Source organism: Panicum virgatum, chromosome 7N, assembly GCF_016808335.1.
Source record: "Panicum virgatum strain AP13 chromosome 7N, P.virgatum_v5, whole genome shotgun sequence".
Classification (NCBI taxonomy): Eukaryota; Viridiplantae; Streptophyta; class Magnoliopsida; order Poales; family Poaceae; genus Panicum; species Panicum virgatum.
The window spans coordinates 49,177,732-49,229,112 of NC_053151.1; the positions used below are offsets into that span (position 1 = coordinate 49,177,732).

Here is a 51,381-nt window from a genome sequence, read left to right on the forward strand (position 1 = left end):
CTGCAGCTAGCCTAGGATGGATGGATACGCTTGGAGAGTAAAATAGTCAGCGCGAGGTTGATTCGGACGGGAGCTCTCAACCGTCAACCATCGTTAGCATGGGCTGTTAGGTAGGTAATGGACATCAACGAGATTCTGTCAACCGAGGGTAGTATCCATCTCTGGTTGTACTCATCCATGGTCGTCTCGTCTCCAAGAGGCGATGGAGAGCCGCAAGGGCGACCGGTGGCGTACGTGTCGCCATGCGCGCACACGCCAGGCCAGGCTCCTTCCGCGAAACGAACGTTTCGAGTGGAGCGGAGCTCCGGCCGGGAGACGCGTCAACGATCGGCCACTGCCCCTGCGCCGCGACCGGCTCGGCTCGTTCCGTGCCGGCATGAGCACGAAGGCCGCGATGGCGTCTTCGTGTCACGGCCACGGCGCGGCGCCCCTACCCAACCCAACCAAGGGAAGAAACAAACACAGGGCCGCGCCTGGTCCGCCCCGGTGACGCACGCGCATCACGCCGCGCACGGGCACGGGCGCGCCCGTCGCCCATGTTCTCGCCCGAGAGCGCGCGTGCGGTGCGGTGGTCGGCCGTCCAACTTGGTGGCGGCGGCCGAGCCTCTGCCACCCACCACCCACCCGATCGCCTCGGGAACCGGCCGGGTCGAGCGGTGTGCGCGAACATGGACGGGAACATGGGGCCCGTTCGATCCCCGACTGCATGCGCGGCAGCCCGGCGGCCGTGGAACGTGCGGCGGCGTTCATTTGACTCGCCGCCTCGCCGTCGCACAAGGGTCATGTGCCAGTCTTATCTACAGCAGCCGCAGCGCAGGGCCGGCATCCTACTCAGGTGGCCCAAGAGCCGGCTGCCGGCAGGGGGAAGAGGGGGCGCTCTTGCCGGTGACCAGCCGCGGCCCCGGGACCGGGAGGGTAGCGGGTGCCCAGTGCAGTAGTGCGCGGAGCTCGCCAACCACCGTCCGCCGGCCTAGGGGACCGGCGATTTCGGCTGCTCGCGGGTTCCAATCTAGCGGCGCGCCGTATCGTCCTTGCCCTTTGCTTGCCCCTCGCGTCCCTTCCGGCCACCGTGCACCCACCCGTTTCTTCCGCGCGGCCATCCTCCTCCCTACGGTATTTGCCACGGCAGCCACGGCATTTGCCGAGGGAATCGGCATGGCCGCGGGAAACATTTTCTTCTGACGGAAGCAATGGAATCTGGAGGTCGACCAATAGTTGCAGGCAGAATCTGCAGGATGCTTTTCCGGCGAGAGCTAGAAGCCAAGCCAGCCAATTCACTGCCATTTCGAGCCCCATGCCTCTGTGCCGACCATGTCAAGATAGCGACATCAATCATTCCCGTGTGCTAGTGACTTCAGTCTATTGTTCTTCTGAATAAAATTGAGCATGCAGTATAAACAAGCAAGCATTATTGTTTATGATTGCAATAATCAATAGTATGCTGGAAATTAGCAAATAGCTTGCCGAACCGCAAGAGCTGCTTGCCCCTACGCAATGTATAATCCCATCCCTAACCAACCAGGGCTCTCCAAGTCCTGGTTAGTCGCTTAAAGATATGATGAATATGATAATCCAAGTCGTCGCCTCGCCGTTGCTTTTGGGAGCGCCCAAAGCCTCCGCTCAAACAAGCTAGCTATGCATTTGGCCCTTGTTTAGTTGCGTAATTTAAAATTCTAAAAAAAATTTCCGACACCTGCATAGAGATTTAAATCTAGATGAAATAAAAAATGCATTGCACAGTTTGCCTGTAAATCACGAGACGAATCTAAATTGCTACAGTAATGCTACAGTAAATGGCCTCTAATGACAGATTACTTGAGCTCGTTAGATTCGTCTCGCGATTTACAGACGAGTTTTGTAATTAATTTTGTGATTTGTCTATATTTAGTACTTCAAATATAAAAAAATTCTCTTTCAAAAATTTTACACCCTGCAACTAAATAAGACCTTGACTTTCTGACACGCTCTGCAGCTGCACCCGTGCCATTTCCTTCGTCTCGCAAACATGCTGACCAGAAAACGTTTTTCTTGCCAAGCAACACCGTTCCTTGCAGCTTTCGCATGCGGGGGAGCAAGCGAGGACAATGCTCGGACCAATAAATATTTCTCACACCAACTCGTAGTAGACTGTTTCACAGATGCTGTGTACATTACTCATCGATGTACAGTTAAAACTTGCAGCTCTCTGCTCGTATCTGAAAATAAAATGTATCTCAGTTTGCTCTGAACGGAGAAGGAAATATACATGTATAATAGTAGGTTGAAAGAAAATATACTATGTTCGTTTGGTTTGTCAGCCAAATAACCAGCAATGTTTTTCTCACATACCAAATCAACAACAGCCACCAGCCAGCAGCATTTTTTTCTTAAGAATAAGTCTAATTTATCCCCTAAACTTGTCAAGAAGTCTGAAATACCCCATCGAACTACGAAACCAGACATTGTACCCCCTCAACTCTTAAAACCGGGCAAATTACCCCCTCTGGCTAGTTTTTATAGTAATTTCGCTGACGTGGCGGCGGGCCTCACATGTCAGTCTGCGGACTCCACATGTCAGCCTCTCCTCTATCTTTCTCTCTCCACCTCTCCTGTCCTACCTCCATCTCTCTCCCCGCAACGCCGCCTCCTGCCTCTCTGGTCCTCTGCTCGCCTCGCGCCATGGGCGCCGCAGCATGCGCGTGCCTCCGTTGCGGCCCAGCTGCCGCACGCGCCTCCGCCCCGCCGGAGCCCGGAGCTCGAGGGCCCTTCGCCTCCCTGCACGGGCGCCTCCACCGTGTACCGACTGCCGCACACCGCGCCTCCGCCCCCACAGGAGCTCGGAGCTCGAGGGCCCTCCGCCTCCCTCCACGCGCGCCTCCGCCCTGCCGAAGCCCAGCTCCACTCCGCTGGAGGCGACAGGGGCGGCAGGAGTGGGTGGGGACGAGCTGATGCAGGCCCCGCCAGCAAACAGAGAGGCAGGCGGCAGCGTTGCGGGGAGAGGGAGGGAGGTACTGATGCGGCCCCCGCCAGCAAGCAGAGAGGCAGGCGGCGGCGGCGTTGCGGGGAGAAGGAGGGACGTAGAAGAGGAGAGGTAGAGAGAGAAGGAGAGAGGAGAGGCTGACATGTGAGGTCCGCAAACTGACATGTGAGTCACGCTGCCATGTCAACGAAACCACCCTGAAAACCTGCCAAGGGGGGTAATTTGTCCGGTTTTGAGAGTTGAGGGGGATACAATGTCTGGTTTTGTAGTTCGAGGGGGTATTTCAGACTTCTTGACAAGTTTAGGGGGTAAATTAGACTTATTCCTTTTTCTTATAACAAATTAACACTAGCCACCAGCCACAGCCAAGCGAACAAAATGACGATTATAGTACACTGCAGACGGCACATATCTCCATGACTCCATGGCTCTTGGAAGGCACAAATCTTCAGTGTCTTTTTCTTTTTTTCAGCGAATTAAAAAACTCATCTGTGCGATGCAAACTAATGACCGAACCGAAGCTTATAGTTACAACTTACAAGGTAGATCGAATTAATATGCTAGGACCGCTGAGCATTAACTTCACTCTTATTCTTATGTAGGGTTATCAGAAAAGATCAAGACTCACGAGTTATTTATATTTGACTTGCTAAAATTCAATTCAAGTTAAGCTATACTTAGAATCAAGCCAAGGTTGGATCTAACCTAAAGTTCGCAAGCTCCAACGATCCGAGATTTAGGTATTCAATAAAACTCGAGTATATCGGTTTGTGTGGATATAAATTCGCCCGACTAGCTTTATTAATTAGATTTCTAACCATCAAAAGTTAAAATAATATAGATATAGGTTAGAGTCATGCATTAGCTAGCGAGCTACTGTGTTGCACAAACTAAAATAGGTATAAAATAGTACTCCCTATATTCTTTTTCTATTTTGATAATTCTATTTCATCTTAGTACAATGGTAAAAACAAAAACTTTTTTTATTAACTTATTAATCATGATTCCTCATTTTTGAAGTTATTTATACTTACACTAGTATTTTTCCAAGAGAGTTATTCTGTATGTGAGTCCAATAGCCATCTATACTATTCCCAAGGTATCAATTCAATGAGAATAATTCAGTTTTGAAAATGTGACTATTAAAAAAATAAAGAGAATAAAACTAAATGTTTAGATATATTTTTTTCTTTTCATTTATTTATTGAATTAAATCTATCTTTTAGATTAATATTAGCGCCCTGTTTAGTTTCAGTACCTATCACATCGAATCTTCGAACACATGCATGGAGCATTAAATGCAGTTGAAAAAATAACTAATTACACAGTTCAACTGTAAATGACGAGATAAATCTTTTAAACCTAATTAGTCCATGATTGGACATTAATTGTAAAATAACAACGAAAGTGCTACAGTAGCCAAATCCAAAAAATTTCACGAACTAAACAGGCCCTGGTATATATAGTTTTATTGTACTACTCCCTCCTTCCATGTTTATAAAGCATGGTGGAATATGGTCCGGTTTTCTAAACAACACTTTAATTATTTATTTATCATATATTATATCACTTATGATTATAAATTTATAATCATTATAAACTATATTTGATTACGAATCGAATCTCATAAAATTTATATTATAAAAATAAAAAATAATAGTTAAATCTATTTATCTATCTATACTATAAAGATCGAAAACAATTGAAAACTTTTCTCACTTATATTGGGTCCGTCTTACCCCACACTGGACCCATCTGTGGGGACTGAGGGAGGTGCGAGGGGTGGAGACCCATAAAAACAGAATGTTAGGGATGTTTCTGCCAAATAATAATTTCTTTTGTCACCGCAGCCTTCGTGTTCCCGCCCGCCGTTTTTTCTTAGTCCCTATCGATCACGCCCCGTGTCTGTTTTTTAAGACGCGCAAGATGGAGCATACAAGGAGGTTGGCCTTCCGCCTTGCGGTGATGCCGAACGCCTCGGCCATGTCGATTCCAGGGGGTCGCGGGCCAGTTCCGTTCGTTGCGGCCCAGCGCAGACGTTCACCATCACGGTGCCGCCGGGGCACGTCGTAGCCGAGCACGCGGCGGGGCTCCTAGCACTGCCGCGGGAGCAGCAGCCATCACCTCCTCCAGAACCTGCCACGACCACCATCCAGACCTGGGAGTGCCAGAGCGCTAAGCTTGACGTCGACCCCTATGGGCACGGCTTGGCTATGGCGACGAGCTCGCGTTCCGGCCAAACTTAGACCCGGAACCGCATGAACAACAATAGCTACACCATCCAGCACCCTATGCGACCCTCCACCTTCACGGCCAACTTACTCTAGCCAAATGCGCCCAAAAGACCTGGCTCACCGGCAGCCTGCGTGTTTCTATGCGGTGCCGAGCTGAGGAAGAAGAGGACCATGAACTCGGAGCTCCGGTGATGGATTCAACTCGGAAACAGATCAAATGGGTGTTTGGGGGTGTCGAGGAGGTCGTGTGCGAGAGTAATTTTGAGCTGGTGGAGCAACTGTGGCGAATGGCTATGGAAGGGAGCTCGGGCAAAGGGGAAGAACTCACGGATAGCAGGTTCGATTAGACAATTTAATAACATTGATACTTTCTAATACTCATCACCTCTTACAGGTAGCCGCACTGTGGGACTATTTTTGCTTTAACATCAACGGTGTGAGACCAGTGCAAAGTCGTGGGGCTTTATCAGTTCTTTGTATGGCAGCAAAGTCGTCTCCCAGCATCTTGGGTACTCACTTGCAAGATATTATAGACAATGAGTGTGTTTAGATCATTTTGGCAAAAGAGTTTGAAAGGGAATCTTGCTAATTTGGAGTATTAAATAAAATCTATTTATAAAACTTTTTGCACGGATAAATTGTAAATCGCGAGACGAATCTAATGAGTCTAATTAATTTATAATTAATCTATAATTAGTGCATGGTTACTGTAGCATTACTGTTGCAAATTATGGATTAAGTTGGCTCATTAGATTCGTCTCACGATTTACAACTCATCCATACAAAAAAATTTGTAAATAGATTTTATTTAATAATTCATACATGTGTCCAAACATTCGGCACGGTCTTCAAAATACAACTTTGACCACTTGTTATTATAAAAACATTTATGAAAAAGTGGTATATGTATATTTTTATGAAAGTATTTTTCAAGACAAATCTATTCATATAATTTTCACATTTGCAAACTCAACAACTTAAAAGGTATTGATGATTTATATTCCCAATGTTTGACCCAAACCTTATCCAAAACGTCAAGTTTTATAGGTACGGAGGGAGTATTTGCTGCGCTGCAATATTTGATGACAAGCTTCTCGCTTCTTGAGAAAATATGGTATGGAGCTGCAGATAAAGATATAAGCACCATATATACATTACTCCCTGCACCAGAAATCTTTGCTACTGAGATTGCAAAGAATTCCCTCAGTTCAGTATTCGGTGTGTTAATAACTGAGGAGGTGTCAAATGGAGATGAAACTCGGACTGATGCCTTTCTGTCATCACTATCACCTTCAAAGCTGGGTAGGTTTCTTTTTGTTATTAGCCATATAGCACTGAATCATTTGGTGTACAACAAAACTTACGTTAGGAAAATTCAGAAACAGAAACGGGAGAATGAAAGTTGTCAACCCATCACTGAGGGTCCGCAGTCGGATGCATCTAAAAGTTTAGAGGTAATTCTTGCTTTTGCTAAATCTCTATTCATGATGAGTCGGGCCGGCTCACTGGCAATGCCTCCACTGCGGGCACCCCGGCCGAGCGCAAATAAATTGCGACATCGGACATCAAATAAAAAAACAAAAAGAGTACAAGTACTTTTAAAAAATTAGGAACAAGATCACATTTTTTACTTGCACCAGGTCCAACCTTCTCACAATGCAAAAAACAACATAACAAACAATGAATACAAGATGGCTGGTGTATGCAGTTAAATATCTATATAATCGCAACTGATTAAATATGTGCGTGCCGCACGTCCACTTTACTAATTATTAATTAAAGATGAAAAAAATTTGAATTTTGATGTGCTTGTATACTTTATAAACGTGGAAGGAGGCAGTATTTGTAATCGTGTGAATTTGGTAGCCGAAGCGAGTGTTATTGTCAGGCTCGAGCTCGGCTCATCAACAGCCGCCCTCCCGCTCAAGGCTGTGCCGGTCAGGTCCTCAGGTTCATCTCCTCCCCTCTGTTTCTCTTCTCAAACTCTCTCCTGATCTCCTCTCTTGCTCGAGATCTTCCTTCCCTGGCGGCGACGCCTGGGCGAGCGGCGGCCCAGCCATTTGCCGGCGACGAGCGCATCCTCCAGGTATGCCGCGCCCGCCCCTTCTCTTTCCTTGTGCTGTGCGAGACGTAGCCCCCCAAACCCTAACAAAACTATCTGTATTCGGATCTGAATCCAGTTACAATATATTGAGCTACCTACTAACTTGGATTTCGTTTGGAAGAACAAGAATTATCGGGTGTACATGTGTACACCCATGTCCTATGCTGGGTCCGCCCCTGTCAGGGAATATGGCTTTGCTGATGGCTTCTCCTGGATTATTCTTTTCTGACGCAGTGGTGAAAAAATCGTCAAGTTAGAGATACTGGTCTGAAACTCTGATGAGATGTCACTGAAAATTCCACTTCCGCAAGGTCTTTCCTTCTTAAGAAGTGTCGGATGGTTAGAAGATCGGAAGGTTGATTCAGCTTCCAAGCAGCAGTTATCCCCAACATTGAAGCTCCAGACAGATAAGGAGGTGTACAGACCCGGTGATTCAGTCACTGTGACTATAGAAATCCACAGCCCAGCTAGTTTGAAGGACGATGCTGGGCAGACGGTGTCGGGCAAAGATGCCTCCTCCCTATTGTTAGATGCGCTTTCCTTCGAACTTAAAGGAATTGAGAAGCTGGATAGCCAATGGTTCTCTGTTCCAAAGCCCTTACCAGGATCTAAACAAAGGCGAGGTACACTCTAGCTATCATGTTATTGTGTAAATGGGACACTTTCCTGGCAATCTTTACTCCTATATACAACACTGCCTTTTCTCATCCAACATAAGTACTTCATCTGTTGATCATCTCTTAACTATGCTTTTCATGCTGCATTTGCTAGTTTTGGAAGCCTAAATGTTGTCCAGTCATCATTTATGCTTGTTCTCTATTCACTTCATGTCTGCTGAACAGGATTTTTATCATGCATTTGTACTTTCATCCCTTCATGTTGCTCATGTCTCTGTCATTACATGGAACTAATTTGTATCTGTATCATTATTTTTTCTTTTCTTATTTTCCTTTTATGCACTGTGAGTGAAACCAGGTGAACATACGTTACTGGATTGTTCAGCGCCGTCACTGGTCTCTAAAGTTATAATTGCTTCAGGACAAACAAAAACGTGTAAGGAATACCTTGTTTTGTAGTGTTCATTCTGTTCAATAATTCGCCTATATTCCTGTAATGGTATATTCTATATTGCTTGAAACATACACTAGTCGTGTTTTAGAGATGCTGCTGCACTAGTACATTATTTTTGTACTTTGCTATTTCTGCTAATTCTTTTGATAGTTCTTGTTCCTCTGTTGATTCATCTTGTAACATGAAGTGAGAAGATATTTTATTTTTGACTTTTCATTAATGTAAACCATCAGAATATATGAGTCTATCATTTTTGTTTATGAAGACACTGTTCTTGCCTGTATTTGTGGGTAAATTTTAGGTGCTGAGAGGGACATGCTAGTCACATAGGGTCATGCGGGGTATATGGCATATGCCTGTTTCACGAACAGTTGTTGATCATTGGCTAACTTTTGCCCTGGTATCTTGGATGGACAATGTGTAGTTTTTTTTGTTGTCTTATGCATGGTAGCATAGTTAACAATAAAGACTAAAAGTACTTTCTTATCTGCTTTTACATAACCGCTTGCTTTTAGGCCTCGAAACATTTTCTTATTAAACCATGCATTATCTTCAACTGGCATTGAACTGCCAGTGTGTATCTGCTGTATATGGTCCGTGCAAACTTTCTGAGTAGTTTGTAGATTTCATTACCTACACTGTTTAAAGAATTTTAAGTTTGCTAAATAATTTTATGCAGACATTGTGCGCGTGGAGCTCCCAAAAATTTTACCACCATCTTATAGGGGTATCAGTATCCGCTATTTTTATTATGTTAGGAGTCAATTATTTGGAAGGTCAGTTGTACTGGGTAATGGAGACCAAAGGAAAAACCCTGTGAATACTTCAATTCAATTGGTGAGTATTGAGCTTGTTTTTCTGCTTTGAATTCTGGCGTACAAGGTACTTTTAATATTTGCATGATGTATGCAAAAAATTTGGAGTTGCTGACATGGTGACCAGCATTTGGCAACCTGTATTATTCTTTAATGGACTATTTGAGCTTGTAACTTGCATATAACAGCTGGTCAAGTGCATTTGATCTGGTTCTGGAATAAGCTTGTGGTTCTACATGTCCTTTTGTAAACATCATTAGCAGAGGTTCAAGAAGAGGGAACTAACTGCACGCATGTTCAGGGGTGGAGGGCATGAGAGTTCACGTGGATAGATCTCACATTCCAGCAAAATATGTAATTTATGTTAGACCCAACAAGTGTTTACCATCAACAATAAGATATGAGAAACGATGGGCACCTCCTTGGGGCACTTATGCTGGACCTAATCTAAAAAACTTTTTCATAAATCATTATCATGACCTAACCACTGTTGTGTGGGTAAGACTTGAGGCCTAAAGACAAACCTTCCCCAGACCCCGCACAGTGCGGGAAGCCTACGGCACTGGGTACGCCCTTTTTATTATCATGACCTAACCACTGTATTGGAAGCCATTTCATGCCACCTCAATTCTTGTTTATAGCATCATGCAACATTATACTGGATGTGTTATCTATCTATCACTATCCAAGACTCCATGTACTACCATTTGTCAGAATAACTGACCAAAGATCTCTTGGTTTCTTTAGGAAACTCGAATCCCATTGCAGGTACGTGTTTCCCAGAAAAGCAGCAACCTACTAAATGAAGAAGGTTAGTCAATCTAACGATTTAAAGTGCTTGTGCATCAAATATTATCATGTTAACCCTCTGTTGGTTTTAAATGAATGTTGTCAATAAACTGTTTGGCTATTAAGTAAAATGACTCAGTCAGATGTTTCAGGGACTTCGCCAATCACAGTTGATCAACTGGGCATATTTTGGAGGGAAAAAGATGAAGATTCAGAATGGGTGAGTTCTATTGCCTGATATCAGCTCACAGATTTCATCACTTAATTATTGTACACATTTTCCTGCATGGGTTGGTAAAATGTTATTTTATTCGTTACTTTAATGGGACATTCATGTGGACTGAAACAGTTTTCCGTCAAAAAAGTATCTTGCATTTAGGTGTAGACAATAAACTAAATCATTAATCCAAAATGCACATTTTTTTTACTTGATTGCTCTTTCTCTTATTGCAGGTCAAAGCAAATGATAATGCCGATCTAGAAGAAGGGTATGATAGTTCAAAAGATGAAGTTTCATCTGTTTCCTCATACAATCCTTCCAAAGCAAATCCTGAATTCTCCCTGAGGAACTCGTTGTCAACGCAATCCCTGTCCTCACGCCTCTCCACAAGTGAGCCGTTTTATAATCAAGCAGAGCAACCCAATTTCCCATCTTACAGTCCAATTCCTCGATTGTCAGTGTCAGAGATTTCAGATGATCATGACGGAGGTAAAGACCTGAAACTTGCAGTTAGATACTTAGTCGAGTTGCATTAGAGTTTTGGTGCTCAACTCATATGGTGAGTTCACAATGATATTATTTTTTGTTTTCTCCAAAATTCTCTCTCCCTTGGTGTTTTGGGCCTTCCTGAAGATTAATGATGTGGAAATTTTTGTCCTTGTGCCTTGCTTTTTGCATGCTGTTGGCAGCTATCCCTTTCCACTAAGTATGCAAGCCTGTAAGGCTTAAAATCTTAGCTTCTGTTGAGTTCTTATTTTACAAATTGGAACATGTTTTTTATTGAGGGAAAAAATTGGACATGTTAGTGGTGGATCGTCCTTTACTGTGAACCTGGAAGCAGATGTATCACTAGTTTACTTCTATCATGTGACAATATGATCTGTACTTGGCTGCTCACAGAAGAGGGAGAGAGGGCACAACTCTGATGGACACGTGTAAATATTATGTTCTTATACTTTTGTGGTGGGCGTTTAACTAAATAAATGGCACAAACAGGTTTGGTGTCGCCTCAAAGGAAGCTAAATCTTTTGCTACCAGATCATCCACCAAATGGGCAAAGGTTTTCTCCTGATTCTGATCGCTTAAAAGATGATGTTGGACTACCCCTTACGCCGAAGAATGTTGATCCAGCTGGATGTAAGCCATCATGTTCCTGTTCTAGATCTTTTATATTTCATAAGTTTGCTTAATTGTTATTGTTACCTTTTTTTCCCTTTATTCACTTGCAGCTGAAGGTTTTACCAGGGGAAGATCTTATAATATAAGAATTGATGACCAAGTCTTGCTTCGTTTTTCACCTAAGAATTCGGACTCAACCTATTACTTTGGTGATATGGTACTTAAATTTGTTTTGTTGCACTTCTTACTGTTTTGTTGTTAGAATTGGTTGTCTCAGTTATTCCACTGCAGATTGGTGGAGCACTTACCTTTTTTCACGGAACTGGAAAGCGGAGGTGCCTTGAGGTAAAAGGCTGAGTTACGTATGCAAATTTGTGTGAATTGGACTTTCAGATTTTAATCTGTTGACAATTCTCAGGTATCAATAACCCTGGAAACATCAGAAACAATTAATCCCCGTGCATTACATCCTTCAAGAAGGGGTTCGCCAACAATAACCAAGGTATCTTTTTGTGCACTTACCACTTAGTATTTTCTTTGAAGGATTTGGATATTGACACACTATTGTACACTATTATTATATATTTTTGTCACATCAGGGCCATCATTTACCTGTTTGTCTTGAGTTATTCTTTAGTTTGAACTTTGAAATTCCTTTACCATTCCTAACAGTTTTGCAGAACATTTTGTACAAGAAGTCCATTATGTACATGTTTCATTGAAGCCTTTGTATTTGAAATACAGAATTTCTTAATAAAATGACACTTAAAACTAGGGGTGGTAAAGGGCCTAAAAATTTAGGCTAGAAATTTGAAGGATCAGGCTCAGGGCTGGGCTCATATTGTATATTATTTTGAGCTAAGAATGATTAAGGGCTGAGTTGGACTGTGAAGGGGGCATTAGGTCCACGATCCATTATCATCCCTACTTAAAAACTCTTTTAGAATCATCATGAGCTCATGAATTTGGCACAAGCTTATATTGGATGATTTAACTGCAAGAATATGTCCATGAAACTGCTGTATTATGTGTGTATGAGTATGTGGCATCATACTTGATGTTTTGATTAAAGAAAAAAAATGCCAACAAACCCATCAAGAAGTAACTTCTGAGAAACATTGCCTATATCTGAATGACATTATGTGTAGATTCCAGCAATATCAGTTGTCCTCTGCTCGAGCTTCTGTTCAAACATCTATCATATTTTTGCGTCAACCTTTTTTATTGTTATCTTTAGCTTGCTTTAATGGTTCACCTTTTTCTTCTTTTTGTACTTTGTGGGCAGATGCACAGTGAGCATCATGAGGTTGTTGCGGATCTTCACCAGACCAGCTTTCTCTTTTCCATTCCCATTGATGGTCCTATGTCATTTTCTACCTCAAAAGTCACTGTACAGTGGTCTCTTCGATTTGAGTTCTTCACAACTCCTGAAGGAACGGACCCAACTAGGTATGCCACAATGTTAGCTATCTTGTGTGCTGGGACGTTGTCTTGTCTTTCATATCTTCGCTATCTTTTTGCACGAAGGTTTGATCAAGTTTTGTTTTTCCCTGATTGCTCTTAGTTGTGTGAAGTGCCCCTAACCATAACTAGTTCCATGAAAGCTATTTTATTTGTTTGACTTTATTCAGTGTATCATCTTATTGGAAGGAGCCAAAGGTTGTTAGCTCAGTTGGTCTGGGCGCAGCCAGCGGCACCCGCAGGTGGGGGGTTCGAACCCCCACCGGGGCGGATTTCCCCGCCTGTGGAAAAAAACTCCCCTCGCTGTGTTCTTGATGACTTGGGCTGTGTTGTCAGCCTGGGCCCGGCCCGGTAGGTAACGGCCCCAAGAACGTGGCACCAGACCCAGTGGGCTGTGTTGTCAGCTTGGGCCCGGCCCGTTGGGTAACGGTCCCAGGAATGTGGCACCAGTTCCAAGCTCAAGAGCCGGGGTTTGGGGGGTTTCTCGGCCGGGGTCATCTTGGCCTCTTCTTAATTGTAATGCCGCGGGGGCGGTCTTTCCCCCGCCTGGTCGAGTTTTTTTTTTATTGGAAGGACTCCTAGTCTTCTGCAGCTAACTGAGTGCGTGATTCTGGCTTCTCTCTTTTCCAGGTACGAGCACCCACTCCTTGTTGAGAAAAGAGAAAAGGGTGAATGGGTCCTTCCAATAACTGTTTACGCACCTCCATTGCGTAGACGACCTACTCATCGGAGAAACGATAGATCTGTCCTACCTGGAAACATTTTCAACTCTTGAAGTGCGCTGTTGCTAACTACACCTGATTTTTCGTCCTTGCTTGCCGGAGTATAGTTCCTTTCAGCTTGAAGGAATGCCAAATTATTCTGACTGCTACAATAACATCCAAAGAAGTTCCTCAGTCAATTGTTTGATGATGTGCAATGTGGTGCCTTGTACAAAAGCATTTCATAAATAGAGAACAAATGGAGCGGTGAGACTGGTTGATGTGTTGCAATGTTTTGCATCAAGTGGGACTGCATTTGTTTCCTGGATTTCAGCTCATCCCCTGAGGGCAAGCATTAGCATTTAGTACTTAATTTACTTAGCGCAACATCAATACCACAAGATACTGATCATGAGTGTACCACAAATATACCTGCTACACAAGCGGTGCACATCTAAGCTCATCCGTTCTAGAGATGTGTCAGGGATTAAACTGGTTTGCCAGACACTCAGATTTTGTTTTCCAGGATTTTAGTTTCAATCAAGTCTCGTAAAGGAAGAACAAGATGTAACTTTGATAGATGGACTTATTGGGGATGCCCATATGCTGTTACATCCTTATAAAATAATACATATGGTATGTTTTGCCTGTATTTTTTTTAGCATACCAAATATTGTACAGTGGTTATGCCGTGCAGGTGTAACTTGTTTCTTGAGGCTGTTGTACTAATTTTTAGGAAGGTTTAATCTACCGTGTTCAGTTACATAGGTTGGAAGTCAGTGTCATTTTCAGCTGATATCATGACATGTGAGCCATCTGTCCTGGCACTGGCAGCCACAGTTATACCATGAGCTGATGAGCACCAGCTGTTCAGCTGCGGTGAGCAATGCTCTTTGCGCCGCAGAATCCATACACCTAAGCGATAGGTTCATGTCTTTCTGGCTTTGCTCTGTAACAGTTAGCTACAATCAATCATTGCATTCACGCTATACACACCTTAATACGGAGGTACGAGTTCTGAACATCAGTTATAGCTTCAGCTGAGCATCGTACATCATCTAGAGCTCCAGGTTAAATAGATGATCTGTTCACAATCACACTTGAAGAACTTTTCCTGCACAAGATCAAACGCTCTTTCACCAGGCTGGGCGATTCGTTACTAGAAAAACAGTGTTCCTAATTCAATGACAGGCTCAACAGTTACACTTTGCGCAATCAGTATTCCTTTTCACTGCATTAGTCGTCAAAAGAAAGATTGTCTAAAAAAGGAATCGTATCAGTGGCTCTCATCTGTGATTTTATACCATCTCAAAAAAATCTGCTAATTTGCCAACATCAACGTCACGCTTATCCGTAGTTAGGATTGACACCTATTGGTCGGTCACTCAGCACTCAGCAGATGACATTGACTTTAACTGAGAATCTGAAATCACAACCAGAATGCAGCAGTCGGTGCAAACCATCAGAGTAAAGCACGACCCAATCAGTGTTCATATGCAAAGCGCTCCGAGGTCTGGTACAACTGCAGACTGCCTGACCTTGACGGGTGCTGCTTCGGCCTGTTCCTTCTTCTTTTGCTTCTTTCCTTTCTGGCCTTTTCCTTGGCCACCTTTGGCCCTGTCAGTAAAGCAGGCTTCAATCAGGGTTCTTTTTTGCACTTCAACATTGTACACATATTCCTAAAATTAAATCTGTATTTAATGTGTGAAATTTTTTTAGACCATTTTCATTCAGGGTCTGGGTCGTTTCTTTTCTCCAGTCAGTCTGTAGCACTCATGTACTAGATATGTTAAAGATATGTATTATTTGTGTTCTATTTCTTTACTTTAATGGAATGGCATGCAACTTTCTTGCGCATTGAAGGAAAAAAAGATTATTGCCTGCTAGTAAACTATCGCCAATTTTACCATGTAAGCAATGGGGACAAAAGAACTAAAAGATAATGGAAACATTAAAAGGTTGTACCTTGGAGGTTCTCTTGATGTTGTAGCTGTGGCTAAACTACAAGACGCCTTGTGCTTCTTTGTAGATCCACAAGAGCAATCCTTGGTTTTGGACTTTTCCTGAATAAAACACAAATATATAGTCTACATTTGTTCTCTTCAAGATAATGAAACCATAAGACAATTCAATATTAGCATATCTGGGTTAAGAGTCATTCACACCTTGGAATGTGTAGAATGTGAATTGTTTAGTTTCTCAACTGTTTCATCTCTGCTAGAACAACTAGCTTGATCCTTGTGCTCAATCGACTGGTTCTCATCGGGCCATTTAGAAAATTCATCTGCTATGAAATAATAAATTTAACCATAGATAAAAAAAATACCCAAATACATGGGATGAGTTGTATCTTTAGTTTTAAGGACACATGGGTGCCTCTGCCTCTCAGTCCCACCATTTCAACAACAAAAAAATGGATGTAAAGTGGATTTAAGTACATGATTGGTTTAGAAAACTGAAAAGATCAAACATAAACCAAAGTAGCGAATGCCCTCACTTTTCTAAACACCTAGATTTCTGTTTGATCTTTTCAGTTTATGGTGCCCCAGGAGCCAAGGCAGTTGACATGTAGGTTTCTTTTTTCTTATCTTAGTTGTCCATATTTTGGCAAGAGTACTACTGGAATAGGATCATACTCTAAGTTTATGGTGCCTCAGGAGCCAGGGCACTTGAAAGGCTTACCCTTACATGCATAGTCCAAATAAGGGTCTCCCTCCATATCATCAGTACCCATTGCAAGTCGATCCGCTATCATGTACTCAATGGAAGCATCAACATCTCCGTCCATTTCTTCCAAAACCTGCAATGGTAATCACACATTTGGGATTAGAAGAAAATTTACTACCAAAAAGCAACCTACACTAAATGCAAAACTGTACTGCAAGAAATGAAGATTAGTTCATACGTGCTCAGCTATTGCAGCATCAGAACATCCAGTTCCAGCCATGATCAATTTAACTGATGTTTGATCATAGGTTGTTCTGTGTGAGGATTTCTTCGAGTCCTTTGCTTTTGTTTGAGCGTTATTGTTTGCACTAGATATGTTGGCATCCGTCTGTAACTCGGTAACAAAAAGAAATAAACTGAGGTAAGTGGCATACTGGCATCCCTGTAGACCATTTTTCTCTTCCATGAAACAACAGAGATGAACCATTAACAAATATCACAACTAAAAACCTTGATAATAACTTGCATTGCAGGACCTTGACATGGATCTTCTCTCAACCTAACACTGTTGTAGTGCTCGCCATGATGATAAGACCTGTATTGGCATGAAATTGATATCAGGGTGTAAGTCACTGTGTATGTATTAGATGTCTTTTACAATCATTCAACCTGTGTTAACATTACAGTGAATTAACTTGGAGAATACTTTAACTTACAGGTGAATCATATTAGCAGCTTCACGGCCAGAGAAGTTGTTTATGTACCAACGCGGTGAGTTAAGCTGCAGATCAAACAGCAGTTCAGTGATGTACAACTGCTAAGTAGTACATGCAGTATCAGAAGATGCTAATAAGAAGCACAAAGCATCCATGGCAATATTAGTAAAACAATCCATATGGGACATGGTGTCTTTGACTGCACAATGTGTGCTCTATATAAAATTAAAAAATAGTTCAGAAAGCTAGACTTGCATCGCAAACTCACCATGTGGATGCATATGTTTCTTCTAGTGAGAAGAGAAGCCGCTTGCAACTCCATATGGCCAGCCCAAGTCCCATCTTTTAGCATAGAGTCGCAATATTGTTCGAACGGAATTTCATCCTCAATAAATGGCTCAAAATCCTCACGGTGCTTCTGCAGATGAATACGAGAAGGATAAGAGAGCATAGATAGCCAAATGCCTACATACAGCAGTACAGCACCAGCAATTACTAGATTCTTTAATTAAAATCTAAGCTCCCTTCTAACTCATGAAATCCTGAGTATAATTGCATTACAGTCCACCACCACAACAACAACAACATAGCTTTTTTTCCCAAACAAGTTGGGGTAGGCTAGAGATGAAACCCGAAAGAAAAAAGTTTAAGGTTCAGGCACATTGATAGCTAGTCTCCAAGCGCTCCTATCCAAAGCTATCTCTTTAGAGATATTCCAATCCTTAAGGTCTCTCTTAACCAACTCATCCCACGTCAGTTTAGGTCTACCTCTACCCCTCTTTACATTATCGACCCGCTCAAGAACCCCATTACGCACCGGCGCCTCAGGAGGCCTTCGTTGGACATGTCCAAACCATCTCAGCCGATGCTGAGTAAGTTTCTCCTCAATTGGTGCCACCCCGACCCTATCCCGAATAACTTCGTTCCGGACTCTATCCCTCCTTGTGTGCCCGCAAAACCACCGCAACATCCGCATCTCTGCTACACTCAGTTGCTGCACATGTCGCCTTTTTTAGGCCAACATTCAGCACCGTATAACATCGCCGGACAAATTGTTGTCCTATAGAATTTGCCTTTTAGCTTTTGTGGCACCCTCTTATCACAAAGGATGCCAGAAGCTTGCCGCCATTTCAACCAGCCAGCTGAAATTCTATGCCTAACATTTTCATCAATGTCGACATCCTTTTGTAGCACCGATCCTAAATACCGAAAAGTATCCTTCTGGACCACCACTTGCCCATCTAGACTAACGTCTCCCCCCTCATGCCTAGTCGCGCTGAAATCGCACATCATGTACTCGGTCTTGGTCCTACTAAGTCTGAACCCTTTCGACTCTAACGTGCGTCTCCACAGCTCTAACTTCCTATTAACCCCTGCACTACTCTCGTCAACTAGCACCACATCATCAGCAAAGAGCATACACCAAGGGATCTCACCTTGTATATCCCTTGTGACCTCATCCATCACTAAAGCAAATAAATAAGGGCTCAATGCTGACCCCTGGTGTAGGCCTATGTTAATAGGAAAGTCGGTGGTGTTGCCATCACATGTCCGGACAAACGTCGTCGCATCCTTGTACATATCCTTAATGAGGGTAATGTACTTAGTTGAGACTTTGTGCTTCTCCAAAGCCCACCACATGACATTTCTCGTTACTTTGTCATATGCCTTCTCAAGGTCAATGAAGACCATGTGCAAGTCCTTCTTCTGCTCCCTATATCTCTCCATCAATTGTCGTATTAAGAAAATCGCCTCCATGGTTGACCTTCCAGGCATGAACCCAAATTGGTTTTGGGTCACACTTGTCACTCTTCTTAGGCGATGCTCGATAACCCTCTCCCAAAGCTTCATCGTATGACTCATCAGCTTAATCCCACGGTAGTTAGTACAACTTTGAACATCGCCCTTGTTTTTGAAGATAGGTACTAATATACTTCTCCATTCTTCCGGCATCTTGTTTGACCGAAAAATGAGATTAAACAGCTTAGTTAACCATACTATTGCTCTATCTCCTAGGCATCTCCACACCTCAATGGGAATACCATCAGGGCCCATCGCTTTACCTCTCTTCATTCTCTTCAAAGCTTCCCCGATCTCTGCCTCCTGAATTCTCCTCACAAAACGTCTGTTTGTATCGTCAAAAGAGTCATCTAAGTCAAGGGTAGGGCTCTCACTCTCCCCATTAAACAACTTGTCGAAGTACTCTCTCCATCTATCCATGATCTCCTCATCCTTCACTAGCAGTCGATCTGTCCCATCCTTAATGCATTTGATTTGGTTGATGTCCCTTGTCTTCCGCTCGCGGATCCTAGCCATCCTATAAATGTCCTTCTCCCCTTCTTTCGTGCCTAGCCGCTGATACAGGCCATCATACGCCTTACCCTTTGCTACACTCACAGCTCGCTTTGCAACCCTCTTCGCTAATTTATAGCCCTCGATGTTGGCTGCACTCTTGTCAAGGTAGAGGCGCTTGAAACACTCCTTCTTCTCCTTAATAGCCCTTTGCACCTCGTCGTTCCACCACCAGGTGTCTTTCCCCTCCTGTTTGCCTCCCCTACTCACGCCAAACACCTCTGAGGCCATCTTCCGAACACATGTTGCCATCTTTAGCCACATGTCATCTGCGTCTTCTCCTTCTTCCCAAGGCACCTCACCTAGCATCCTTTCCTTAAACGCTTGTGCCGCTTCCCCTCTAAGCTTCCACTACTTTGTTTTCGCAATCTTGGCACATTTGTCCCGGTGGACACGTACCCGAAGACGAAAGTCCGCCACCACAAGCTTGTGTTGAGGGACAACACACTCCCCAGGTATCACCTTACAATCTAAGCAATCACGTCTATCCTCCCTCCTAGTAAGGATAAAGTCGATCTGGTTCGAGTGTTGTCCACTACGAAACGTCACAAGATGGGATTCCCTCTTCTTAAACACGGTATTCGCTATCAACAAAAGGTTATATTGCATTACAGTCCACCATTACAAAAAAAAGGTTATATTGCATACCACTATGTACTCCACAACCATTGCTCGGTACTTCATGTGCTCTTCTTCACTGCCCTCAAGCTGGTCACCCATTGCCCTGAATACTACAATGAGTAGTCATATAACTCAAATAACGCATAAATAAAAATGTGCACTAGCATGTCGATCAAAATCAAGTAGCCTCTTTTGATCAAGACGACAGGGACATGCACAATGAGTAGAATTAGTCTTATCTTAAACCTGAAAAAGCAATTGCCATCTGCGTTCACTTCAACTATCTTTAGCCCCAGGGAGTCCAGCTGCGCCCTGAACTCCGTCATGTCAGCCTTCTTGCCGAGCTTCTTCCCCTGCGAAGGAATCGAGCACGAAAGAGAGAAAATAAGAAAGTCAAATCCTCCTGCTCTCGTGGAGGATCCAAGCGCGAAATTTTGGGCCACTGAAGTATTGCTACCGCGTCGCGCTTCGGCGGCTTGCGGAGCTTGGCCGGCGCGGCTGCTTTCTTCTTCTTCTGAACCATCGTGCTGTCCTTCCTGGGGGCTCGGCGGGCGGCGGCGGCGAACGATGGCAAGGTGGGAGGTGAGAGCACAGCTGCACAACTACAGAACTCCGCCGGAGCCTGGAGACTGGAGACAGGGAGAGAGATCAGCCTGGGTTGGGCCTGCACAGGTAGGTACGGCTCGGTTACGTCAATGGGCTGAACGGGCCCGATTGGGACACTTCAAATCCTGGGCCCTGTTTGGATGGGCAGATCCAAAATTTTGGATCAAGAAATCTTTCATGCATGGTATATTAAATAAAATTTATTTGTAAAACTTTTTCAAAGATGAGTGTAATTTGGTGCGGCGAATCTAATGAACCTAATTTAGTCATGATTTGCTACAGCAATGCTACAGTAGCTTTTTCCTGATCGTGAATTAATGTACCTCGTTAGAATCGTCTCGAAAAATAGCCATAGAGTTTTGCAATTAGTTTTATAATTAGACTTTATTTAGTACTCTTAAATGACAAGATTCTCTGATCCAAAATTTTGGATCTGCCCATCCAAACAGGGCCCTGATCCTTTATCATGTTCCCCTGGGGACGTCGTCGACTTGGACTTGCATTTGGAGAAAGAGAACCATCATGGTTGCACCGCATCGGAGTTAGGAGTACGTTCAAGTGCTGTATCTTTCGAAAAAGAAAAACGTTCAAGTTCTGTACGGGTACGTTCCACTGTCACGTTCCGACCACAACTGCGCGGCCAGACCCATAAAACCTCGGGGCGGCGGCATCCCCTGCACATCTAATCCAATCCAAACCAAATCACCAACACAAAAATCGGGCACGAACGCACGCGCAACCTCTCTAGTAAACTCGTCAAAGTCGACACAAGCCTCGGCATCGCCGGCCGGCAGAACGTGACACCATGGCAAGCGTCGGGCGCGTCCTCGCCGCGGTCGCGCTGGCCTTCCTGGTCCTCTTCGCCTCGCCGGCGGTGGCCTCCGGCACCAGCGCGCCGCGCGGCATGGCGCGGACGGAGGCGCAGGCGCGCGCCGCGTACGACCTCTGGCTGGCGCGGCACGGCAAGGCGTACAACGCGCTGGGCGAGCACGAGCGCCGGTTCCGGGAGTTCTGGGACAACCTCCGCTTCGTCGACGCGCACAACGCCCGCGCCGGCGCGCGCGGCTACCGCCTCGGGCTGAACCGCTTCGCCGACCTCACCAACGACGAGTTCCGCGCCGCCTACCTCGGCGGCGGCGGCGTCGTGCGCGGGGAGCGCAACGCCGCCGGGGAGAGGTACCGCTACGACGGCGTCGAGGCCCTGCCGGAGTTCGTCGACTGGAGGCAGAAGGGCGCCGTCGCTCCCATCAAGAACCAAGGCCAATGCGGTAAGAACAACTAAGAACATCACTGGGATCGATCGATCGATCGCGTTGCTTTGCAGAGTGACTTCACTTGATGCTTTGGCTTGGTGTGGTGACCAGGTAGCTGCTGGGCGTTCTCGGCGGTGTGCGCGGTGGAAGGGATCAACAAGATCGTCACCGGCGAGCTGGTGACGCTGTCGGAGCAGGAGCTGGTGGACTGCTCCAAGAACGGGCAGAACAGCGGGTGCAATGGCGGGATGATGGACGACGCGTTCGCCTTCATCGCCGGCAACGGCGGCATCGACACCGACGAGGACTACCCCTACACCGCCCGGGACGGCAGGTGCGACCTCGTCAAGAAGGCCCGCACGGTCGTCTCCATCGACGGCTTCGAGGACGTCCCCCGGAACGACGAGAAGTCGCTGCAGAAGGCCGTCGCGCACCAGCCCGTCACCGTCGCCATCGAAGCCGGCGGCCGCGAGTTCCAGCTCTACGAGTCGGTAAGTAGTTTTGCAGCCACCACCTCGGGCGGCCTCCTGTCTTGTTGTTCCAGACACTGACGGCCTGCGCGCCTCTATCTGCAGGGCGTGTTCACCGGGCGGTGCGGCACGTCGCTGGACCACGGCGTGGTGGCGGTGGGCTACGGCACGGAGGACGGCCAGGACTACTGGCTGGTGCGCAACTCGTGGGGCGCCGGCTGGGGCGAGGCCGGCTACATCCGGATGGCGCGCAACGTGAGCGCGCGCGCCGGCAAGTGCGGCATCGCCATGGAGGCGTCGTACCCCGTCAAGACCGGGCCCAACCCGGGCCCGTCCCCGCCGCCGCCGCCGGCGGTCCCCTGCGACCGCCACAGCGCCTGCCCGGCGGGGAGCACCTGCTGCTGCACCTACGGCGTCCGGAGCACGTGCCTCGCCTGGGGCTGCTGCCCCGCCGAGGGCGCCACCTGCTGCAGGGACCGCGCCACCTGCTGCCCGGCCGACCACCCCGTCTGCAACGCCAAGGCCCGCACCTGCGCCAGGAGCAGGAGCAGCCAGGAAACCGTGGAGGCGCTGCTCCGCTTCCCGGCGAAGCGGCACCGGGGATCGCTGATCGCCGATGAGCTACTTGATTCCGTTTTCTCCATTTGACTCAGCCACGGATCGCTTAAATGTTGTTTTTAGTTAAGATTTTCTTTTGAAGGGTACTGTATTTTCAAGTTATAAGAATTAGTCTAGGATTTATTATTGTACTACGTAATAAGCACTATGCGTTACAGTATTCTTTTCTCCCCTTGAGACCACTAAAAAATGTTATTTTTATTAGTTAAGATTTTTCTTTTGAAGAGTATTTCAAGTTATAAGAATTAGTCTAGTATTTATTTTTGGTTTTCTAGAATGCATCCTAGAATAAGCTTCACATGAAGTAATAAATGAAGCCTATGTGCAAAAGCTTTTCAGGGATGCGTGTAATTTTTCGCGAAGAATCTAATGACGCTAATTATTTAATGACTGACTACAATGATGCTACAGTAACTATCCTCTAATCATGCGGTCAAATGCCTCATTAGATTCTTCAGGGTTTCTAACGCAGGGTTCTTGAGTTGGTTTTGTAAATTGCATTTATTTGACTAATTAGCGGTCAAAGTGCGTTCTAGCTAGAGGTGCAAATTGGTGACCCTTAGGTGCATCTCCAATCCTCTTTAGTTCTAAATTTTGTACTAATTTTTCAATCTGAGATCTGATTTTGGAGAAGTATAAAATTTTAAACTAAAAAGGGTCGGAGGTGTACTTAAGAATTATTAATTGACACTCCTAGTTCTAGCCCATTGTAGGGAAGAACAAAACAAAACCAATGTACTACTTTACTTAATAAGCACTATACGTTACAATATTCTTTCCCCCTTGAGACCACTACGTTACAATATTTTTGACACATGTGGATGTGGGTGTGAACACTAGAGTTGGCGCTTTGATACTAGGAGTACCTTTTTGAGTCCAAATTATAGGAGAATTATTTTGCGTATTCAAGAAAAGAAAACTAGGAGAATTCTTGAGTCCGAATCCTAGGAGAGTCCGAATCCCAGGAGAATTCAAAGTTCTCCCAATATGCCCACCGCCTTAAGCTTGTCCTATATAAACAATGTCGTCGCTCCGGCAATGCAATCACCATCCGTGTTCGGTAGCAGCGCAAGGAAGCTGTTGCCGCCGCCGGCTTCTGGCTCTGCACCGGTGATGCACCGTTCCGGTGCGTCAGATGCATCTGACGGCTTGCAACCGTCGGATGCAACGTGGACGCACCAGATGCACCAGCTGTGGACGGCTACCAGTTTTTGCCTGGTGTATTTGGCCGTTTCCTCGAAAGCCCCGACACAACGGGTCGGCCGCGGGGCCACAAGGACACGAGACGAGCTGCACAAATCGCTCGCTTGCTAGGGGCGCGGGCCGCGCGCTCCTGCAAACCTGTCGCTACCGGACCACATGGCTGCGGCGGCGTGGCCCGGCGCCGGCGCCGCCAGCGCCTCATCCCCCAACTCCCTGCTGCTCTCGCGCTCCCGTCCCCACGGGCCTTCGCCGGCGAGCTACATGCCGCGGCGACTCATCCTCGGCGTTGGCACCTCGGCCGTCGCGGCGCTGGCGGCCACGGCGCCGCCGGCGGTGCTGCAGGACGGAGCGGCCACGCTGTTCGTCACCGCCGGCGCCTACGCCCTCGTGCGCACCTTCGACGTGCTCACCGAGCGGCGGCTCGTCGAGAAGGTCTCGTCCCTCACTAATATCTCCCAGTATTTCCTCTTGTCTGCAACAAAGTTTTAGCTCAGTCTGTCGTGCTTGGAGAGGAAACGTGGTTATGTGTGGAGATGTGGTGTCATTTCATATATATTAGTAGAAATACCAGACAAGAGAGGATCACATCGATTCCTGATCGGTGTTTTATCTTGAACTGGTTGCTTCTTGGATTAATCCATCGGGTTCTTTGCCGAATTCAGAATCCATATAGCAGGTGAGGTTGTGACTCTGATAAATCGAAGGCACATGCATGCCATCAGTTATTAATACTGTTTCTTGTTCGCCTCTGATTCATGTCATCAATAAAGGCAGAGTTTGAGCAGGAAAATTGTGCACGTGCTATCCGGCGTTCTGTTCATGGCATCCTGGCCACTCTTCAGGTATTCCCTCTCACTGCGTCGAAGCCCTCATATTGGTCACAGCTACCGATTTGGGCATGACATAGCTTAGAAGACGTGCTATGCCTGCAGTAATTCGACAGAAGCACGATATTTCGCTGCGGTTGCTCCGTTCTTGAACTCCTTGAGGCTTCTGATTTACGGACTACGCCTTTACACGGATGAGGTTCTTGTAAAATCAGTGGCACGTGAAGGAAAACCAGAGTAAATCCTATCGACTGAGATGTTGTATGAAACTTTAGCATGCTGCTCTGACAAGAACTTTGCTTTACAGGGAATTGCTGAGAGGTCCCCTCTACTATGTCTTGGTGCTACTCTTCAGTGTTTTAGTCTTCTGGCGCGAGTCCCCAATCGGGATTGTTTCCTTGTCGATGATGAGCGGTGGTGATGGTATTTTGCATAACTAGCATCATTGTTTTTTTTTTTGTAGAACATCATTCCACTTGGTTGATTCTGCTAAGTATCTACATCTGCTTGGGCCTTAACTTGGCAGGTTTTGCTGACATTGTTGGGAGAAGGTATGGCTCAGTGAAGCTGCCATTCAATCAGAAAAAGAGCTGGATCGGGAGCATCTCGATGTTCATTTCTGGTTTCCTGTTATCCGCAATGTAGGTCTTCCCCTCAAATGCTTTGCTAATTCTTGTTATATTTCTTGAGCCGTTAAATGACGTGTTGATCTGTTCTATTGCAGAATGCTGTTCTACTTCTCCAGCCTTGGTTACGTTCATGTTAGCTGGGAGGAGGCATTTGGTAAGCTGGCTCTTGTTGCGTTGGCAGCAACCGTGGTGGAGTGTATTCCTGCGACTGATGTTGTAGATGACAATATATCTGTTCCTTTGGCCTCCATGTTCGTAGCTTTACTCTTGTTTGGCTCCAACACACAATGATTAATCCATAATATTAAATACATTATTGAATTCCCCTGCAGTGCCTCCACATTTTCCGACTTCAAAAAGAAAATGTAACCAACTGTGCATCACTGTCGTTTTTCAGTGATGAGTTGTTGTGGTTGCTATTTCCCATGATGGCCAAACATGTCCCTTTTATGGTGGCTCCCTGCCTTGGCTTTCTGGTGGAGAAATAGGATTAGCATGTTGAAAGCAAATCTCTCACTCTCACCTGTTCAGTGATGTGATTGGCTTACCTGATGGCGTGCTCCATGCATTGTCCTCTCCTACACATCCTGCCTTGCTGTGTGATTGGGTGCCCTTTCTCTTTTCGATCTCTGATTTCTTGGAGAGGAACGGGGATCTTGTGTTGGCTGGCTGTATTATCCAATACGGGTAGTCTTGTGTCCAATGGAGAAATTAAGATAATCCTGCACGGCTGGTTTGTCATCTAGAGAAATTAAAGTTGTGGTCAGCTGGTTCATAACGTACTTGATTATTTTTTTCTCAACAAATATGTGGGCCGTACCGTCCACGGAAGCCAGTGATCTTCTCGGTAACAAACTGGAAATTAGTGGAACTTACATACCAGTGCATTGTAACAGGGTTGCGTATAGGAGACTTCGACGGCATTTACCCTTTGTTCTTCAAGCATCTTAGACCTTATGAACCCAATTATCTCTTCATTTGGACAACGCAGCAAATATTTGTCCAGCAACTACATTCTGTATCAAGTTTTACTGCACTAAACAAAGAAATTCCATTCAAATGGGCAATTTCATGTATGACTTATCATTGCTGAACGTGCAAACTCACTCCAATAATATATGTAACGATATGGAAAACCACTTCTGAAGACTTCCAAAAAATTGGTTAAAAACATCCACCTACTGTTACATGCTCATATTTGCAACTACCAATAAGGGGAAAAAAAAGAATGAACTTGGAGTAACTGCTGATTCTCACAAGCCTTCCCATGCAGTACCAGCAGCTAAGATCATGTACAATGACACCGGAGCGGGATTGATGTGCCATCAGGTTTTCGCTTCTCCCGGACAATTGCCTCCTGGATCATTGGCAGTTTCTGATGAATCTTCTTCCATATATAATTCACTGCAGCATCTGGAGCTCTGGTACTGGAGTAACTAGTGTCATACTCAAAGATAGGTTGGACACGAGCCAGGTTTCTTCGGAACTCATCTTTCTGCTGCTTGGAAATATTCCTCAAGTAGTTTGTTAGCCATTTTGGTTTCATTGCATTACTAACTGACACAAAAATGGAGAATTCTGTGTAATCTATCATCCCTTCAAAAGGGAGCTCAACCTCATCGCTAACAATGACTGGTATGCAAAGACTGGCAATAGCGTCAAAGAGGCGACATGAAGTTGGGGTATCACCAGCTGGGTGCAAGCAAAATTCCGATGCCCGCATCCCTTTTATTGATTGATCACGTCCAGTGGCATTAGGAAAGCCTTCTTCCATGACAATATCAGGCTCATTACCAAGCAAATCCCATAGTTTCTCTCGCACTAAACCACCCTGAAAGGAGGAAAAACATATGTTAAAAAGCATAAAGCCAAAGTCCAGATATCAAAATCATAATGTTCAATGCATCCGAATCTGACTGCTCAATCATGTATTGTCAGTTTTGTCAGCACAACTGATAATTAGTTAACACAAATATCCTGAATCAATTATATGCGAAAACCAATTGGACATTAAAAAAAATGCCGTCGGGTTATACTAATAATGTACGCCGAAGAAAGTTGAAAGTTTTCACAATCAACATAATATCCTAGTAGCATGGAGAAAGGAGCATACGTAGAGCTAACTTTTCAAAATTCCTTTATGACATAGCAATAGCATACTATATGATCATTAAGATCAGGCGTGCTGAGTGGCGGGTTGGAGGTCCCCACGCACGCGAGTGCGGCGTCCAATGGCGGAAGTGGCGAGGCCCCCGCGCGTTGGGTTGCTCCGGACTTGGTGTTTTTCATGTCGTCGGGCGGTCGGTTTGGGTGCAGCAGCACTACGGCGTTGGGTCCTGCACGGCAGTGGCCTCCTGGTGTGGTGGTGTCTGCCCCTTCTGCTCCTCTATCAACGCTGGAACACTTCAATTGTTTCGATAGCCGCAAGAGTGCGATGATAGGTGGAAGCTGCGGTTGTGCCTTTTCTCCTCGGTCGTCGTTGTGATTAGAGTTTGGCCGTGTTGATGTCCCAATCCAACCGGCCAGTGAGTATAGTTGAGAGGTAAACCGTGTTAACGTCCCAATCCAACCGGGCGAGTTTGTTGTTTTCTTTTCTTTTTGTTTCCTGCCTATAGCCTCCTAGGACCGTAGTCTTGTATTTTCTGCTATATCAATAGAAACGCACTCGTCGAGTGTCGTTCGTTCAAAAAAAAAGATCAGGTACTGTTGAGAGCACATTGCTCAAATGATAAAGCGAACAAAAGCCTTGAAGAAAATTTATAAGCAAAATGCATCAAGCACCACATGTTTATTCTTCTCACTTTAAGTAGCTCAACGTCAGATATTTGAAAGCTAATAAGACATAAAAATGGTGCAAGACATGTTTTTCACTGTCGTGGGTTTTTTGGGGTACCCACAGCCGGGTGGCGGAACGCACCCGCCTATTCCCCGAGGGGGAGTACTCGGGGAAGTGCTAAGCTATTAGGCCGATCTAGCTTCGGGGCAAGAACGCAAGAGCACACGGATTTAGAGTGGTTCGGGCCGCCGGAGCGTAATACCCTACATCCACTGTGAGATGAATTGCTCTTAGTATGAATGAGTCTATCCTCTGCCCCCAAGTCTCTCCTTGGCCTTGACCTTTCTCTAACGGGCGTCTCCCTTTTATAGAGCAAGGAAGACGCGTACACAGGCGTCGGACCCCGACAAGTGGGCCCAACAAGGATGTACATTTTACTAGATAGTAGTGGTGCTACAGTGATGGAGAATCTCTTGCCGGATACACTTCATCGTCCTGTAGACTCTCTGACCGAGGGGGGTCTTCTCCTGTCTCATCGGCGAGGCGCCCGTTGAGGCAGTGTAGGTTGCGGCGTAGACTGTTGGGTCTACCGTGTAGGCGTTATGATACTCCGTCGCCGAGTTGTCGTGTCCTACTGGTGTAGCAGACTGACGTGCGTGGCGTGAGTGGTGCCAGCGGCTGTACAGTGTACATTGGTAACGCGCGGTAAACAGTACAGCTTGGCGAAAGTATCCTCGGGCTCTGTTGTGGCAGAGCGCACTTAACGCCTCCCGCATTGAATGCGGTAGGTGGTCAAGTCTTCCCGAGGAAGCTTGGCAGCCGCGCGCGTATCTGCGTCTGTGGACACGCGGCGTCTCCGGACCCCCAGGCGGGGTGCCTGTTCCCTCCCTGCCGAGGGGTCCGGATAGTATATCGGGGTCCAGGACCCCGTGGGAGGTCCGGGGCCCCCCGGCTGTATTGACTGAGTGCTCCCTTCTCCGGGACACGTGGTGACACCGGACCTGACCCCGAGCGGGATGCGGGTCCGAGACCGTTGGTCCGGTGAGATGGAGTCGGACCCCAGGGGTCCGATTGCTCAGCTCCTTTGGGCGTAGTTACGGATAACTAGGAGTCTTGACACAGCAAGAGGGGGTACCCTAGTCCAGAGGTACCGACAGTGGCCCCCGGGTCCACCTCGGGAGAGGTACGAACCCGCAGGTGGGGCCATTATTTTGACGTAATGCTGATTGCGTTGGCGTGCTCATGTTGAGAGCGAGTGCTCCGGACCCCTTCAAGGCCGTAGCACTTGTTGCCAGGTTCAGGTACTAGAGTGCTCTCCGCAGGGCGGCGAAGGTGCAAGCTTAGGGTACGGAACCGAGCTAAGCGGCTGCTCGGACCTTGAACCGCCCAGGGAGCCAGCACTACTTCCCCGGACCCGGCTCCAGGCGACCGTGGCGAGCGGTCTCCGCCGGAGCGGGCCACCGGAGTGGACTTGGAGCGACCGTGGCGAGAGGTCTCCGCCGGAGCGGGCCACCGGAGTGGACTTGGATCGACCGTGGCGAGCGGTCTCCGCCGGAGCGGGCCACCGGAGTGGACTTGGATCGACTGTGGCGAGCGGTCTCCGCCGGAGCGGGCCACCGGAGTGGACTTGATCGACCGTGGCGAGCGGTCTCCGCCGGAGCGGGCCACCGGAGTGGACTTGGAGCGACCGTGGCGAGCGGTCTCCACCGGAGCGGGCCACCGGAGTGGACTTGGATCGTTGCTGACGATCCCATGAATTACGTCACCGGGCCTTGCAGTAAGGTGTAGGAAACCAAGCCTTATACTAGAAAGGAGCCCGGGACCTCTAGGGACAGCAGACTTGGATACTAGGGGACTCGTAACAGGGCAGTGAAGTACGTAGGCTTAGGGTACATTACCAGGCTAAGCTACGCAGAACTTCTCTACCCCCGGATACAGACACCACTTCTCCTGAGCAGGTCCCTAGGGGTCCGAACTGCCTTCCAGCTAGAAGGGGTGTCCCAACCTGACCACAAGCTAGCAACTCAATTTGGATTGTTAGCAACTAAAGAAAAAACTCCGTGCGGGAGAAAGAAACATACAGGTTGAACGAACAAGTGCTATTAGATTAAAGTAAAGATAGGACTGAGAAAGCAAATCTCCTTTATTGCTTGACTCGTGGTGTACATCAGAGGTCGGGATTACGAGGGCGGACCTCTACCGCTCTGGACCACTTACTGGTGTCGCCTGTTTGTGCGATGAAGCCAGAGATCGGGTTTACAAGGGCGGACCTTTACCGCTCTGGACCACACGTAGGCACCAAATCATTACAAAGGAGAAACACACTCAATCCTATCTAGTGATACCCTACAGCCGTCGCCCCGTAAGGCGTGCACGTTGCTGGCCGTAGTGGAGCTGCCATCTTGGGGGCTCTTCTGAGTCGTTGGGGCGATGGCGCCCTGGACGTGCTTGTACAGCATCATCCAGCATCACCTCAGGAGCTTGCGAGGCTCCTCCCAGCACAAGAATTGTCCTATGCTCAGATAGCATGGGAACGAATTCTTTGGCTTTGAGTGGGAGTGGCCCTGCCGTTGCCAGCTGTCGCCGTCTGCCGTCGGAGGCCGGCCCGATGACCGCTCATCACGAGCTGGGTGCTCGTTTGAATGAGCACGGAGCGTGTAGAAGGGCGGTCGTTCGCCGGCTCGACCTTGGTGCTGGCGTTGGGCCCCTGCGCCTGGTGGCGGAGTCCTGTCTGCAGCAGCACCGAGGGAGACTCGGTCCTGGGGAGGGAGGAGTCGACGGTCAACTTCCCCCGGGCGACAGTGGTTGGCTCCAGGCTTCGTGTTGAGAGAAAGCCTTGAGCCGACATCATGCCGCCGCCGGGGAGCCCTGGCGGTTGCTTGAGAGAAAATCTTGAGCCGACGCAGAGGTGTTGTAGGGTGACGCACAGCGGGTATCTCCGTTGCGCGCCGCCGCGCCGGCCTTGAGGTGTCGCAGTGGCGACGCATAGCAGGCGCCGCTGCCGCGCGCCGCCGCACCGAGGGCATCGTCGTCTCGGTGCCGTGGCATGCGGCGTGGGTGACGCCATGCCTCTCTTCATCTTCTCGTCGCTGTTGCAGAGAATGAGCTCAGCCTCAGAAGCCTGGAGATCTAGCCAACGCCTGCATCTTCCCCACGGACGGCGCCAAATGTCGTGGGTTTTTGGGGGTACCCACAGCCGGGTGGCGGAACGCACCCGCCTATTCCCCGAGGGGGAGTACTCGGGAAAGTGCTAAGCTATTAGGCAGATCTAGCTTCGGGGCAAGAACGCAAGAGCACACGGATTTAGAGTGGTTCGGGCCGCCGGAGCGTAATACCCTACATCCACTGTGAGATGAATTGCTTTTAGTATGAATGAGTCTATCCTCTGCCCCCAAGTCTCTCCTTGGCCTTGACCTTTCTCTAACGGGCGTCTCCCTTTTATAGAGCAAGGAGGACGCGTACACAGGCGTCGGACCCCGACAAGTGTGGCCAACAAGGATGTATATTTTACTAGACAGTAGTGGTGCTACAGTGATGGAGAATCTCTTGCCGGATACACTTCATCGTCCTGTAGACTCTCTGACCGAGGGGGTCTTCTCATGTCTCATCGGCGAGGCGCCCGTTGAGACAGTGTAGGTTGCGGCGTAGACTGTTGGGTCTACTGTGTAGGCGTTATGATACTCCGTCGCCGAGTTGTCGTGTCCTACTGGTGTAGCAGACTGACGTGCGTGGCGTGAGTGGTGCCAGCGGCTGTACAGTGTACATTGGTAACGCGCGGTAAACAGTACAGCTTGGCGAAAGTTTCCTCGGGCTCTGCTGTGGCAGAGCGCACTTAACGCCTCCCGCATTGAATGCGGTAGGTGGCCAAGTCTTCCCGAGGAAGCTTGGCAGCCGCGCGCGTATCTGCGTCTGCGGACACGCGGCGTCTCTGGACCCCCCCAGGCGGGGTGTCTGTTCCCTCCCTGCCGAGGGGTCCGGAATCCGGATAGTATATGGGGGTCCGGGACCCGTGGGAGGTCCGGGGCCCCCGGCTGTTTTGTCTGAGTACTCCCTTCTCCGGGACACGTGGTGACACCGGACCTGACCCCGAGCGGGATGCGGGTCCGAGACCGTTGGTCTGGTGAGATGGAGTCGGACCCCAGGGGTCCGGTTGCTCAGCTCCTTTGGGCGTAGTTACGGATAACTACGAGTCTTGACACAGCAAGAGGGGGTACCCTAGTCCAGAGGTACCGACATTCACAATATGGAAATAGAAACAAATATTCCTATGTGTACAGATTCTAATATTTTCTATATGACTTCGACTATGAAATGCTTATGAATAGTTTCATAAAGTTCGGAATCCAGATTGCTGATAAAGGATACCAAACGGGTAGCATGTCCTAAGTGCTAAATAGTGTGATAAGATGTACAAACCCGATGCCTATGCTTCGCTCCCTTGAAGTATAGAAGGGTGGGACGATCTTTATTCTCTGATAAGAGCAGTGTCGGAAGTAAATGTGTGTAAGGCACAATAACATCCTTAAGTAATGACACATGAGTGTGCTGTATCATATGAGACGAGTTTCTGCTTGTAATCTTGGAATCGAGTTTGAACCAGCCTCCAAAATCAACCACCAAAAGAATTGCTGGTGCAATCTCAGTCCGGACGTGCCACATAGCCACAGGGTCTGTCAAAGAATGCTTCAGTATTTAACATAACCTGAGCATGCAAAAGAAAAATAAGCTGGTACGCAGATCAATCTTCAGCAAGACATAAACATTACACATCATAGTCAGTCTGAATATTGCAGGAAAAGCAACAGGCGTCAGTCTAGAGCATGGTACATGTTGCATTGACACAACTGTTAATTGTTTAATGTACACCCAATCTTTGGCATTGGAACTTCTAAACACAATATGAAACCTTAACCAGCTTGCGACTGCTGAGTCTAATAGCTGGCTCTTGTCAACTATATCCGGATTACCTGTCAGGACGAAGATGTGGTCGCGGCCGCCGGACCTCCGCCACGCGGGGTGGGCGGTGACGCGGTCGACAACCTCCCGCTGCCGCCGGTAGTCTTCGTTGCCGTCCTTCTTGCGGAACGCTCCCTTAGTTCCCCACCCGAGCTCCATCTCCGCGGACAGCGTCGCGAAGAAGGGCACGAACACGACATCGGCTTCCCTCCAGTCCGCGACGACCCTCACGGCGGCCGTCGCTGCCGTGTGGAGGGAGGCGAGGAGCCAGTACTCGGCGCTGTACTGCTTGATGAGGGGGCTCTCGGGGTAGGGCGGGTGGTTGCGCGGGGCCGGGTGGTCCGGGTCGGAGGAGGCCGGGATGCGGGAGTCGGCGGCGGGGAGGGACCAGTACCGGTCGAGGAGGCCGTAGTTGAGCGCCCGGGGGAGGTCGGCGACGTAGACCCTGAGGCGGCGGTCGGGTTCGAAGGCTTGAAGCGAGCTGAGGATAGGCGGGGAAGTAGGGCGGAAGAGGAAGAAGGAGAGGGAGAGGAGCAGGAGGAGGATGGAGCTGGCGAGGACGGCGAGCCGCTTCATGGCCGCCGCCGTCGCCGGCCAGATCTTGGTGGCCGGAGGAGGAGGCATCCCCGCCCGCATCGTCACTTCACTTCCTGCTGAAAGCGCTTCGTACCACCGACACGGGCCGCCGTGGGCCTTATTTCTTTTTCTCCTCCTAACTTTCTTTTTTTATTCGAGCAATATCGGGAGGGCAAAATCGCCGCGGCCGTGTTTGGTTTATGCTACTCTAGGAGTAGCAATAACTTTGATCGTAATTATTAGTATTAAATGAATATAGTTTGTAAAATTAACTCCACAATTCCTGCGCTATTTTACGAGACGAATCTAATGAGATATTTGACCGCACGATTAGAAGATAGTTATTATAGTATTACTGTAGCCAATCATCGATTAATTATAATTACTGTTATTAGATTCGTCGCGAAAAATTACACTCATTTCTAAAAAAGTTTTGCAAATAAACTGCGTTTAGTGCTTCGTGCATTGAAGATTCGATGCCTTGTAGGGGTCCAGTACAAGCTAGCGCACGGCAAGAGCCGGCTGGAATCACAGGGAGTTAAGAAGAAAAAAAGGGGAGGAAATTAAAGAGTACAACAGAAGTACATCAAAGTTTCATGCGGATCCAGTTCTTCCAGAGATCGACGTCAGCGGAGCGGCGCCCGCATGTCCTTGGCAACTCGCCGGAGGATGTCTGAAGGGGACGAGTTTTCTTTGTTGAAGATCGTGGCGTTCCTGGCTTTCCAGAGTTGCCAGAGAAGTAGTAGCATGATGTCAGTGCGGACTCTGTCGGGAAGAGGAGTCCCGCAGCCTAGGACCCAGGGCATGCGCTGTTGGCCCACCATGGGAGCCTGATCTAGACGGAGCCAGACCTCGCGGGCAGTCCACGAAGATGTGTGCGTCAGTTTCCAGCTGTTTAGTTCCCAAATTTAAAGTTCCAATTTTTTTCCGACATAAAAAACACATTGCACAATTTACCTGTAAATCGCGAGACGAATCTAATGAACCTAATTAGTATATAATTAGATGCAAAATTGCTACAGTAATGCTACAGTGACAATCGCTAATAACGGCTTAATTAGGCTCATTAGATTCGTCTCGCGATTTACAGACGAGTTCTGTAATTAATTTTGTGCTTAATCTATATTTAGTATTTTAAATGTAGAAATATCCTCTTTCAAAAACTTCATGGGAGGCAGGCCCAGCTGTGAGGGACAGAGTTCGCAGTTGGAGTCGTCCCGGCTGCGTAGGTTCCGGTGGTATAGGTGGGCACGGGTGTTCAAACGCCCATGATGAAGAAGCCAACCGAAGAATTTGATTTTGTTCGGTACCCGCGTGCCCCAGATGAGCATGGAGTCGGTGGGGGTTGATTCGGCCAGGTGTAGAACGTGGTAGGCACCACGAGAGGTGAAGGCGTCTCTCGAGGTAGTGGCGATCCATTAGCCCATAATTGTCAATGGTGTTGCGTGACCACAGGCCCAATTGTCCGGCCCATCTTCAATTACCATGGAGCATCAATGGTCGCGCCAGGTCAACTCGGCGGGATGGCGCCGTGGCAGTGCCATCCTGCTCGGGCCGCTCAAGGCAGCAGCGCCGCCACCTGGCCGTAGAAAGCTCAGGCCACGTACAGCGGCACGACGTCCATCGCCGCCGCTGCCGTCGTCTTCCCCTCACCGCCCCCGAGATTGCACACGCCGCGACAGAGGAGCTGTAGAACCGGGCGGTACATAAACCGATGCCATTGCAGATCCACCGATGGAGCAGAGCACAGAGGAGAGGAGACAATGGAGGCCGCCGTCGCATAACTCCTGTCCCTCCCACTCGTCACCTGCGCCGTGGCCGTGATCCTCCTCCTGCTCTCGGTACTGAAGCCGTCCAAGGCACGAACCAGCGGCGTCCTCCGGCTGCCGCCGTCCCCGTCGCGGGCCCGCTCCTCTGGCTCGTGCGCGCGCGCAACCGCCTCGAGCCGGCCATCCGCGAGCTGCACCGCCGGCACGGCCCCGTCCTCACGCTCCGCTTCCTCTCCCCGCGCCCCGCCATCTTCGTCTCCGGCCGCGGCGTCGCCCACCGCGCGCTCGTCCAGCGCGGGCCGGCCTTCGCCAGCCGCCCGCCCGCCATCGCGCCCTTCCGCGTGCTCAACAGCGGCCAGAGCACCGTCAGCTCCGCGCCCTACGGCCCGCTCTGGCGCTCGCTGCGGCGGAACCTCACCTCCGACATCCTCAACCCGTCGCGCGTCCCGCTCTTCGCGCCGGCGCGGCGGTGGGCCCTGGCTGCTCTGGTCTCCGACCTCCGGCGCCGGTGCGATAAGGAGAGCGGAGGCGAGGTGGCCGTCGTGGAGGGCCTCCAGCTCGCAATGTTCTCGCTGCTCACGTACATGTGCTTCGGCCGGAGGCTGCACGGCCGCCGCGTCAGGGAGATCGAGGCCGTGCAGAGGGAGCTCTTCGCCTCGTACATCAGCTTCCAGGTGTTCGCCTTCTGCCCGGCGGTCACCAAGCGGGTGTTCTGGCGGCGGTGGAACAAGGTGCTCTCCATTCGTCGGAGGCAGGAGGAGCTGTTCCTGCCATTGATCCGAGCAAGAAGAGATCGCGATCGGTCCAGCAGCATGCCTGAAAATGGAGAACACGGCGAGGGCCTCTCGTACTGCTACGTCGACACGCTCCTCGCCCACCAGCTGCCCAAGGAGGAAGGCGACCGCGCGCTCACTGACGCCGAGATGGTGAGCCTCTGCACGGAGTTCCTGACCGCGAGCGTCGACACGACGGTGACCGCGCTCCAGTGGATCATGGCGAACCTGGTGAGGCAGCCGGAGGTGCAGGCGAAGCTCCGGGACGAAATCAACGCGGTGGTTTCGGCCAGCGACATCGCGGAGGAGGACCTGAAGAGCATGCCGTACCTGAAGGCGGCGGTGCTGGAAGGGCTCCTGTGACAGAACCGTCAAATTAAAATTCACATTAAGCTAAATGGCCATCATTTGAATACATCAAGCACATTTGGTTTAACGGTTTAATTTGACAGTCTTTTCGAAACCGACATTCCGATCAAAACAAACACCAGTAGTCCCACGCGAAGGTGAGCGCAGACAGTACAAACATAACATAACGAGTACATATAAATACGATTACAATACCGAATAGAGTACACTAAGTTCTACAGACCTGCTTTAATTACATAAATAATGTACAAGAGCAACTTTATTTTAAAACAAAGTCCGATATAGAAACCTGACGTCTAAAATACATAAAGCGCGGCATCGAATCACACACTCAGCCCACGGATGTGTGATTTGGTAACTAGCAATGACTAAGCATCTGGTCCGGCCACCTCCCAACCATCCGCGCCAAGCTGGATAAACTTAGCACAACAAGGGCAGAAGTCTATCTTATCCTGACCTGAAATAGTTTGAGCCACAACCCTGAGTATACTAATACTCCGCAAGACTTACCCGACTATGGGTATACATAGCCTACTATCTAGACATGCACGGCTTTCTGGCTGTGATTTATTTTGCGGAAAAGCAAATAAGAGTGAGTCCTTACTTTCAATATTTTAGCTCAAGATTAGGAATGGTGCCTATTTTCTACGGTTTGCATATCTATACCAATCAGTGTGGAAAAACAATTGACTAGGTACCACTATACTGATCATTTCATTCCCATCCATAATCTTACTACGATGTGACTTGGGGATCAAGGTGCTCATGTCCGAGAGCGACTGATGGCGAATCGATCCGATTTAACCTTGCAAGGTGGACCTAACCAACACGGCACGTATTAGCCCCGTCAGACCATACGGACCAACCATTTCCCCTCCCCGCCTCGAACTACAGAACCGCCCTACCTGCATATAGTCAACCGAGCCCTAGAGAGACCACCAAAATTAAACATATGCATCCCAATTCTCAGCGGCCACTCGACTGCCCTAAGGGGTGGGTAGAAGTTCTGTACTTTCGAAACAAGGCATTACTCGGCTTACCGGTTTCGACTACCTCCTACTCCCAGCATGCAGCTACTACAATTCAAACATGATCAGCAGGGCCGACAACGATACGGTCCTTGACCGACACAGACGGGACTAGACAGTTCCCGTCCAGTCTCCAATTCTTTTTCTTTCCTCCATATTCTAATATTCCATAATCAAATCATAAAGACATCCTATATCTCGCGAGTAACAGGACATTACTCGACTTCTACCGAATCCAAATTTTAGCATGGCAAGGATAACGACATATACATACTAGTATTCCGACCAATGGAACCTAGAAATCATGCAACTAGGGTTTCATCCAACGCCTAAAAACTTAATGCATAAGCAAGTAAATACATATATAACATTTCATAAGTTAAAATAATAGGTTATGCTCCGGGGCTTGCCTGCGGGCTGCTGCTCAGTGCTGGTGTCAACTGGGCCTTGGGCCGGGTCGTCACGAAACTCCTGCTGGGCTGGCTCCGTCTGCTCCTGCGGCTCCGCGATCACCTTGTATACGACTTCCTCGGTCGCGGATTCTATATTTATGCATATGAAACAATGAGTAAATGTCATGCATATGAGACAATGAGTAAATGCCAACATGACTTTGCCATTAGATGATAAACATTAAACAAATTAACAATTTACATAAAAGGATGCAAGTATGGTGATAAATAACTTTAACCCTAAGTGCTAGGAACAATTAGAGGCCAAATTATCAATTAGAGCATGATTTACTATAAAAGAAAATATGACTAGCAAAGACATTATTATTTGCCTCTTATAATTTGTATAAAAATCTACATGTAAAATAAATATTATTATACCTATACACATATTTAAGTTTGGTTACAAATCATATTCATATACTAAACTAGGTCCTATGAGTATGAAAATTTTATGGTGGATCACTCATGTTTAAAGTAAGCTACTGCAAAAATTTCATAATTTTTAGATTAACAGATCTATAGAAACTAATTAAGCAAGACTAAACACAATCTAAATTATTGTAGGGGTAAAAAAAAGTCATTTTGCCACTGTGGATATTTTTCCTCCGTAGATCTTACTCTAACAAATCCAACAAAATTTATTTCATATTTTTCGCATTTTTCCTTGATTTTATATGGAATTTACAAATGACAGCCGAAATAAACACAAAATAAAGAAATTCCCCTTACCCCACTGACCAGCGGGCCCCACTGGTCAGTGGGAGGGGCGGCTTTCCCCTGCTCCTTCCTCTGCTCGGCCACGCACGGCGCGGCGGCGACGGCGCGCTAGGAACAGACCAAGGGCCCTCGGCGGCGGCGGCCGGCGGCGTCCCGTGCGGCGGCGCAATAGCAGCAGCGCGGTGGGGCCCACGCACGCGCCCCAGGCGGCAGGGCGGTCAGCGCCGGCGAACCCTAGCGGCGGCGCGAAGCAGAGGAGGCGGCGGCGCGGCTCGGGCCGTCGGCGGGGGGTCCAAGCGGCGGCGCGGCGGCGCGGGGTGAGCACCAGCGCGGTCGGTGACTTCGATGCGCGCGCAAACGGAGTGGGAGGGCGGCGCTAGCATGGCCGGCGGCGTACGGCGGCGGCGGCGGCGCAGTTCGGCCGGCGGCGGCGTGGTCGAGAACGAGCGTGGAAACCTCGCGAACGCGAAGGAACATGGAGAGCATGAGCACCAGTGGCTCACCTAGGGACGATTTGAGCCGTCAAGCGAAGAAAACGGTGGTCGGAGGTGGGTTGTCGGCGTTGAGGCGGAGCTCGAGCTCACTGGTGACCGGCGGCCGCGAAACCAAGGATTCCCGGTGCTCTGGTCGAGGGGGCTCGCGAAGGAGAGTTCGAGGAGGAGGCTAGGAAGGTAGACGAGCTTCGGGTGAAGTGGATTTGGGATTCATGGAGGGAAACTCGCGATTCGGGCCGGCGAGCGCGAGCTGCTCAAACGCCGTCCATGGCGAACTCAGGGAGGAGAAGGAGATGAACGGAAGGGTGTAAACGGGAGTGAGGCAGGTGGCGAGCTCGGGAAGGCGTCGTGGACGACTTGGCGACGCTCGACGGCCGGGAAAACGGGATCGGCCTCCATGACGGCAAGCACAGCGGTGGGGGCTTCGGGAGAGCTCGAGGCGCCATTACTGCGATTACTGCGAACGTGCAGCACAGGGAGAAACAGGGAGAAGAGAGGGAGAGAGAATGACACGTGGGGTCCACGTGTAAGGTTTGATTTTCATTTAATCCCAAATTTTTGGATTGTTACAGCTCCGCCGCCACCCGCCGGCGCACTTCCTGCTCTCGCACGCAGCGGTGGAGGAGACGTCTCTGGACGGGCACCGCGTCCCCGCCGCCACGTCGGTGAACTTCTCGGTGGCCGACGTGTCGCTGGACGAGGCCGTCTGGGACTGCCCGGAGGAGTTCAGGCCGGAGAGGTTCGTCAACGGCGGGGAGGGCGTCGGCATGGACCTGACGGGGAGCCGGGACATCAAGATGATGCCGTTCGGCGCCGGTAGGAGGATCTGCCCCGGCCTGGGCCTCGCGCTGCTGCACCTCGAGTGCTTCGTGGAGAGCCTGGTGCGCGATTTCGAGTGGGGGCCGGTGGCCGGCGTTGGCGTGGACCTCGCCGAGAGGCCGGAGTTCACCGTGACCATGGATCGGCCGTTGCGCGCTCGGGTAACCCGGAGGAGGCGCGCCGCCGCCACTAGGATTTGATTCGTAATTTGTCGAGCTGGTTCCATTTACATCCTTACCAGCCAACTCGCGTATTCGTATCCGTACGGTAGACCATGGCAGGGCAGGGACACATGGCCTTGCATCGTCGTCGACTCGTCGTGTATGCATCGAATTGACGCATGGCACAGTATAATGTTGGATGAACTTGCATGGTGATTGGGCATGAAAGCGTTTTTATCGCCTAGTTTCAGTGGAGAGTATCATCATACAGTTACTAAAACCATTAATTAGTTAATCAAATCGGAGGAGTGTTATCTTATGGTTACTCATGACACTCCTTTTACATCATATGAAACTTCCCGTGCTCTTTGTTTATAATAACTCTATTATATTAGCAAATTTAATGTCCATGATATTTCTATAACACTTCCATTAAAATTGATCTATATCTAGGAACTTTTAGAACTAGTTTAGTTATCAATACTAACTAGAACTAAAGGTAAGTTTTAGTCGGGTTAGAGATAGTAACCGGGACTAAAAGGACTCTGGCGTCCATTAAATTTGTACCTTGAATTAATAGGAGCATTTATCCTGGATCTAAATTCTACTGAGATGAATAAGAATGATGGATGTGGGTTTTTCTACAAGTTTTCTTCACAAAAGTCGTGCAATTGCTCTCGAGACATTACTTCACGTAGTACTGTACCTCTGGACAACATGTTCACCATGTCAGCCTGATCAGCATTCAGCAAGGGTGTGTTCATATTTAGATATAATTTTCAATTTACTTTTTAAGACAAACCGACTGTATTTTTTCGGTGATAGGCTATATGTACGTCAGCGCTGAGAGGTACGTGGTATGGAATTCTTAAGATTTGCTTCTGTACTTGAAAAAAGTTCCACGAAAACCAAGGTACAAAATAGCCCGCTAATAGCTCGCTATTGTCCGCTATTAGCTTTTTAAGAGATCTCCCGCTACGCTATACAATATTTGTCCGCTATGTCCGCTATAGGGGTTTTTTTATAGGATTTAGTGATAATAAATGTCCGCTGCTTCCGCTAAAAATGTAGCCAAAAGAAATAAAAAATCAATATAATTAGGGTGGACCATAGACAAAGCATCACGGGCACAGTTAGTCAGTCAAGAGACGTGTTGAGTCTATTTTAGAATGTTAGACCAATGAAAAATTTGCTGAAATTGGTTGCATTACTGATGTTATTGGCCACATTATGCATATTTTTTTGCAAACCGCTAAATGGATAGCTCCGCTATAGCTTTCGCTATAGCTCTTTTAGCTTTTTGGAAGGGTTTCCGCTAAACGTCTTAGCCCGCGATTTTATACCTTGACGAAAACACAACCCGTAAAAATGTTCATAAAAAGAAAAACACGTTCCTTTATAAGGCATTTGGCCCATGTTATGCGTTGCTGGCGCCTATTTGGACCACACATCCAAGTCCAAGCCCATGAATGATTTGGATGGCCCATGAAGAGAAGCCACTGTATCTCAAAAAAAAAAATGAAGAGAGGCCACTGAGCCGATGAACTCTTTCTTTCTTCCCCTCCAAGGGCCTTGTTTGGTTGTCCCTGTGTTTACTTTGACTGTTAATTTCGGTGCTAAATAAATCCAGTTTACAAAATCAACTTCAGAATCCATGCTAGTGACCCTAAAGAATCTAATAAAGTCTTTGACCGCGCGATTAGAGAATGGTTACCGTAGTATCACTGTAGCAAATCATCGATTAATTACCGTTATTATTAGGTTCGCCACAAAAAATTACATTCATCTCTAAAATTTTTTTATAAATAAACTTTATTTAGTACGCCATACATGTGAATTTTTTTTAAAAAAACATACGCGTTAAGATTCTTGCAAAACCAAACAAAATCAAGCCGGACCAGGCAAAAGCCCAACCGGCCAACCCCATCAGCACGAGGCCACGACCCGCACGCGCTCCAGCTCGGCTTCATCATCCCGCACGTTTCCGCCCCATTTGCTTACTTCCCACTCCTCCGCATTCCCTTCCCACCCCACCCCACCCCACCGACCCACCGAACCCTACTTACCAACAGACCGCAGGAGCAGGGAGGAAAAAATCCTGTCGAGGCGACAACGCCGCCATGGCCGGCGATCCCCCGACGGCCGCGGAGAAGGAGGCCCTGGTCTCCTCCTTCCTCGAGATCGCCGCCGGCCAGACCCCCGACACTGCCACCCAGTTCCTCCAGGTTCGGCTTCCGCTTCCGCCCCCTCCTAAACCCAATCCCTTCATCTTCTGGGCGATTCGATCGGGCCCGCGCTCCGTGGTGTGATCCCTGAGATTTCCATTCCGCAGATGACGAGCTGGCACCTGGAGGAGGCGCTGCAGCTGTTCTACATCGACGGGGAGTCCGCCCTCACGGCGCATCCGGCGGCCCCACCTGCCGCGGCGGCGGCTGCTGCTTCGGCGGTGGCGGCGGCGGCCGGAGTGGAGGAGGCGTTAAGGTAGGCAGGAGCGAGGTGTTTAGGATTTTGGCTTTTGGTTTTGGCTGGATCATGGAGGGGCGTCGATTTGCAGGTTCGCGCCACCCCCAGCGGCTGCACTGGGCGATCCGTTGTTGCATGGACTTGGGGTTGGGGAGGACGACGACGTCCGCGCGCCGCTGCCTGCGAAGCGGGAGACTCTCTACGGCGAGGGCCCTGTGTCTGTGTAAGTAACAAAAGGTGCTTCGGCCAGCTGCTTCGTATGTTAGCATTGGATCCTTGGATTAGGTTTGTCCACCAATTATTTGATATCGGGCAGGAGCGAAGTTTCTATGGAACTGAAGTGATGTGCTGCATTTGCATTTTTAAGCTATTGCTACATGAAGTTTGGTGCATTCTGTTTTCTAGTGTAACCGATTGGAGCTTCCCATTCATTCTTTTGTATTAGAAGTTAACATATACTGTGCTACTTGTTTAGTGCACTGAGCAATGAGTGTTTCACAATCAAGGTCTAAGAATGTGTTCGATTGGTGTACAGTGAATGCCATACGGATTTTGCTTGCTACCAATAGAATTTAACTTAGTTGATGGGCATCCTGGGCATGCTTATGAAATCTACGCCATCTAACCAAATATTGCCCCATTGGTTAGCAGGAGCAATTGGCAGCTAAGTGTAACACTATATCTGTTTTTATGCCGTCTTGGTCGTCGTATTAATAGTTTGAAAGAGTAAAGTGCACACCCGGTCCTTAAACTTGTATGGGTGTGTCATCCCGGTCCACGAACTCTTAAAACGACTAATTACATCCATAATCACAGTTATTGTGTCGTTTAAGTCCATAAACCCAGTTAGACGCCGTGCACTTTTGCGATTAGACCCTTCCACCGTTAATTACTCAGATGGGATCTACTGACGCCGTTTCTTCCTACTGACGCCGCTGCTTGCTGTGCATGCGTCGAGCAGGTGCAGAGAAGGTGCGCCCAGCCTTGCCTTCCCTGCTCCAATTCCAGTCTCATTGTACAGCCATTACTAAGAAAAGGACTCATCTACAGCCATATATATACCACTTGGACAGGGAAAATGATAGCAGATTTGCAACAGCCATATATACAGGCAAAATGAAATGATGCAAGAGATGACAGGGAAAAGTGTGTTAACAGTAGCAGGATGACACTACGACATATTCAACAGTACCAACATTCAGCAAACGAAAAGGTATAAACAAGCAGACATTTTGACATGTTCAAAAGAGATAAATGCACTCAGGACTTGTTTGCATCTTGGACACTCTTGCACTCAGGACTTGTTAGCTGCTGCTCCCTTTCTTGGCTTGGAGTTCTTTGCGGTTGCTTCATTTGCATCATTGGAGCTTGTTCTTGTAGCCTTCCTCTTCGTACTTTCCTGATTGATAGCAGCTTGTTCAGTCTGCTGGTTTGTGGTTGCCTGTGTAGCAGCTTGTTCAGCTTCCTGTGCTAACGTAGCACGTGTTGTGGCCACTAATTCTTTTGCTTCTTCTGAAGTAAACCCCATCTTCTTATACTTGCAACCAGTAGAATTGTGGCCAGCATCTGAACAATATTTGCAGTGTATGACCACACCATGCCTACTTGCAGCTGCCTTTCCTGCCTTTGTGCCTGTAGTCAGTGCTATAGGTCTTCGTACAGGTTGATTGCTGGTAATGAAGGCATTATCCGGCAATGGCCCCTGAGGTTGAGAGAGTGATGTAGGTTCAGAACCCTGGAGAAAAAAATGGTTAACACATATAGGAATATAAAAAATATTAATTTGCAATGAATTAGTGCATATTACCTCCCCTATCATCTGACTCAATATAGTTGTGCTGGCTTGTGTCATGGGCTCAACCTGTCCTTCTTGCCTCAACTCCTGATTGATAGGACACTCTTCATGTGGTTGTACTTCTGGTTCTGCCTGCTGGTTTGTGGTTGCCTGTGCAGCAGCTTGTTCAGCTTCCTGTGCTAACGTAGCACGTGTTGTGGCCACTAACTTTTTTGCTTCTTCTGTACTAAACCCCATCTTCTTAAGCTTGCAACCATTAGAATTGTGGCCAGCATCTGAACAAAGTTTGCAGTGTATGACCACACCATGCGTCCATGCCTACTCAGTGTAGGTCCATTCTTTCTTTGGACTTCTTGTGGTTGTTTCCTCCTAGACTTTGGTGGCCTGCCTATTTTCTTCTCATAAACTGGTGGTAATACTTCAGGCCCATTTACCTTTTCCCACTCGGTTTTGTCCGTGCAAGGCTGAATGTTGCTTCCATAAGCATTTTTGAAAGCATTCACAGAATAACATGCAGCAAGGACACTCTCAGGTGGGATCCTCTCACTTCTCAAGCATGAGATAGCATGACAACAAGGCACCCCTGTTAACTGCCACCTTCTACAACCACATGTCCTAGCATTGATATCTACTATGTGTTGGTAATCCTTTATCTGCACCTGGAACACACCCTGTCCTGATGGTGAAGCAAAGCACATATTTGCAAATTCTGCATTTCTTGCAACCTTTTTTCCTAATTTTGGGACAAAAAGCACCTTGTATATCTTCTCCTATCTCTTGTTGCTTGTTGTAGTGCCTTCTCATTAGTTGGCACTTAATCCTTTCCAACATGCTAAGTATTGGCAAGTCCCTAGCTTCTAGAATGTAGCTATTGAATACCTCACAATTGTTGTTCTGCATGTCCTCCTCAGTGAAAGATGGGAAAACTAGGCCAACATGAAAGGTAGGGTTCTGCATGTCCTCCTCAGTGAAAGATGTAAACCTCAGCCTCACATCACCTTCCCCATCTGATTCTGGAAGGTCTAAACCTTCATCATCAGTGTCCTCCTTACCAATTCCCTGTACAGGTCTAGCTACAACCAGTGTCTTCGGTTTGCTTCCTTTGGCTTTCTTGTTATCTTTAACCACATTCACATGAGAATAAACAAGGTCTTCAAAAAGATCTGCACCTCCCTCTTCTATCTCATTATCACTATCCCATAGATCATCATCTTTACTGCCACTCTCTGTCTCATTGTCAACAGATTGATCCACTCTAATGTTATCCAAATTTGTGTAGAAAACAGGCAACTTTTCTATACGATTCTTCTCTGCAAACTGCACTTTGCATGGGCTGATGACCTTTGGCAATTCAGACACTGGATTTGGAACATCATCATCCCAATTGACTGAATCATACAAATCCTCATGATCAAAATATACTACCAGATTTTTCACATCTAGTGCACAAGCTGCCATTACATTGGTGTCAGTATCTGAAAGTATAAGACGAAGACCATCTGCTAATGTCTTCCCTGGAAGCAGCCAATATATCTTCAAACTTGAATTGTTATGATAGCCTAACTGCTCTGCAAAGTCCGAAAACCACAAAGGAGACCATGTATCTGCCTCTATACATTCAAACCAAGACACACTTTCATCCACATATGATCTCAGACTTCCAGAACCAACAAAAAAACCACCATGGTGAATCTCTACTGTGAATTCATCTCTACGATCACCTACAGTAAACAGAACAAATTGATGGAAATTATGCACATTGCAGTCAACAGAAAATCCCCCAAAACCTAGACATTTCACTCAAAATCGGCAAATAAATCTTGCCTTCTACCTCTTGTGCATCCTCTTATCCGACCAAATTCGATTACACGAGAATACAGAAACACATATTAGACTCACCGTAATCAGGAGGCGCAGGCGCGCAGCCGCTTTCAGCCGCAGGGTCGCCACCATCGCGACAGGACAGTGCCGCGGCACCGGTGGCCTGCAGCGCGGTGGCCCTCCTCTCCTCCTCCCCCGGCGTGGGATCCCTGGGCGCCGGGCCTTCGGTCCGCCCTGGCCGGCCGCCGCCCTTCCCTTCTCGCTCGATGCGGAAGAGGAAGCGAACGGACAGGACGGGGGAAGCGAACAGACGGGACAGAACAGCGTCTGGGGCTGAAAAGAGGGATGAAAACGGTGGAAGGGTCTAATCGCAAAAGTGCACGGCGTCTGACTGGGTTTATGGACTTAAACGACACAGTATCTGTGATTATGGATGTAATTAGTCGTTTTAAGAGTTCGTGGACCGGGATGGCACACCCATACAAGTTTAAGGACCGGGTGTGCACTTTACTCTAGTTTGAAACCTCTGAAATTGTGGGTGCCTGGCTATTGAATCTCATGCTAATATTTGTACATAACTACAACATTGGTAATTCCACTAGTAAACCAAGCATCAAACAGCAACCAGGTTGATTGTGTAATTTGTGACCAAAATTAGTATGTATTCTGTTTTATATAAACACAATCAAGCCCACCCTTACTCTTGCAGGCAGGGGAAAGTTATTTTTGGTGTGCTTATGCCTATTCTGGTGTGGCAATTCATTAACTTTACCTTAGTTGATAGCTTATGAGGCATATGGCCAAACTGAAGACACATCACCAATCTATTTGTAGGCGGCACTTGTGTTGGTGAAACTACCATGTTTGCACAATGAAGTTCAAGTAACTAACATAGTTGAACATGCGAAAATCATGCATGTCATCGCTCCTATAGGATATGCTTTTATATTCAGCCTCCATGTTAAGGTCATGAAGATGAAAATAACTGTAGTCATATAACAATAAGAATAACTAATGCTCCTTTGATACATTACAAATTGTTTTGTCAATTTAGTGGAATTACACGTTCTGGATACCAAAATGGCGATATCGCGGGCATCCAGTTGGTCTTTAAACAGCCTGTGACATCTCCTGCATTGCATGTTTCTTTCTCCTTTTGCAGATACACCTGTCTAACAACTGAGACTAGCTAACTGACCTCTTCTTTATACCATTGGGAAAGAAAATAAATATATGTTAGTATTGTTCCTTTAATGTTGCAAATTTGGTCATTTGTTAGAGTTGTTCCTCTTCTTGTAGCAAGGTGTAAATTATTTCTCTGTTTTTTTCTTTTTTCTATAATTCAGTTTGTTTTTCCCTTTGTACTTAGCTTGGGCATGGCTGCTTATAGTTTTGTAATGTATGTTCTATGATAACTTTTGCTTTGGATTGCTATGCATTATGCAGAATTTGTTGCTTTACATATGGCACTATGTAATCTATTTCATGTTTCCGGACTTGATTTTGTATTTAAGCTTTTACCATTATCACTGTTGCTTTCCTGTAATTAGATTGTTCCATGAAATCTAGGCATGGTTTGACCTTTCTTCTTTTGCGGCCTGCATCCTAAATTCCTAATTCAGTTGTGCATTTCCTAAACTAGATTCATGATATTTAAGTATGATACGGCCTTTCTTTTTTTGCAGCCTGCGTCCTAATACAACGGTTGCTTTTCGTAACTTTGAACAAGAGGCAAGACAATCCGCTGTTTGGGATTCTGATCGGAATGCTACATCTAGTTCTCATGATAATCTCGCTTCTTTGTACCGTCCACCTTTTTCTTTGATGTTCAATGGACCATTTGATAAGGTAAGCTATATATATTAACTCGTTAGTTTATGTGCTGGTAAAATTGTATGGGCACATTTTGTCTTTGCATCTGTGGAAAATTGCACAACTTATAATTGCGAACCCTTGTGCTGTATCTCAGTTGGCTGGTGATTTACTTGAGCAGCGTAGCTGTAGAGCAACTAATTCGTTGTGGTTAGATTAATTGCTCTTGAAAGGTTGCTTTTCCTTTTACAGCAAATAGGACGTGTTTTGTTGTCGCTATTAACATCTGATCACTGAAAGCAGACTGATCTCTATATTAGTACTATTTAAAAAATTATCAATGACTTGTGCTTATAAATTCCAAATGTAGGCAAAGTTAGAGGCTGCTTCTCTGGACAAATGGCTGTTAATCAATTTGCAGTCGACGGAGGAATTCAGCTCTCACATGGTAAATTCAGTCATGTTGTAGTGCTATGCTGTTCCTTCAGTTTATTAATCCAAGTTTTGACTTTTGAGCCTGTCTTTATTGAAGCTTAATCGAGACACTTGGGGAAATGAAGCAGTGGCTCAATTAATTCGGTCAAATTTTATTTTCTGGCAGGTTAGTCCTTCCTATCTTGTTGCATGTTTCAGCCAGGGATGTGTCTGTCTCGTTCCCATTTCTTTTGACATGTTAGGATTTATATTGACAACATAAAAATTTCTCCGTTAAATGGTTCTCTTTTTCCCCCTGTATGGCATGTGTCTTTACACTTGTCAGCTGTTATCATGTCTATTAATATTTTGATGTGTTAATATAGGTTTATCATGACACCAGTGAGGGGAGGAAGGTGTGCACCTACTACAATTTGGTATCCATTCCTGCTATACTCCTGATTGACCCCATCACTGGGCAAAAAATACGTGGTTGGAATGGAATGGTTCACCCAGACCGTCTGCTTGAGGTATTTCTCATTTCTTGTACTGAACTGTAGTTGTGGCTTGCAGGGTTGCATGAAAACTTCAATTTTCAGATGTAATATGGTGTATATGCCCCTTTTTATTCTTTCTGATTGTGTATTGTACCTAGGATCTGCTGCCTTACCTGGATAAAGGTCCAAAGGAGTACCATGCAGCTCAACCACAAAAGCGCCCAAGGAAAGTTGATCAGGAAACTCCTATGGGAAAACAAGGTAGCTGTTTGATCTTTTTTTTTTTTTGTATCAGCAGTGCTATTACTTCTTGGTCTTGTTTGCGTACATACCAACTTGGAAGATTCAGTTTTGCAAAACCATAAGACTTAACCATATCTATTACTCTGACAATCATATAATTTATCATATCCTAAGTCCTAGCAACCATGGTTTTCCAATTTTATGTATATCCTAGAGTTGTAAAAATGGCAAGAAGTATTATGCAGCTCTTGTGCTATGGCTACATGATTTCCTGGGCGGTTTGTCTATTGGGGCTGCTTAGTGATTATGACAACGTAAGCTTATGGGGTTGGCCCATGCTCTTGCTGGTCTTTGGTTGTTCTCAAACTCTGGAAATTCAATCGAGTTTTATTCATCCAATACATTTTTTACTTACTTTTTAGTTGGAGACTATTATTTCTCTCTTAGCTGGTAGCTGTTATCATCTGGTTAGCTGAAAACATTTCCTACCATTCCACTATGTAGTTATGCAGTTGGTTGGCAAAAAAGAACGATGTTCATAATTTGCTTCCATTTTAGGTAAAACAACTGTAGAGGATGAGGATGAAGAACTAGCAAGGGCAGTTGCAGCTTCCCTGGAGGACAATAAACAAGTCGTTGAAGGATCAGATGCTACAGATGACATGGCTGAAGCTGAACCCGAGGAAGAAAATGAGACCAGCTTAAATATCAAGTTGGATTATCCTCCTCTCCCTGAAGAACCTACCGGAAGCAGGGACCTTCTCTGCAGGGTTGCGATTCGGCTACCGAACAATCGGAGGATACAAAGAAATTTTCTTCACACAGATCCTATTAAGGTGACACTGCCATAAGCCATCAAATTTTTCCTGTCTCATTTGCTTGCTTTCTCTCACTGATGGTCTCGTCTTTCCAATGCAGCTCCTATGGTCATTCTGTGCTACTCAGGTTGAGGATGGGGAGAAGCGGGCTTTCCACTTTGTGCAGCCCATTCCTGGAGCATCAAAGAACCTGGAGTTTGCAAGTGATCTCACTTTCAAAGAAGCTGGATTGGCCAACTCAATGATCAACCTCACGTGGGACTGAGCCTGCTTCCATCTTGTGCTTTGAAGCCGCGGCGTATTTCAGCCTGGGCTTGAAGATGGTTTTAGTTGTTTTCTTTCCTTGAGGCTTAACTCTTTATCTTGCGCTCTGCTGGAGCTTGGAGTCAGGGACAAATCTGTGGCCTGGGCTGTGTGTGGAAATGCTCGTTTTGCCGTTGGTTCTTGTGTCTATAAACACCCATGGTGGGACTTAGCTCTATTTAATGCACATATTTGTCATAGTCTGGTGCTGGTACTGAACTGATGCATGGTCCGGTGCTTGTTTTCCTTTGTGTTTTGTCAAAATGCTGAAAGAGAGGCAGAGGGGCAGGCAAGGATCCACTTCCCGGCTGCCGAATGCTGATATGTTTCGCGGTTAATCTGTTTCGTTGCGCATTGCTTCTCCTGATCGGCAGATTCCGCGCCCATGCGTGCCGATTTCTGAACCCGGTGGCCACATGATCAGATTGAGCCTGGAGCATCGGTTGCTGCCCGTCTCAGCTCCATTTCGGAACCTTAAGTGCTTCATTTGTTCTCTCCTTGGCTACCTCGAAAGCTTTCCAAAACTAAAGTGTTTGCGTACATTTTGGTGCTAGGCTCAGGTCGTCAGGTGCGGTTGCAGCAGTCTGTTGTCACTGCGCAGCATTACGGGTGCAAATTGGTTATTCTTAGGTGTATCTCTAATTTTTTTAGTTTAAAATTTTGTACTAATTCTTCAAAATTAAATTAATATAAAATTTTAAACTAAAAAAAATTGAAAGTGCACTTAAAGATCACTAATTAACGCACCTACGCAGCATCAACAATGCAGCTAGGGACATAGTTGCATGCGGTGCAGTCACACTAGAGCAACTGCGCAGAATCCTGGGCCAATGTTGTCAATATTACCACCGTACCAGGTAAGCCGACACCTACTGGTATAATACCAT

At 47.3% G+C, this 51,381-nt stretch overlaps 6 protein-coding genes and 1 pseudogene across 16 annotated transcripts; 5 read left to right on the forward strand and 2 right to left on the reverse strand.

Moving 5' to 3' along the window:
- Nucleotides 1–7,020: 7,020 nt before the first annotated feature.
- Nucleotides 7,021–14,188, forward strand: LOC120680801. 4 transcript variants are annotated; one of them, XM_039962349.1, is made up of 13 exons: nt 7,021–7,279; nt 7,532–7,920; nt 8,273–8,350; nt 9,048–9,205; nt 9,931–9,994; nt 10,125–10,192; nt 10,426–10,681; nt 11,189–11,329; nt 11,422–11,528; nt 11,603–11,656; nt 11,730–11,813; nt 12,597–12,760; nt 13,403–14,188. In XM_039962349.1, the coding sequence occupies exons 2-13, from the start codon at nt 7,581–7,583 to the stop codon at nt 13,545–13,547; spliced, it is 1,659 nt and encodes a 552-aa protein (XP_039818283.1). In that variant the 5' UTR covers nt 7,021–7,279; nt 7,532–7,580; the 3' UTR covers nt 13,548–14,188. The 4 variants fall into 4 exon arrangements, with proteins under 4 accessions (XP_039818283.1, XP_039818280.1, XP_039818281.1 ...); XM_039962346.1 differs by having other exon boundaries at nt 10,116–10,192; nt 13,403–14,139; XM_039962347.1 differs by having other exon boundaries at nt 7,062–7,279; nt 7,374–7,920; nt 10,116–10,192; nt 13,403–14,139.
- Nucleotides 14,189–14,629: 441 nt separating this feature from the next.
- LOC120680802 (OVARIAN TUMOR DOMAIN-containing deubiquitinating enzyme 7-like) lies at nt 14,630–20,473 on the reverse strand. Of its 7 annotated transcripts, none has more exons than XM_039962353.1 (11): nt 20,287–20,473; nt 20,076–20,182; nt 19,857–19,932; nt 17,125–17,274; nt 16,857–16,921; nt 16,651–16,735; nt 16,379–16,528; nt 16,162–16,273; nt 15,639–15,757; nt 15,439–15,536; nt 14,630–15,090 (listed from the first exon to the last, which is right to left on the reverse strand). In XM_039962353.1, the coding sequence occupies exons 1-11, from the start codon at nt 20,350–20,352 to the stop codon at nt 14,964–14,966; spliced, it is 1,155 nt and encodes a 384-aa protein (XP_039818287.1). In that variant the 5' UTR covers nt 20,353–20,473; the 3' UTR covers nt 14,630–14,963. The 7 variants fall into 7 exon arrangements, with proteins under 7 accessions (XP_039818287.1, XP_039818286.1, XP_039818285.1 ...); XM_039962352.1 differs by having other exon boundaries at nt 15,639–15,760; XM_039962351.1 differs by having other exon boundaries at nt 16,156–16,273.
- A 767-nt stretch (nt 20,474–21,240) lies between these two features.
- Nucleotides 21,241–22,901, forward strand: LOC120681385 (cysteine protease 1-like). The gene is made up of 3 exons (XM_039962876.1): nt 21,241–21,703; nt 21,800–22,179; nt 22,264–22,901. The coding sequence occupies exons 1-3, from the start codon at nt 21,241–21,243 to the stop codon at nt 22,804–22,806; spliced, it is 1,386 nt and encodes a 461-aa protein (XP_039818810.1). The 3' UTR covers nt 22,807–22,901.
- A 1,130-nt stretch (nt 22,902–24,031) lies between these two features.
- On the forward strand, nt 24,032–25,766 carry LOC120682153 (probable phytol kinase, chloroplastic). 2 transcript variants are annotated; one of them, XM_039963921.1, is made up of 6 exons: nt 24,032–24,411; nt 24,754–24,821; nt 24,912–25,043; nt 25,114–25,229; nt 25,333–25,447; nt 25,531–25,760. In XM_039963921.1, the coding sequence occupies exons 1-6, from the start codon at nt 24,136–24,138 to the stop codon at nt 25,724–25,726; spliced, it is 903 nt and encodes a 300-aa protein (XP_039819855.1). In that variant the 5' UTR covers nt 24,032–24,135; the 3' UTR covers nt 25,727–25,760. The 2 variants fall into 2 exon arrangements, with proteins under 2 accessions (XP_039819855.1, XP_039819853.1); XM_039963919.1 differs by having other exon boundaries at nt 24,034–24,411; nt 24,750–24,821; nt 24,895–25,043; nt 25,531–25,766.
- A 706-nt stretch (nt 25,767–26,472) lies between these two features.
- On the reverse strand, nt 26,473–33,856 carry LOC120682152 (probable arabinosyltransferase ARAD1). The gene is made up of 3 exons (XM_039963918.1): nt 33,179–33,856; nt 32,628–32,881; nt 26,473–27,266 (listed from the first exon to the last, which is right to left on the reverse strand). Exons 1-3 carry the CDS (start codon nt 33,801–33,803, stop codon nt 26,724–26,726), a joined length of 1,422 nt encoding a protein of 473 aa, XP_039819852.1. The 5' UTR covers nt 33,804–33,856; the 3' UTR covers nt 26,473–26,723.
- A 1,650-nt stretch (nt 33,857–35,506) lies between these two features.
- LOC120681386 lies at nt 35,507–40,367 on the forward strand (annotated as a pseudogene).
- Nucleotides 40,368–42,332: 1,965 nt separating this feature from the next.
- On the forward strand, nt 42,333–50,741 carry LOC120681885 (plant UBX domain-containing protein 7-like). Its single transcript, XM_039963543.1, has 10 exons — nt 42,333–42,553; nt 42,661–42,809; nt 42,883–43,014; nt 48,093–48,255; nt 48,590–48,667; nt 48,752–48,820; nt 49,020–49,163; nt 49,289–49,391; nt 49,932–50,209; nt 50,292–50,741. The coding sequence occupies exons 1-10, from the start codon at nt 42,449–42,451 to the stop codon at nt 50,454–50,456; spliced, it is 1,386 nt and encodes a 461-aa protein (XP_039819477.1). The 5' UTR covers nt 42,333–42,448; the 3' UTR covers nt 50,457–50,741.
- The last annotated feature ends 640 nt before the right edge of the window (nt 50,742–51,381 follow it).

Excerpts from the sequence above, each read along its gene's own strand:
- LOC120682152 (XM_039963918.1), bottom strand. The coding sequence starts at position 33,803 with ATGCGGGCGGGGATGCCTCCTCCTCCGGCCACCAAGATCTGGCCGGCG. Across the intron at positions 32,882-33,178 it reads CCACATCTTCGTCCTGACAG|ACCCTGTGGCTATGTGGCAC; the intron begins GTAATCCGGATA and ends ATTCTTTGACAG. Across the intron at positions 27,267-32,627 it reads GAGCGAAGCATAGGCATCGG|GGTGGTTTAGTGCGAGAGAA; the intron begins GTTTGTACATCT and ends TCCTCCTTTCAG.
- LOC120680801 (XM_039962346.1), top strand. The coding sequence starts at position 7,581 with ATGTCACTGAAAATTCCACTTCCGCAAGGTCTTTCCTTCTTAAGAAGT. Across the intron at positions 9,206-9,930 it reads TGAATACTTCAATTCAATTG|GAAACTCGAATCCCATTGCA; the intron begins GTGAGTATTGAG and ends TGGTTTCTTTAG. Across the intron at positions 10,193-10,425 it reads AAGATGAAGATTCAGAATGG|GTCAAAGCAAATGATAATGC; the intron begins GTGAGTTCTATT and ends CTCTTATTGCAG.
- LOC120680802 (XM_039962350.1), bottom strand. The coding sequence starts at position 20,352 with ATGGTTCAGAAGAAGAAGAAAGCAGCCGCGCCGGCCAAGCTCCGCAAG. Across the intron at positions 16,736-16,856 it reads GCTGCTAATATGATTCACCT|GTCTTATCATCATGGCGAGC; the intron begins GTAAGTTAAAGT and ends ATGCCAATACAG. Across the intron at positions 15,537-15,638 it reads CACATTCTACACATTCCAAG|GAAAAGTCCAAAACCAAGGA; the intron begins GTGTGAATGACT and ends TGTTTTATTCAG.
- LOC120681385 (XM_039962876.1), top strand. The coding sequence starts at position 21,241 with ATGGCAAGCGTCGGGCGCGTCCTCGCCGCGGTCGCGCTGGCCTTCCTG. Across the intron at positions 21,704-21,799 it reads CAAGAACCAAGGCCAATGCG|GTAGCTGCTGGGCGTTCTCG; the intron begins GTAAGAACAACT and ends TGTGGTGACCAG. Across the intron at positions 22,180-22,263 it reads AGTTCCAGCTCTACGAGTCG|GGCGTGTTCACCGGGCGGTG; the intron begins GTAAGTAGTTTT and ends CTCTATCTGCAG.
- LOC120682153 (XM_039963919.1), top strand. The coding sequence starts at position 24,136 with ATGGCTGCGGCGGCGTGGCCCGGCGCCGGCGCCGCCAGCGCCTCATCC. Across the intron at positions 24,822-24,894 it reads GCATCCTGGCCACTCTTCAG|ACGTGCTATGCCTGCAGTAA; the intron begins GTATTCCCTCTC and ends ATAGCTTAGAAG. Across the intron at positions 25,044-25,113 it reads GCACGTGAAGGAAAACCAGA|GGAATTGCTGAGAGGTCCCC; the intron begins GTAAATCCTATC and ends TTTGCTTTACAG.
- LOC120681885 (XM_039963543.1), top strand. The coding sequence starts at position 42,449 with ATGGCCGGCGATCCCCCGACGGCCGCGGAGAAGGAGGCCCTGGTCTCC. Across the intron at positions 42,810-42,882 it reads GGAGTGGAGGAGGCGTTAAG|GTTCGCGCCACCCCCAGCGG; the intron begins GTAGGCAGGAGC and ends GTCGATTTGCAG. Across the intron at positions 48,821-49,019 it reads CAAATTTTATTTTCTGGCAG|GTTTATCATGACACCAGTGA; the intron begins GTTAGTCCTTCC and ends GTGTTAATATAG.